This window comes from Ornithorhynchus anatinus, chromosome 17 (genome assembly GCF_004115215.2).
Source record: "Ornithorhynchus anatinus isolate Pmale09 chromosome 17, mOrnAna1.pri.v4, whole genome shotgun sequence".
NCBI lineage: Eukaryota > Metazoa > Chordata > Mammalia > Monotremata > Ornithorhynchidae > Ornithorhynchus > Ornithorhynchus anatinus.
In genome coordinates, this window is record NC_041744.1 from 41,791,761 (window position 1) to 41,863,849 (window position 72,089).

Here is a 72,089-nt window from a genome sequence, read left to right on the forward strand (position 1 = left end):
TTAAATCTGTGAGCCCCATGTGGGTTATGGACTGTGCCCAACCTGATTATCTTGCATCTACCCCAGTGCTTAGTACAGTGCCTTGCACATAGTGAACATTTAACAAATACTATTAAAAAAGGAATCCAGGCAAGTGGACACAGGTAAACTTCTCTTCCACAAAGTCACTCATCTCTATGCCCTCTCTTTTTAAAGAGTTTCAAGAATCCCAGTCCCCCAAGGAAACGTTTCCTGACTGAAGGAGCTGAGGCAATCATCTTCCCCCAAACTCATTATGATGTTCAACTCACATAATTCTAGGAAGAAAAATCCATTAACAATCATTTTTGCACCTCTCTTTTTGTTGATTTTCCCATGTTTCATGAATCAATATTCCCCCTTCCTTTGTCAGCAATCTGATCTATCACCTGCCACGACCCAACTCTATTCTCTTTCTCCTCCTGTCTAATTTTTCCTACTAAGTGATGATGTGACATTCTACTGTGTGGGTGTCTGTCTGCCCCAAGTCAAGAGAGTCACTCACTGCTTATTGTGTTGGGATTCTGATCTTCAGCCAGTTCTCTGTGGATGTTAGTTCACATTGATTTTCTGCACCTACAAATCTTATACCTATCTTTGGTCTCAGAAGTACAAGCAGAAGCTTGTTTTCTACAAAACAAAAACAAAACAGAAACAAAAGCAAAAGCTTGTTTTCTACAAGCAGAAAACTAGTTCCAGATTAATGCATGAATAGGTTAAACACTACAGCATTTCTATGCTTCTACTGTGAAGGAAACATTGTATTTCATCTTGAACATTCAATATAGCCCTCTCAAGTCCCTTAGATAATACTCCTCAGCCTAAGAATATTCCCAAACTGTCATTTCTCTGTCACAGTGTGGTCCACCAGGTTTGACTATTTTGTTTTAGGAGTTGGGCAAGTGACTTCACTTCTCTGTGCCTTAGTTTTCTCATCTTTAAAATGGGGATTCAATGCCTGTCCTTCCTCCCCTTAGACTGTGAGCCCCTTATGGGACAGAAACTTTGTCTAACTTGTTGAACATGCATTTACTTGACCATTTAGGATAGAGCTTGACCCACAGTAAGCATTTAGCAAATATAATGATAATAATGTCAATAATGGTAATACTAATCATACTAATAACCATAATAATAATTATAACTGTCTCCTCTCCATACCTTCGCCCAGGATGAGTTTTCCATGCAAACAGGAGAAAATTTCATGATCTGACCCAGACCAACAATAGTGGCCACAGTTTTACACTTAAGGGCAGAAAAATCTTTTTAGTGATGAACCAATCAATCACAGAGGGACCACATTTTGCTTAAGCAACTTTTCATTATTGAGTCAGAAGCCTGGTCTTCACAGAATTGAGGCTTCTATTCTGTGTAACACTGAACAAGAATTAAAAATACTAACCCTCCTATCTTTAGATCTTCAGTGATCTCTGGAGAAAAAGAGGTGTCAGAGAAGCCCACCAGAATTTGTATGCTAGTTCTACTTAGGATTCAGTCATCATGAATGAACTTGGATTTTGTTTTGTTTTGTTTCCTGTTTAATGGTATTGACACTTACGTCGTGTCAAGCCTCCCTCAGGATCGCACCTGGAGAGTTTCCAGTACTCTACCAGACTCGGCTATGTGTGAGAGAGTCAAGCAGAGGCCTACCCATTCCATTCCTAGCTTGGGCAGTGGTTAGCAAGTGGAAGGCAAGCCTGCAAGACACTGTGCTGGGCAGCAGTGTCACTGGAGACAGTAGAAGGTAGAGACTCAAGTATACAGCGCAGAAGGAGACAATCGTAAACCACCTCCATATTTTTACCAAGAAAACTCTATGGATACATTACCAGAACAATTGCAGATGGAGGTGAAGCGTTCCGGGAGAGATGTATCCATGGAGCGTCTATGGGTCAGAAATGACTCAAAGCATAAGACTAAACAATGTGTCAAGCATTGTCCTAAACACTGGGGAAGAATCAAGTCAATCAAATGTGACGTATGGAGCTCGTAGTTCAAGTAGGAAGGGGAACAGGTGTTCAATTACAATTTTACAGATGTGACAACTGAGACATTGAGAAGTTCAGTGACTTGCCCAAGATCACACAGCAGGAAATTGTTGGAGACAAGATTAGAACAAAGGTCCTCTGACACCCAGTCCTGTGCTCTTCCAATTAGGTCATACTGCTTCTCAACAACAATGTGGCCAAAAGATTAGGTCAATAGTGACCTATAGGTTCCCATGACAATAGTGACCAAAATCAATGTTCAATCAATCAATTATATTTATTGAGTGCTTACTATGTTCAGAGCACTATACTAGCACTTGGGAGAGTATAACAGAACAGAACAGAACAGGTTTAGAGTCTACAGTCAATCAATATTACAGTTAGAAAGAATGCTGACAGAAGGATTCAAAAGGAGAATCACAGAATTGGATTTAAAGACACTGAGATTTAAAATTACAAATGCCAAGCTTAATTGCCTGATTAGAAAAGGCACCGATCAAGTTTGGGGAGCAACATATCTATTCTAAGTCTAAGGTCTGTGCTGAAGGAAGAGAGCACAAAGGCCTTATGCTGGAATGACCCCAAATTAGATTATCACTTCCTTTACCATGGGCACTGTTTGAGCAGAAAAAAATGCCTCACCACAAAGAAAACGCCTTCTAACAGAGTCCCACCCAGACAACAACAAGCAGCAACAGGGCAGGAGAGCAGCCTGCAGCGGCTAAGAACAGCATAGAAAATTAGATTTCCCCAGAATAATCCCTTTTTTGTCATATTTGCTAAGTGCTTATTATGTGTCAAGTACTGTACTAGAGCACTAAGGAAGATACAACATAAGCAGATCTGATGCAGATCCTGTCCCAGATGGGGTTCCTGTCTATTGGGAAGGGAGAGGAAGTATTAAATTCCCATCATAGACTTGAGAAAATTGAGGCTGAGAGAAGTTAAGTGACTTGCCCTAAATCAGAGAGCTGGCAAATGTGGCGCAGGATCCCTGCAGATTATCCTATTTAGCTGTCATGGTAAATAAGGAGAGGAACTGGGGCAGGCCAACATGGTAGCAGGCCAACATGGTAGTGGTCACAGCAATGGGTATCATCATCATCATTATCCTCATCAATAGTGTTTATTGAGCACCAACTGCATTCAGAGCATGAAACTAAGAGCCTGGGAATAGAAAATAGAAGTAAAAGACAAGAGTTTGACACAGTTGCTCATTTCAAGGAGCTTCGTGAGTTTTACACTGGGATCTGGTGCAGAAGCTGAGGGTTCTGTTAGTCACTATTCCTCATGGGAAACCTTCTATACCTAGCTGTTGAAGCTGGATGAGTCATCCCCCAAGATGTTACCACTCCAGAAGTTTTCTGGTTCTGTGCCAGTTTGACCCCAGAATCTTTCCATCTTTCATTGAGGGAGATTGTTGGGGAAAGTCCTGGTGTTATTTCAGGCCTAAAGTGAATATCCGGATGGAGCCTAAACCAGAAACCAAAGAAAAACCACTCAGTGTCTGTAGTATCAGTTTCCTCCTGCTAAACAACCACTTAATTATGATGCCATGATGGGGCACAAATTACAAATTGGAGTATTGAATTTAAAATACTCAATATAGGTGATTTTCATTTTTCTAACATATGCTATTTTAAAATGGAAAATGAAAATACAGACCTCCTCATTTTTTGATGCCAACCCTGTCCTCCCCTTAACTTTCCCATTATCATAGACAGCATCACCACCCATCTTGTCACATGTACCTGCAATGTTGACATTATCCTCAATGCAACTCTCTTGTTCAACCACATATTCAGTCTGTCACCAAATCCTGTTTGGTTCTACCTTCACAACATCTCTAAGAATCCATCTTATCCTCTCCCTCCAAATTCCTCTTTTATTCCATTGTGACTATTGCATCAGCCTCCTCGCTGACCCCCCCACCCCCCCCGAACCGTCCCTCCCCCACGCCTCCTTCTCTTCCCTCTCCAATCCATACTTCACCCTGCTGCAGGATCACTTTTCTAAAAAAAAATTCATTCCTCATCTCCCCACTCCTTGAAGACCTCCAATACCTATCCATCCACCTCCAGAAACTCCTTACCTTGGGCTTTAAGGTACTGAATCAGCCCTTCCCAACTTCATTCAATCATATTTATTGAACACTTACTGTGTTCAGAGCACTGTACTAAGTGCTTGGGAAGTACAGTTCAGCAACTAATAGAGATAACCCTTGCGCACAAGGAGCTCACAGCCTAGAAGCGGGGAGACTCCGCCGTCACATGGACTTGGGATCTCCGCTCCCCTTGGAGCTGCGCCTTGGACCGCCTGTCCCTTATTCCCAGCTAGCTCTTTGGCTGCCGATCGCCGACTCATCTGCGCCAAGACCGCCTCTCCTTTGGAGCCGAGCCTTGGACCGCTGGTCCCAATTCACAGCTGAACCTTTCTCCTCCAGTCATCGCCGCCACGTCGACTCGGGACCTCTGCTTCCTTGGAGCCATGCTATCAGTCCTCAGTGACCTGCTCCCGGGCTTACAATCAGCTCTCCAACCTGGACTTCTGCACCCCCGCTCAGGGACTCCGACACTGAGGATCCCCTCCCACGCCCTCGCCCCCCACGCCACCGCAGATCCCACAGTCACCAGACCCACGAATAGCTCCCAGATTTCCCTACAACTTTCCCTGACCCTCGTAGCCCGTCCTGGTAGCAAACCCGAGCTGAGGGACTCTATTCTCCCCAGCACCCGCTCCCCCTACCAGGGTCGTGGGATACTGTGCTCCCCTGCTCCTCCCACCCCCGGGCCTTGGGACATTGAGCTCCCCTGCCGCCCCACCCCCCGGGCCGTTGGGCATTACCTCCCCAACCGCCCTCCCCCAACTCTGCGAGGAAGCGGCCATCCTTTGGGAAGCCCTCCCTCCCTCCTCCCCTCTGAGGTGATTGATTTCCCCCCGCCTTCCCCTCCCCCATCCCCAGGCAACAGTGTCTTTGTTCTCACTGTGTTACCTTACCTTAGCAGCCACCTGTGCCCGCAACCCACATCAGACATCCTCAGGGCTTCCGCCACTGCCTCAGAGACATTTGGACCATGAGCCCCAGGATTCTCCTTGCCGCTAGCCTTTTGACTTTGATTTTGATCAGGTCAACCCTTAATCAAGTCAACACCCGACCCTGGTCATCACCCGCTTACTAATAATATTTTATTGTATCATGTTACTCTATGACCGCTTTCACATGTTATTGTTAATTGTTGTCAGTGCTGCCACCTACCTCTCTTGCTTCACCATGTCCTTCCACCCCCCCTCCTCCCATCTGCCCCTCCCAATCCTCTCCTTCCTCTTCCCCTCTCTCGCTCTTTCCCGATCTCTCCTCTGCCTCCTCCCCTCCTCCCCTCCCCTGCCCTAGAACCCCACTTTACCAGTGCCACCCCTCTTCTCCCCCACCATGCTCCTCTCCACCAAACCCTCTCCTCCCACCCTCCCCCCTTCCCTCTTCCCCAACCACGCCCCATCCTAGTCCTCCTGTCCCACCGCCACCCCTCCTCCCCCGCTCCCTGTCCAGGGCCCCGCCATCCCATTCCCATCCAAACCCTCTCCTCCCCGCGCTCCAATGGCTTCTTCCCCTCTGCCTGCAAACATGCCCATGTCTCCCCCATCCTAAAAAAACCCTCTCTCGACCCCACTTCCCCTTCCAGTTATCGCTCTCCCTACTACCCTTCCTTTCCAAGATCCTAGAATGAGTCATCTACACTCGCTGCTTAGAATTCCTTAACTCCAATTCCCTCCTGGACCCCCTCCAATCTGGCTTCCGTCCCCTCCACTCTAACGAGACTGCTCTCTCAAAGGTCACCCATGACCTCCTTCTTGCCAAATCCAATGGCTCCTACTCTATCCTAATCCTCCTTGACCTCTCAGCTGCCTTTGACACTGTTGACCATCCCCTTCTCCTCCACACCTTATCTCACCTTGGCTTCACGGACTCTGTCCTCTCCTGGTTCTCCTCTTATCTTTCTGACTGCTCAGTCTCAGTCTCCTTTGCAGGCTTCTCCTCCCCTTCCCATCCTCTAACTGTAGGAGTTCCTCAAGGGTCAGTTCTTGGCCCTCTTCTTTTCTCCATCTACACTCACTCCCTTGGTGAACTCATTCACTCTCACAGCTTCAACGATCATCTCTATGCAGATGACACACAAATCTCTCGGTCTCCTTGGCAGGCACCTCCTCCCCCTCCCATCCTTTAACTGTTGGAGTTCCTCAAGGGTCAGTTCTTGGCCCTCTTCTGTTCTCCATTTACATTCACTCTCACGGCTTCAACGATCATCTCTATGCAGATGACACACAGATCTACATCTCTGGCCCTGTCCTCTCCCCCTCCCTTCAGGCTCGTTATCTCTTCCTGCCTCCAAGACGTCTCTTTCTGGATGTCTGCCCACCATCTAAAACTCAACATGAACAAAACTGACCTCCTCATCTTCCCTCCCAAGCCCGGTCCTCTCCCTGACTTCCCTATCACTGCCCCATCCTCTCCCCCTCCCTTCAGCCTCGTATCTACTCCTGCCTCCAGGACGTCTCTACCTGGATGTCTGCCCGCCACCTAAAACTCAACATGTCCAAAACTGAGCTCCTTATCTTCCCTCCCAAGCCCTGTCCTCTTTCTGACTTCCCTATCACTGTGAATGGTACGACCATCCTTCCCGTCTCTCAAGCCTGCAACCTCAGTGTCATCCTTGACTCAGCTCTCTCATTCACCCCACACATCCAATCTGTCACCAAAACCTGCCGGTCTCATCTTTATAATATCACCAAGATCAGCCCTTTCCTCTCCAACCAAATGGTTATCTTACTGTTACAGGCTCTCATAATATCCCGGCTGGATTATTGTGTAAACCTTCTCTCTGATCTCCCTTCCTCTTGTCTCTCCCCACTCCAGTTTATTCTTCATTCCACTGCCCGGATCATCTTCCTGCAGAAACGCTCTGGGCATTTCACTCCCCTTCTTAAAAACTTCCAGGGGTTGTCTATCAACCTTCACACAAAACAAAAACTTCTCACTCTAGGCTTCAGGGCTCTCCATCACCTTGCCCCCTCCTACCTCTCTGCCCTTCTCTCTTTCTACTGCCCACCCCATACGCTCCGCTCCTCTGCCGCCCACCTCCTCACTGTCCCCCGTTCTTGCCTATCTCGCTGTCGATCCCTGGCCCACGTCCTCCTGCTGTCCTGGAATGTCCTCCCTCCTCACCTCCACCAAACTAACTCTCTTCCCCTCTTCAAAACCCTACTGAGAGCTCACCTCCTCCAAGAGGCCTTCCCAGACTGAACTTTCCCTTTTCCCTCTGCTCCCTCTGCTTCTTCTCTGCCCCCGCCTTCACCTCCCCTCAGCTAAACCCCCTTTCCCCCCCTTTCCCTCTGCTCCTCCCCCTCTCCCTTCCCCTCCCCTCAGCACTGTGCTCATCTGTTCATTTGTATATATTTTCATTACCCTATTTATTTTGTTAATGAGATGTACATCCCCTTGATTCTATTTATTGCTATTGTTTTTGTCTGACTGTCTCCCCTGATTAGACTGTAAGCCCATCAATGGGCAGGGATTGTCTCTATCTGTTGCTGAATTGTACATTCCAAGCGCTTAGTACAGTGCTCTGCACATAGTAAGCACTCAATAAATACTATTGAATGAATGAATGAGACGGACATCAAAACAAGTAAACAAGGCATCAATAGCATCAATATAAACAGAATTATAGATATATACACATTATAAATAAATAGAATTATAAATATATACCTATAAATGAAAGTGCTGTGGGGCAAGGAGAGGTGTAGAGCAAAGGGAGGAAGTCGGGGTGGAGGGGCAGAGGAAAAGAGGAGCTTAGTCTGGGAAGGCCTCCTAGAGGAGGTGAGCCTTCAACACAGCTTTAAAGAGGAGAAGTGCGCTAGTTTGGCAGATTTGAGGAGGGTGGGCATTCCAGGCCAGAGATAGGATGTGGGCCAATGGTCAACTTTGGGACAGGTGAGAACAAGACACAGTGAGAAGATTAGCACCAAAGGAGCAGAGTGTGCAGGCTGAGATGAATAAGGAGAGAAGGGAGGTGAGACAGAAAGGGGCAAAGTGATGGAGACCTTTGAAGCCAATAGTGAGGAATTTTGGTTGATACAGACGTTGATAGGCAGGCACTGGAGATTTTTGAGGAGGGTGGGTGACATGCCCAGAGCATTTCTCTAGAAAGATAATCTGGGCAGCAGAGTCAAGTATAGACTGAAATGAGGAGAGAGAGGAGGTTGGAAGATCAGAAAGGAGGCTGATGTAGTAATCCAGTCGGGATATGATGAGTGATTGTACTAATGAGGCCGCGGTTTGGTTGGAGAGGAAAGGGTGGATCTTGGCAATGTTGTGAAGGTGACACTGGCAGGTTTTGGTGATGGATTGGATTTGGGGGGTGAATGAGAGATCGGAGTCAAGGACGATAACAAGGTTGTGGGCTTGTTAGACAGGAAGGATGGTAGTGCCATCCACAGTGACAGGAAAGTCAGGGAAAGGACAGAGTTTGGAAGTAAAGATAAAGAGCTAAGTCTTGGACATGTTAAGTTTTAGGTGGCAGGAGGACATCCAGGTGGAGATGTCCTGAAGGCAGGAGGTGATGTGAGCCTGGAGGGAGGGAGACAAGTTCTCCTAAGAAATGGATCCAGAGGAAGAATAGAAGGGGACCTACAGTTGAGCTATGAGGGATCCCTACTATCGGGGTAGGAAGGAGAAGAGCTAGCAAAAGAAACAGAGAATAAGCAGCCTGAGTAGCAGGGGGAAAACCAGTAGAGGACAATGTCAGGGAAGCCAAGGTTGGGTAATGCTTCTAGAGAAGGGGTTGGTCGAAGGTGTCGAAGGCAGCTGACAGATCAAAGAGGATTAGGATGGTGTAGAGGACATTGGATTTGGCAAGGAGGAGATCATTTGTGACTTTTGAGAGGGTAATTTCTGTGGAATGAAGGGGACAGAAGCAAGATTGGAGGGGATTAAGGAGAGGATTAGAGGAGAGGAATTTGAGACTGTGGGTGTAAACTACTTGCTCAAGGAGTTTGATGAGAAATGGTGGGGTAGGAGGCGGGGCGGGGGGGGGGGGTTGTCGAGGGGGGAATGGAGCAATTCCTAGATGGATCTGTGGGATCAAGGGAGTTTTTATTTTAGGATAGGGGAGACATGGGCATGTTTAAAGCATTGGGGAAGAAGCCATTGGAGAGTGAACAGTTGGAGATGGCAGTTTCAGAGGGAAGAAGGGAAGGGCAAGTATTTTGATAAAGTGCAATGGGATGGTGTCGGATGCTCAGGTAAAGGGGGTGGAATTTGAGAAAAGGCATGAGATCTCTTGAGATACTGCTGGGAAATATGGGAGAATCAAAGAAGGGGCAGGAGGAAGGAGGGACTGAGAAGAGACAAGAGAGCTCAGAGCTGATAGTTTCAATTTTTTGAGTAAAGTAGGTGGTCAGTCAGTCAGTTTTTCATATTACTGAGTGCTTACCATGTGCGCTTATGGTTGGGAGAGTACAATATAACAATATAACAGACACATTCCCTGCCCACAGCAAGTTTACAATTTCATTAGGAGCAAGAGATGAGGAAGATGGGGGCATAGGGGGCTTGAAGAGGGTGTTAAACATCTGAAACAACTGGTGAGGGCAATGGGCAGGTAAGTCAATCAAGATGGGAAAATAATGTGGGTCAGTCAGAGAAGAGGGCAGAGTTAAAAAAAAATTAAAACAGGCAAGAATGACCTTGAAGTGGATGAAGTCAGCCTGACCTCTGAATTTCTGGCAGCAGTGCTCTATGACTCATGCACAGGAGCAAAGGAAGCAGGCTGTGGAGGTGATCCAGGGATGTGGGTTAGTGGTAGATCAATGACAGGATGGGGAGCAAGTGATTTGAATTCGCAGAGAAGGCAGTGTTGAGTGCATCAATTTGGTTGTCAAGGGAAGGCAATTTGGGTATGGAGACTAATTGGTCGTGATGGCTTGAGAAAATTGGAAACAACTCTTCCAGGAGGTCTTCCCTGATTAAACCTTCATGTCCTCTTTTTCCACTCCCTTCTGCATTGCCCTTGCACTTGAATTTACACGTGTTATTCACCCCAATCTCAGCCCCACAGCATTTATGTAAACACCTGTAATTTATTTATTTCTATCAATGTTTTTCTCCCATTCTAGACTGGGAGATGGGGGCTATCTAACTATGGGGATGGAACTTAACTACAAACTCTGTTATACTGTCCTTTCCTGCACCTTGTATATAGTGCTTTGCACACAGTAAGCATTCAATAATTATAATCGATTGACTGATTCTCAGAACTCCGTGCTTTGGCAAGTTTGGTATCCTGTCATTGAAAAGTCATCATCCACCAGCTGTCAGGCAAAGGGAAACCTGTTGCGAATCAGACTGGAGAAACCGGGAAATTGGCTAAGGGCCAATAATATTGGGTTTCTTCTACCTTAGACGGTGAGCCCTTTGAGGGCCAGGGACTGTGCTGAGTCTCACTTTTGAACACTTTCCCAGTGATTAGTATAGTGCCCTGTATATAGTAAGCACTTAATAAATGATATTACTACTACTTCTCTTTAGTAGAACAGGAATGTAACAATAACAATAATTATCATGGTATTTGTTAAGTGATTACTATGTGCCAAGGATTGTTCTAAATGCTGGAATAGATACAAGGTAATCAGATTGTCCCATGGGGCTCAAAATCTTGATCCCCATTTTACAGATGAGGTAACTGAGGCATAGAGAAGCTAAATGCCTTGCCCCAGGTCACACAGAAGACAAATGGCAGAGCAGGGACTAGAACCCACATCCTCTTACTCCCAAGCCCATGCTCTTTCCACTAAACCATGCTGCTTCTCTGTAAATAATGTATTCTGTAAATACTATATTATATCATTCTATATTCTGCTATTCTATAAATGCTATATTCTATAAATACTCTATAAGCACTCTATAAGTACAATTGAATGAATAAAACTGGTCCCAGAACCTGCTTGCTTTGCCAGTGATGTTGAATGAACTGAGGAGCAGCATTGCCTTGTGAAAAGAGCACAGCCTTGGGAGTCAGAGGACCTGGGTTCCAATCCCAGCTCCACACCTTGTCTGCTATGTGACCCCATTCAAGCCACTTAACTTCTCTGTGCCTCAGTTACCACATCAGAAAAATGAGGATTACGACTATGAGCCCCATATGGTACATGGACTGTGTCCAATCTCATTAGTCAGTCTTGACCCAAGTGCTTAGTATAGTGCCTTGCGCATAGTCAGAGCTTAACAAATACCATTAAAAAAAACCCGGTTCCCTTCCAGTTGACTATGATCAGATCTAGCATCAGTTCTAGCACATAAAAATTTTAGACTTGAACCATACAAGACCAACTTGAAGTGATGCTTGTAATTATTAATAATAATGATGATTTTGTGATATTCGTTAAGTGCTGACTATGTTCCAAGCACTAAACTAAGTGCTGGGGTAGATACAAGATAATCAGGTTCTACATGGGGCTCATAATGTTAGTAGGAGGGAGAACAGGTACTAAATCCCCATTTTGCATATGAGGGAACTGAAACATAGATAAATTAAGTGACTTGCCCTAGGTCACACGGCAGTTGAGTGGTGGGAGCCAAGACTAGAACCCAAGCCCTCTGACTCCCTGGCCATGTTTGGTCATGCTGCTTCTCAACTTCATGTACAATCAACTTCAGAAACAATGTTCTTATGAGAATTCATATTCTCAAGTCCTGGTCAGGGGAAACCTATGTTCTTTGGAGAAAGGGAAAGAGCACAGGATTGGGACCCAGGCAAGAGTCCAGGAGTCAAGTTCTGACTACACCACTTGTGACTGTGTAGCCTTGGGCAAGTAGGAGTCAGGTTTAGTTTAGTAAATTTTTTGCCAGTTGGATAGGCAGTGAAGAGAGGAAGGGGTTTGCTTACCAAGTTGTTTCTTCCAAGATAGACTTATTAGCATCTATTATTTAATTCATTCATTCAATCATATTTATTGAGCACATACTGTTCATTCATTCATTCATTCAGTTGTATTTATTGAGCGCTTACTGTATATAAAGCACTGTACTAAGCACTTGGGACAGTACAATATAACAATAAATAGACACATTCCCTGCTTACAACGAACTCACAGACTAGAGGGAGAGACAGACATTAACATACATAAATAAATAAATAAATTACAGATATATACAGATTTATACAGATGTGCTGTGGGAATGGGCGGGAGGATAAATGAAGGGAGCACATAAGGGTAATGCAGAAGGGAGTGGGAGAAGAGCAGAGGAGGGCTTACTCAGGGAAGGCTTCTTGGAGGAGATGGGCCTTCATTATGGCTTTGAAGAGGGGGACAGCAATTATCTGTCTGATAAGAGAAGGAAGGAAGAGACAGGAGCCAGGGAGGTCAGCAAGGAGGCAGATACAATAACCAAGGTGGGATAGGATAGGGTTAGAGAAGCAGCATGGCTTAGTGAAAAGAGCATGGGCTTGGGAGTCAGAGGTCGTGGGTTCTAGTCCCGGCTCCGCCACTTGTCTGCAGTGGGACCTTGGGCAAGTCACTTAACTTTTTTGTGCCGCAGTTACCTCATCTGTAAATATGGGGATTTAAAAAAATGTGAGCCCCACGTGGGACAATCTGATTACCCTGTATCTACCCCAGCACTTAGAACAGTGCTCTGCACATAGTAAGTGCTTAACAAATACCATAATTATTATTATTATTATTATTGTAGGATAAATGGATGCATTACTGTGGTTGCAGTTTGGATGGAGAGGAAGGGATGGATTTTGGTGATTTTGGGAAGATAGAACCAACAAGAATTAGTGATGGCTCGAATATGTGGGGTTGAACGAGAGAGGGGAGTCAAAGATAATGCCGAGGTTACGGGCTTGTGAGGCAGGAAAGATGGTGGTGCCATCAACAGTGAAGGGAAAGTGGGACTGAGGGCAAGGTTTGGGTGGGAAGATAAGAAGTTCAGTTTTATCCATATTAAGTTTGAGATGATGGGAAGACATACAAATGGCGATGTCTTGAAGGCAGAAGGAAATGTGAGTCTGCAGAGAAGGAGAGAGATTAGGGTTGGAGATATAGATTTGGGTGTCATCAGCATAGAGGTGTTAATTGAAGTTGTGTGAGTGAATGAGTTTTCCAAAGGAGTGGGTGTAGATGGAGAAAAGAAGGGGGCCCAGAACTGATTCTTGAGTGATCCCCACAGTTAGGGGGTGGAAGGCTGAGGAGGATCCTGCAAAAGATTCTCATTCACTGAGAATGAATGGCCGGAGAAATAGTAGGAGAGCCAGGAGAGGACAGTGTCAGTGATAGTGGGTAATAGGAGAAGAGAGTGGTCGACAGTATCAAAGGCAGGAGGATTAGGATGGAGTAGAGACCATTGGATTTGGCAAGAAAGAGATCACTGGTAAACTCAGAATGCCCCATTCCATTAACAGAAAAGCCAATCACCACAATATGGCAATCATTTACTTTTGACCATTCCCGGATTAACAGGGAAGAGTCAATCAGAGAGAAGAGTCAAGGAAGAGACGAAACCAAGCAGACAGGAAGGGAAGCCACTGTGAGAGAGTTCAGAAAACAAACTATTTTTAGTGGGCAGGAAATATGTCTACCAACTTGTATTGTACTCTCTCCCTAGAATTTAGTACAGTGTTCTGCACAAAGTAGATGATCAATAAATACCATTGATAGATTGATCAATTGGTAGTATTTATTGAGTGGTGACTGAGTTCAGAGTGCTGTACTAAGCATTTAAGAGAGAACAAACATTCTCCCAAGCAGCGAAAGTACTAGTGAAGCAATGTAGCCTAGTGGAAAGAGCACAGACCTGCGAGTCAGAGGACCTGGGTTCTAATCCCTATTCCATCACTTATATGCTGTGTGACTTTGGGTAAATCACTAACTTCTCTGTGACTCAGCTCCCTCTTCTACAAAACAGGGATTCAATACTGGTTCTTCCTCCTGCTTAGTCTGTGAGTCCCATGTGGGAACTGATCACCTGGCAACTAATCCAGGCCTTAGTTTACTGCTTCGTAAGTGCTTAACAAATATTATCATTATTATTGCAATCATTATACAATCGGTAGACAGAATCCTTGCTCTCAAGAAGCTTACAATCTAACATGGGAGAAAAGAGATTGAAATAATCAATTAATCACATTTATTGAGTGCTTATTATATACTAAGCACTTGGGAGAGTACAAGACATCAGAATTAGGAGACACATTCTCTGCTCGTTATGAGTTTGCAGTGTAGAAGGGGAGGCAGACTTTAATATGAATAAGTAATTTATAATATATAATTTCAAGATATGTACATAAATTGTGGAGAGAATCTAGGAGGAAACTTTGGATAGAAGAGAAATGGTAGGAGGGAGATGGAGCAATAATTAGAAGGAATCCATGGGGTCAAGGGTTACATAAGCATGTTTGAAAGCAGTGAGGAAAAGTTGTTAGAAAATGAATAGTTAAAAATGATAGTCAAGAAGGGAAGTGAGGGAGTGAGTGTTTTAAAAAATTGTGAAAGGATTGTGTCATAATAATAATAATAATAATGATGATGTTGGTATTTGTTAAGCACTTACTATGTGCCGAGCACTGTTCTAAGCACTAAGGTAGATACAGGGTAATCAGGCTGTCCCAAATGAGGTTCACAGTCTTAATCCCCATTTTACAGATGAGGTAACTGAGGCACAGAGAAGTTAAGTAACTTGCCCAAAGTACCCAGGTGACTAGACTGTATGCCCGTCAATGTCTCTCTCTGTTACCGATTTGTACATTCCAAGTGCTTAGTACAGTGCTCTGCACATAGTAAGTGCTCAATAAATACTATTGAATGAATGAATGAAGTGGCAGAGCCAGGATTAGAATCCATGACTTCTGACTCCTAAGTCCATGTTCTTTCCACTGAGCCACGCTGCTTCAGAAGCACAAGTGGAGAGGGCAGATTAAGAGGGGAGGTGAGAGAAGTCATTTGGAGTTACTGCAGGGAACATAATTGAAGGGGGGCGATGAAGGGAAGATTTTAGGGCGATCACACCTGATGGTCTCAATTTTGTTGATGAAGTAGGTAGCCAGATTTTTAGGAGAAAGAAATGGGGTCGGGGGAACAGGAGGTGTGAGAAGGGAGTTGAATGTCTGGAACTGGTGGGGACAGTGGGTATAGGAGTGAATTAGAAAGGAGAAGTATTGTCATTTAGCAGCAGAGAGGGCCAGATTGAAGCAGATAAGAATGAATTTAAGGTCGATGAGGTCAAAGAGATCTCTATATTTCCTCCAACAGCACTCGGCAGCCTGGGTACAGAAGTAGAGGAAGCATACTGTGGAGGGGATCCAGGGCTGAGGGTCAGTGGTACAAGACTGGTGGAGGGAAGGGGAGCAAGGGAGTTCAGTTTGGTGTAGAGGGTGGTGGTAAGTGTGTGGATTTGTGTCAGGAGAAGGTAGGTAGTTTGGGTACGGAAACCAAATTGGGTGGGATGGCTGTAGAATAACTGAGTGTGTAAAAAAAAAAAATGGAGGTTTCTGAGGTGGTGGGGGGAAGGACAAATGTGTGGGAATTGGATGCATGGAAAAGGGAGCAGTTGAGGAGGTTATGTTCAGACATGGGAAGCAGCATGGCTTAGTGGAAAGAGCACAGGATGGGAGTCAGAGGTCATGTGTTCTAATGTCAGCTCTGCCACTTGTCAGCTGTGGACTTTGGGCAAGTCACTTAGCTTCTCTGTGCCTCAGTTATCTCATATTTAAAATGGGGATTAAGACTGTGAGCCCCACGTGGGACAACCTGCTTACCTTGTATCTACCCCAGCACTTAGAACAGTGCTTGGCACATAGTAAGCACTTAACAAATACCATAATTATTATTATAGAAGAATTTCAGAATTGGTGAGGGTAGAGATTGATCAGTTAATGGAGATTCACCCTCTCTGTCCCTGTCCCCTCCCAGAATTCAACTGCCACCATCCACTGGCTTTTTAACCCAGGGACCTTCTCAGGGGTCCCCTCATTTCCCCCTCAACAGGATCCCCCAACCCTGACAACCTCAACAATATGGCTCCATTTGCTCCACCAACATTTCTCCCAGTGTCCCCCAAATCCCAATCCCTTCAATCCAAATACCAGCCTCTAGTGCACCTAATCCCCTTTCCCCCAGGTTCATGAGACATCATAGTAAGTTGCATTTAAAAATAAGATTTACTTGTTTTCCACTTCACAGTCACCACCACATAGATCTATTATCTGTGCTGTCTTGTACCTCATTCTATTCACTGCCCTAAATTCTGAACATATGCCAAACATATCAGTTGAGGACAATCAGTCAATAATATTTATAGCACATCTATCAATCAGTGATATTTATTGAGTGTCTAGTGCTCTGCACACAGTAAGAGCTCAATAAATATGATTGAATGAATTGTGTTTGGGAGAGTACAGTGGAGTTAATAGACATGCTTCCTGTCATCTAGGAGTTTACAGTTTACTGTGGGCAAAGCACTGTACTAAGATCTTGGAAGCATACAATAGAGTAAGTAGACAGGTTCCCTGCCCTCAGGGAGCTTACAAATCTAGAAAAACTGTTGTGCACAGAAAAATTAACTAAGTGGGTGGGAGGGCAACATAAGCTTAGAAGAAAGAACTTCTTCCCTTAAGATTTTAGATCTAGTGGGGAAGACAAATACAAAATAATTTACAGAGAAGAGGAAGAAGAGAATGGAAAGGTAGGATGAAGGCCTCCACCCTCCCCAGCACTGAGAGATAAACCTCTCCAGAAGTTGCTGCCAACATTCCTGCAGATTCTCAGGGCTCCAACACAGTCGCATTTCTCTTACAGATCCAGTGCAGAAGATGTTGACATCCATAAGAATAAATTGCATCCTTTCCCTTGAAAGAGGCACACTGCTTTCCATCAGTGTATTTTTCCATTCTTATCCTGAAAAGGGGAGGGACAAGTGATTTAAATCTCATTTGACTGTGATTGCGTGAACGGGGTGGGTAGGGGGGAAAGGGGACAGGGTCTGTCCGGCCTTTGCTGAGTCTAGGTGAGGGAAGAGAAAGAGAGAGAGAGAGAGAGAGAGAGGCTCTGAAAGAGCCCAGAGACCTCTCAGTCAAATCTGGAAAGGGAAATGAACTTTGACTATAGGGTTGCTGACATTATTTCAGCTAAAGTAACATAATCATTTTATACTTTCCTGGCATTTCCACCTAGTGATGGAAAAAGAAGTCTCCCACTTCTCCAGAATCTCCAGTGATTGTCCATCCACTTTCGCTCCAATTAGAAACTCCTTACCATCATTGACTTTAAGGCACTCAATAACTCAATAATCTCTCCCACTCTTACGTTACCTCGCTGCTTTCCTAGGACAACCCAGCCCACTCACGTCACACCTCTAATGCCAAACCATTCACTGTAACTCTACCTTGTCACTGATCCCTTGCCCGTTGTTCTCCCGCTGGCCTGGAATTCCCTTCTCATTCATTCATTCATTCATTCATTCATTCATTCATTCATTGTCATATTTATTGAGCACTTACTACGTGCAGAGCATTGTATTAAGGACTTGGAAAGTACAATTCAGCAATAAAGAGAGAAAATCCCTGCCCACAATGGGCTTATAGTCATGTATGGTAGACCACCACTCTCCCCACCTTCAAGGCCTTACTAAAATCACACCTCCTCCAAGAGGTCTTTCCAGGCTAAGGTTTCATTTCCCCTACTCCCTGCCCCTTCTTTGTTGTCTAAGAACTTGGAACTGTACCCTTTAATGAATCAATCAATAAATCAGTCAATCAATGGTATTTATTGAGTGTTTACTATGTGCAGAGCACTGTACTAAGCGCTTGGGAGAGTACAATTGGTAGATACATTCCCTGCCCACAGCGAGCATGTAGTCTAGAGGGGGAGACCTTTAAACACTTGATATTCAACCCACCTTCAGCCCCACGGTATTTAAATACATACCAGTAACATATTAGTGTCTATCTCCCCCTCTAGACTGTAATCACCTTGTGGGCAGGGGTCATGTCTACCAACACTATTGTTTTGTACTTTCTCAAGCACTTAGTACAGCGCTCTGCACACAGCAAGAGATCAATAATTGATTTATTGATTGATTTTACCTCCACCCTTAATTCCCCAAGGCTCTAGAAGTTGTTTCCCAACTTCACTGTAGCTCCCTTACGTTCCCACTCCTCCCTGTGCCCCCAAATATGCTTCTTCCACTGCTCATTTCTTCTCCCAACTTTTTTTTTATTCATGTTTCACAGCTGTAGTTGACTCCCCCATCTGCAGACTGAGAGGAGTGCGAGGCTTGGGATGGAATCGCTCCCTTGCCTTGTCCCTCTCCCATCCACCTCAGGAAGCTCTATCCATTAGGCAACCCACTGATTGGCTACAGTGAAGTATACTCTGAAGGAGAATTGTTAGAATCGGGGATAGGCAATCAATCCTGGGCTACCAGAGTGGTTCAGGGGTAACACGTTAATTCATTAAGAAAGTAAATATTGGTATCCTTTCATAACCAGTGGTGTTCGCATGTTCTGTGCTTGGGGAACTCATAAGAATTTTGGAGAAAGCACTATACCAAGAGTCCAGGAATAGGAAGTGATAAGATCTTCACAGAAGGGAGGATGGGTATGTATACATCTATGCCCCAATGATCAAGCCCTTGGAAGAGTTAGGACTGTCTTGCTGGACCCTGGATGCTTTCCTTGCTGTTTGGAAGTGGGAAGCCTCTGCGATCAATTGAGTGGGGTCAGCAGACTAAGGGACAAGCTCAGTTTACACTAATGGGGACCCTAAAAATGCTCCTACATTTACTCTTAACAGGAGGTCTTTAGGACCCCGGATACACTCCAGACATCCAAGCCTAAAAGAGGCTGAAGTAGATGACTTCAGCCAGGTGGATCTTCTACAGTCACATACAAACTTCCATAGGTAACTCTCTTTCCAGCTTTTCCGTCACCATTCATGCCCTGCTGTTCTCTGTCACTTTTCATTCTTTTACCTCCGATCCTCTCTCCAGGCAGTCAGTCCTGACAGGAAGAAAGAGTACTTCCACTCTCTCACACATTTGTTCCCAGATCTTAGCTCCACCCTTTAGCTTCATCCCATTTGTAAGGTTAATTAAGATTAAACCCTCAGGTGATGTGGATTTAAGAACGTAAGAAATCATATTCTTGGGTCAGACCAATGCTCTATCCAGCCCAGGATTCTACCCCCCAACAATGACAACTGAATATTTGGAGAAAATGGGAGATTGTTTCCCTCCTGGATATTCATCCTCATGGTTAGGGAGACCTCCTAACATCCTAACTCCCTACTGAGAGCTCACCTCCTCCAAGAGGCCTTCCCAGACTGAGCTTCCCCTTTCCCTCTGCTCCCTCTGCAGCTGCCTCTCTGCCCCACCCTTCACCTCCCCTCAGCTAAGCTCCCTTTCCCCCCCTTTCTCTCTGCTCTTCCCCCCTCCCTTCCCCTCCCCTCAGCACTGTGCTCATCTGCTCATTTGTATATATTTTTATTACCCTATTTATTTTGTTAATGAGATGTACATCCCCTTGATTCTATTTATTGCTATTGTTTTTGTCTGTCCGTCTCCCCAGATTAGACTGTAAGCCTGTCAATGGGCAGGGATTGTCTCTATCTGTTGCCAAATTGTACATTCCAGGTGCTTAGTACAGTGCTCTGCACATAGTAAGCGCTCAATAAATACTATTGAATAAATAAATTAACATCCTTAAATTTTCCTCTTCGAGCTCAGTGGTTCAAATTTCTCTTAAATTTGTTTGTATTCTTGGCCTGCATGACTTCCTGTGAATTGAGCCACAATGACAAAAAGCACCGTTAAAAAGAGGAGGAAAAGGAGAAACTGGAGGGGGTGAGGAAGAATAAATGTGCCTAAGAGACACAGGTGGGCAGCATCTTTTTTTTTCTTTTTTTTGTTATTTGTTGAGCACTTGTGCTCTGGGCATGTCACTCCCCTCCTCAAAAACCTCCAGAGGCTGCCTATCAACCTATCAACCTTCGCATGAAGCAAAAACTTCACTCTTGGCTTCAGAGCTCTCCATCACCTTGCACCCTCCTACCTCGCCTCCCTTCTCTCCTTCTACAACCCATCCCGTACACTCTGCTCCTCTGCCGCTAACTTCCTCGCTGTGCCTCCTTCTCACCTGTCCTGCCATCGACCCCAGCCCACATCCTACCACTGACCTGGAATGCCCTCCCTCCTCACATCCACCAAACTAACTCCTCTTCAAAGCCCTACTGAGAGCTCACCTCCTCCAGGAGGCCTTCCCAGCCTGAGCCCTCCCTTTCCCTTTGCCCCTCCCCCCATTCCCTCCCTCTGCTCTATCCCCTCCCCCTCCCACCGCACTTGGGTATATTTATATATATTATTTATTACTCTATTAATGATGTGCATATATCTGTGATTCTATTTATCTATTTTGATAGTATTGATGCCTGTATACTTGTTTTGTTTTGCTGTCTGTCTCCCCCTTTCAGACTGTGAGCCCGTTGTTGGGCAGGGATTTTCTCTATCTATTGCCAAATTGTACATTTCAAGCGCTTAGTACAGAGCTCTGCACACAGGAAGCGCTCAATACATACAACTGAATGAATGAATGAATATTTGCCAGGCACTGTACTAAATGTTGGGGTAGATCCAAGATATTTGTAGTATTTGTTAAGAACCAACCATGTGCCAAGTGCTGTAACTGGTGCTGGGGTAGATAGAAGACTATGGTGGGGCTCACAGTCTAAATAGGAAGGAGAACACGTATACTGGATCCTCATTTTGCTGTGAGGGAACTGAGGCACAGAGAGAATAACTAACTTGCCCAAGGTCACGTAGCAGACAAGTTTCAGAGCCGGGATAAGAACCCAGGTTCTCTGACTCCCAGGTCCAACATGTCCAAAACTGAACTTCTCGTCTTCCTTCTTCCTTCCTAAACTCTCCCCTCCCAACAACTTTCCCATCACTGTAGTCACTATTCTTCCTGCCTCATAAACCTGCAACCTTGCCTTATTATAGACTCATCTCTCTCCTTCACCACATTTAGACAGTGAGTCTGTTGTTGGGCAGGGGTTGTCTCTATCTGTTTCTGAATTGTACATTCCAAGCACTTAGTACAATGCTCTGCACATAGTAAGTGCTCAGTAAATACGATTGACTGAATCCAGTGAATTCAGTCAATCTCTAAGTAACACCCTTCCTCCTCAAATCCACCAAACTTCCCTGCTTCAAAGCCCTACCGAAGGGTCACCTCATCCAAGAAGCCTTCCCAGACTAAGCCCTCCTTTTCCTCAGCTCCCCCTCTCCTCCGCATTGTCCCAACCTGCTCCCTTTGCGCTAGCCCCATCTCCCTGCCCCACAACACTTGTGTACATATGTACATATCTATAATTCTATTTATTTATATAGATGCTGCTTAACTTGTTTTGATGTCTGTTTCCCCCGTTCTAGACTGTAAACCTGGTGTGGGCTGGGATTGTCTCTCTTTATTGATGAATTGTACTTTCCAAGGACTTAGTTCAGTGTTCTGCACACAGTAAGTGCTCAATAAATACGATTGAATGAATGAATCAATTGTCGATTATCTAGACTGTAATTTTGTTGTGGGCAGGGAACATGTCTACCAACTCTGTTGCTTTGTGCTCTCCCAAGCTTAGTACAGCGCTCTGCACACAGGAAGCACTCAGTATATAGCCTTGATGATGATGGTGATGGATTGCCCAAGGCCACATAGCAGACATATGGTGGAGCTGGGATTAGAACCTAGATCCACTGACTCCTAGTCATGTGCTTTTCCCATTAGACCATGCTGCATCTTTCACCCAGTGTAGCAACGGGCGGGATTCTGAAGCTCTCCTTTCCCCCCTGGACCACAACCAGCCTGGCACCTGGTGGAGTGTCTGTTCCCATGCTCTTCAGTAAAGGTTGAGTTCAGGAAGCCTCTCTCTGGACCTTCCTCCTACCCTTAACAACTCCTAGAGGCAGGCTGAAGCAAGGGCAGGGTTCTGGTCTGGGGAAGTTGGAAATGGACTTGGATGTTTAAAGGGTAATGGACATTGAAGTTGTCATTATGAAAGTCTCCACCACTGTGCCTCTTATGCTACCTGGCTCAGTGCAGCATCCCAGACCTGCAGTGGGGCTCACCTGTATCCAGAAAATCCAGCATTATCCAGCCACGTCCACGTTCTCTGGGTCATGTTATACTTGTACCCGATCCAGAAGTACTCATCTCTTGGCCCCATCCTAGGGACTTCAACCTGTGGAGTAAATGGAAAGAGGCTGAGCCCTGACAGTCCCTCAACCAACCCCATCTCCTCCCTCCCCAGTTCAGGGCTCAGTGCTGACCTTTAAGGGAAAGAAACTCTCGATTAGGTGTTTTTTTAATGCCTACTGGGTGCAGAGCACTGTTTTAAGTGTTTGAGAGAAAACAGTACAATAGTGTAAGTAGTCATGATCCCTGCCCTCAAAGAGTTTATAATCTAAAAGGGAAGAAACTATCCAAATACATTTAAAATAGGAGGATGAAGAGAATTTAAGATGCATGTGTTCATGAACAAATGCAAAAATAGTAATGTATGTCTTTATGAACAAAAGTGCAATAAATACAGAAGTGTCATGAAAGTACTGAGATCATAGTTGGAAGGGTCTAAGTTTGTCAGCTCCCTGGGGGACAGGGACTGTATCTAATTCCCACTTGTATAGTCTCTCCCAGAACTTAGTACAGTGCTTTGCACATTGTTAGTGCTAAATAAACACTATTACTACTACTCTACCCTAGGAAGAGGAAAAATTAATTGGGAAAGCCTCCTCAGGTAGGTGGGATTTCAGAAATGCTAGGAAGATAGGATAAGATGCAGCCTGGTGAATCTGAAGGAGAAAGGAGTAACAGGCAGGAGAAAAAAGATGAAGAAGGGGTTGGAGGCCAGAAAGATGAGAACTTTGAATAGGCACAGGCACAATGTGTAGATTAGCTGACCGGGACCAAGAGTGCAAAATGGATTAGAAAGGATTAGAAAGGATTAGAAAGAGTAGATAGGTAGGAGTGAGAGCTCTGCTCTAGGAGGCTGTGATTCCCAACATTGTTGGGGAGAAAATAATAAATGGAGCAAAAGAAGGGAAGGGAAGTTACTGATGGGGGCAAACGAGTAAATGGAGTGTATTGGTCCAGATTATCCAATCAGAACAATTACTGGAAGCAAGAAGGGATTATCTTTACTGTTCAGTAGACTGAGAAGTGGACAAGAGCAAGATGCACTGATTACCTCAAGAAGAAGGTCAAAACCATAAACACTAAAGAATAAAATGGGGAGGCACGTATCTACTGTGTGACCTTGAGCAAGTCGCTTAACTTCTCTGTGCCTCAGTTTCCTCATCTGTAAAATGGGGATTAAGACTGTGAGCCCCAGAAATTAGAAAAGTTTCTACCCCAGAAATTAGAAAAGTGCTCAGCATGTAGTAAGCACTTTAAAATATCATTATTATTATTATCATTATTATTGAAGGGTAGAAAATAGCAATCACAAAAAGACAAGAAAATAAGGATGACCCCTTCCTTTCCCTAGATGGTTAGATAAGAATTTTCAAACACAAAGGTTATGTCAGTTGAAATGGTAATGATTTATCGTAAGGACCAGGAGAACCTCAGCCAGGAAATTCCAGATGATATTGAAAAACCTCAGAACCCTAGCCCACCAAAGAAGTGACTTCAGAGATGGGGACACTCTTATTTGGGACAGAACCAGGGAGAAGTGGGGGATGTTGGATCAGACAAAAAGGAAGTTTCGTGAATAACACCCCCACCCCAGGTCCTGGGTTTGCTCTGGACTTCTGGGCATGTGGATGCCTCCTATGCTGGGATACTGGGGCAGGGAAATTGTGGGTTTTGTGGTGGGTTTTCCTTTCAAGGACCCCAGTATGTTGTTGACTGAGACTAATGGTTGGCTAAACTCAGGAATTTCTACTAGATGCAGTAGATGGGTCCTGCCTGATGGGTTGTAAGGAGGGGCAGAGACTTATACAAAATGACTCTCTGGAAAAATGATCCAAGCAGTAGAGTAAAATGCATGGTGGAGAGGGGAGAGACTGGAAGCAGGGAACGAGGGAGGAGGCTAATTCTCTAGTTCAGTCAGGTTATGCTGAATGCCTGGACCTGAATGACACTAGGTCTGATTCTCCTTAAGCCACTTCCCTGGAGTAATGGAATTCCTCAAGGTCATTCCAGAAGAAGATAACTACAACTCAGGAGAATTGGCTGATATTGAGTTAAACATGGCAATTCACAGTAGTTTTGTTCGCCATTTGGGACCCTGACATCTCTCCAGTTCTCACAGCTTCAGCCTCATCCTCCAGAACCAGCAGCCGGGATTTTCTGTCAGCACAATCTTTGGCACTGGCCTCCCAGCTCCGCCGCTCTCCTGAGAAGAAGTAGCACCTGCTGCTGTTCAGCCACCACCCTGGGGGGCAGAGCTCACACATGGCACCTGGGGGAAGGACAAGGACAGATGGTTGGGATGGTGGCACATTATGAAGATGGACAAGTAATGTGGCCATTTGTATTCTGAGATGGATATGGCTCTGCAACCATTGTCTACCAGCTGTTCTCATCTACTGTCCTCCATTCTGCATTTTCAGATCCGTTTAATGAGTTCATTCATTTATTCAGGTGTATTTGTTGAGCTCTTATTGTGTGCAGAACACTGTACTAAACACTTGGGAGAGTATACTACAATAATAAACAGACACATTCCCAGCCCACACTGAGCTTACAGCCTAGAAGATGGGAAGTTTACTGCCTCTCCTTCCTTTCAAACTCTTACTGTACTGACCTCCAGGCCCTTCCTGTTTGTTGTCCTGATGACTTTCCACTGTTCCCTTACACATAATAACCTGCTCAAATCCAGCTTACACTGGACACTCCCCAACTGGACCTCATCATTACCAGGCCCTGCACCTCCTGTGACATCACAGATACCATGCTCTCCACCTCCAACTCTGTATTAAAGCTTTTTGTCCATAACTTCGTAACCTGCTATCTAACTTTCACCCACTTCCCCTTCAAAATTCTGCTCTGGCCCCAAAGAGAGAAGCAGCATGGCCTAATGGAAAGAGTACAGACCTGAGAGTCAGAGGAACTGGGTTCTAATCCCAGTTCTACCACACCTTTGCTGTGTGACCTTGAGCAAGTCATTTAACTTATCTGTGCCTCTCAGCAAAATGGGGATTCAATATCTGTTTTCCTTCCTACTTAGTCTGTGAGCCCCATGTTGGACCTGATTACTCTGTATCTACTCCAATGCTTTGTAAAGTGTTTGGCATATAGTAAGCACTTAAATACTACAATTATTATTGTTATTATTAAGGAGACCTCTGACATCTGGACCCTCTCCAGTCCACCCAAACTACTGACCTTGCCATGGCCGATGCCTGTCTGCAGCTGATTCGAAGGGGAAGAGCTTCTGGGTGAATGATGCTGGATCCTCTGAGGGTCCCACCATCCCTCAGCAGCAAACTTGGAGGACCAGGGAGGAGTGGGAGGGGTAAGCAGGCAGTGGCAGAAAAGGGAGGGCGACAGAAACACCTTTTCCCCGAGCCCTCTCCTTCCAGAAGCTGCTGGAGACCTCCATGGAGGAGAACAGCTGGGCTAGGAAGGTTACTTCCCAGATCTACCTCTTGATGACACCAATTCTGATTCGAATTAGAAAGGAAGTGATTTCCAGTACCTCTAACCTGGAACCCTCCTCTCCATCCCCTATCTCTTCAATAAATTGATCAATCGATCAATAAACCAATCAATGGTATTTTTTGAATGTTTACTGTGTGCCGAGCACCAAAGTAAGCACTTGGGAGAGTACAGTAAAAGTAGAGTTTGTATACATGACCCCTGCCCTCTTGGATCTGGCAAGCTTTGCGGGAGCAGGGTTATTCCAGGGGCTGAAGCAGCAGGTCTCTGCCTTCCCCTTGTCTGTGCCTTATCTCCCAACCCCCAGTGACACTTTCCTCACCCCTACAGTCTCCCTCTTTGCCACTAACCCCTGCTCTCTCCAGGGGCCCCACTAACCTGGGCCTGAAATTTCTCTGATGAAACACCTTTCTGAGGAAGAAATGGAGTGAAGATATTTCCTCCAGTTCAATAAAGAGCCCCTGAAGCATCTGCCTTCCTTATTTTCTCTTATGTGATTCAAGCTGTCCATCTGGGGTTTCTGAGCAGGCTTTCTGAACATTTCACGGTCTCTCCTCACCCTGTTGGCCAATGCATAGTTCCTTCTTCAGGGCTGCAAGTCTTGCTGAGCTCTCGTTGCCAAGATCATCTTCACAGGAAACCTTTGGGACCCAGTCATTCTCACAGTTACTTCCCTCACTGGCTGCAAATGAAATTGGAGAGAAAATTAGAATGAATTGTAGGATGGAAAGGGTGTCATCTCTGTCCCCTGGAGCTCAGGGTTTGAGATGTCACAGAGTGATGGTGGGTGTGTGGGCATGGGAGAAGATGGCCAAGGCTGGTTAGGGAAAGGAGGTTTTCCTGGATTAAGGGGAGGGTGAATCCTGTCCCAAGGAGGAGAGACTCACTGCCCCGACCAGGCAGGGTGTGAGGCCCAGGGACACTTTTTGTTTTTTATAGAATTTACTGTGTGCTTACTATGTGTCTAAATAGGAGGGAGAACAAGCATTTAATCCCCATTTTACAGATGAGGCATCTGAGGCACAGAGAAGTTAAGTGACTTGCCCAAAGTCACACATCAGGTAATTGGCAGAGTATGGATTACAACTCAGGTCTTTTGACTCCCAAGTCCATGCTCTTTCCATTAGGCTAGACTGGTTTCTGGGGCAGGTTGATAAAATAAAAATAATGTTAAAAGATTAACCTGCAGATTGAGGATGAAATCATGACTGCAAAATTTTGAAAATTATCCTTCTTCCTTCCCTCTTTCACCCCTACTCTTGCTTCAAGCCATGAATCTGTTGAAACAGAGCAAAAGCAAACTCTGAGTACCCAGGATCCCTCTCTTTATTATGGGTACAGCATGTCTTCCCCTGAACAACTTGGGTTTGGATCTGACCCAAACTGGCTCAGAACTCCTGGGCCTGTGGATCCCAGGGCTCTCAGGCATGGACATTTTCCAGTCATTAAAGATCCCATTTAAGTTTCCACAAGGACCTGAATCATTTCCACATCCAGAAATCCAGCTTGAATGGGGATCATGCCGGCTGCAATAACAAGGCAATTACCATGCAATAACATCATTGCCAGGATGGACCCTGGGCTGGATTAACAGGCTGGTGTGGGGAGGCCATCAACCGCTGTTTATCCACCCTCCCCAGTCTATGCTCTTGCTTGGTGATTGGCAGGCAGGTGGTTGAAGGAGCTTCCAGGGGTCGGGGTGAGGGGAACACTTACTAGGGGACAGAACAAAATGGTTTCCAGGTCAGTAGGGGAGATGGCTGCCCCATAAAATGGCTACAACTTCAACTACTATCCCTTCTCGTGTGTGAGGCCTCCACGGCATCTCCATCCTTTTCCAGGCCTAGAGCAAGAGCCTCAGTGGCAGTGGGGACGACCCAGCCCGGGCTCTGGCTAACGTCATGTTGAGGCCAATCCACAGTGCAGCATGTGGTAGTGGTGATGATCATGGGGCCTGGGGCAGCAGCAGCCGCGTTCATGGAGGGAGAGTCACGGGGGGCCAGAGGAGGAAGAGAACGAGGAGGAAGAGGAGGAAATGCATCTCAGTATCCTGCCCTCTATTTCCTTGTGGCTGTTCAGGCCTGCTCAAGCCATCCACAACCCTTGTCATCACTTACCATCCCTTGTCCCATAGCGATCCTTCTCCCTCTCTCCCTTTCCGGCACCCACCACCCCGAGGGAGTGCTCCTCTCTGCTCACGGATCCCAGCAGTTCAGCGCAGAGGTCAAACCCACCTATTGAGTTTGGGGGCCTCACAGAATGTGGAAGCTCTGCTCTCACAGGAGAGTCCCTCTGTCTCTGCTCAGGCCCACAAAGCCCCAGACCCTCCTGGGGTCCACTGGTCAGCCACATGGATTCCCTCCGCTATAAGAACGTTAGACTCTCTGAACTTCATGTGCTTCATGTGTTGGGGAAGAAGCAGATATTTTTATAATAATTATGGTACTTGCTAAGTGCATGGCGTTCCAAACTGTACTAAGTGCTAGGGTAGAGACAAGATAACTCACCAGGTGGCGAGAACAGCCTTTGTCTTTGGACCTATTTCCTGTTTCCAATGGGCATTGGTAACGCAGTCTCTTCCTCTCATTCTCTGTCTTCCCTTTCTCCCATCTTGCTGTTCTTTTCCTCTCCACTCCCCAGCAGCCCCTACCCCTTTTCTACTCCCCACACATCAGGTGCTGGTCTCCTGGCCTTCACAGTACTGGGAAGGATAATGGATGGTAACTACAGAACAGGGCTCTGCAGAGAGCAGGAGAGGGGTGTCACTGGGGGACCATCAGCATGGAGACTACTGGTCCCAGAACTGCTCGGGGGTGGGGGGAAGATCATCAGCCTCCAATACAGCTGTCCAGAGAGTTAATAATAATAATGTTAGCATTTGTTAAGCGCTTACTATGTGCAGAGCACTGTTCTAAGCGCTGGGGAAGCAGCGTGGCTCACTGGAAAGAGCACGGGCTTTGGAGTCAGAGGTCATGGGTTCGAACCCTGGCTCTACCACTTGTCAGCTGTGTGACTTTGGGCAAGTCACTTAACTTCTCGGTGCCTCAGTTACCTCATCTGTAAAATGGGGATTAAGACTGTGAGCCCCACGTGGGACAACCTGATTCCCCTGTGTCTACCCCAGCGCTTAGAACAGTGCTCGGCACATAGTAAGCGCTTAACAAATACCAACATTATTATTATTATAGGGTAATCAGGTTGTCCCACGTGAGGCTCACAGTTAATCCCCATTTTACAGATGAGGTAACTGAGGCACAGAGAAGTTAAGTGACTTGCCCACAGTCACACAGCTGACAGGTGGCAGAGCCAGGAGTCCAACTCATGACCTCTGACTCGGAAGCCCAGGCTCTTTTCCACTGAGCCATGCTGCTTTGGGGCTCTGGGGCCCCCCAGACTAAGCTCCCCTTTTCCTCTGCTTCTCCTCCCCTCCCCATCAGCCCAACTCTGCCCCCTGTTCTACTTCCCCCCGACAACACTTGTGTACATATGTACATATTTATTATTCTATTTATTTTATTAATGATGTATATGTGTGTATGTATAATTATTTATATTGATGCTATTGATGCCTGATTTGCTTTGTTTTGTTTTGTTGTCTGTCTCCCCTCTTTTAGACTGTGAGCCCCTTATTGGGTAGGGATTGTCTCTATTTGTTGCTGAATTGTACTTTCCAAGTAAAGCACTCTGCACACAGTAAGCGCTCAGTAAATACAATTGAATGAATGTTGAGGCACACCTTATCAACCTGCCTTGCTCTCCTTTCTCCATCCTCTGTTCCCTGTCACACTAAAGGGGCTTGGGGTTATTCAGTATGCAGGCCAATACTTATCTTAAATATTTTTATACTCTACTGTTTTCCCTCTCCTTAATCTATTTTAAGGTCTGTCTCCCCTTTGGTCAGAGATCACATCTATCAGCTCTGTTGCATTGTAATTTGTCAAGCACTTTGTACAGTGTGCTGCACACAGCAAGTGCTCAATAAATACCATCGATTAATTGACTGATTGAGTAGACCAAAAGTCCAGGATTGAAAGAGAAAACAAATTAAACTAGAGCTGCTGTGGTGCATCCCAGGCAAAAGCACTTACTTTTCAGGTACAAACACAGAGTGGAGACCAGCAGCATGACCAGAGCAATCCCCAGGGAAACTGAGGCCACACGCCATACATGATCCTGAGGCCTGAGACCTACAGTGGAGAAACATCAAAGCTGTATCAGAGTCTACCGGGCATCTCTTGCTGCACTAAGATAATCAAGAAGGTTATGAAGGTGCATTGATGCAGCTAAGAAATGATCCAGGAAGGTAGGTGATAGTGTTGGCTTTATATACTTCTTTTATCAGTTCACTGGATAATGGGTAGAAATTTAGGGGTCAGTAAGAGTGGGGACAAATAGTAGAAGCAAAACATAGAGGACAGAATAAATGATAGATACCATAAAGCACAGCTCGCACATTGCAGCATACGGGGATATTGTTAGATGAGGAGTAGCAAGGCACAGTGGAAAAAGCATAGGTCTGGGAGTTAGGAGATCTGGGTTCTAATCCCAGCTCCCCTACTTGACTCTTGTGTGACTTTGGACAAGTCATTTAACATCTCTGGGCCTTATCTGTAAAAATGGAGTTATATCTGTTCTTCTCTCTGCTGTATACAGTGAGCCCCATGTAGGAAGGGGAATGTGTCAGCTTCTTACACTGTGTTTAGTACAGTGCTTGGCACGAAGCACATTATTATTTTTCCTAGGTGGTACTAGCAGATGGCACGGTAATGCAACAGCAGTGTAAATTTGACTTGACTCTGACATCTGCGGCTCATCCCCTGGCGCATCCCCTCTCAGTTTTGTTGTCCCCTTCCCAGTGCCAACTCTCAGTTGCCTCTCCCTCCCAGCTAACTGAAAGCTCCCCCTCAAGTTTCCTTGTCTCGAGGCCACTTTCCCTCCTCTCCCCTCCTTTGTCCATTCAGGGTGTGTCCCCGAACCCTCCTCCTCCAGGACTGCTGGGTGCTGTTACTTTCTTTTTCTTTATTTTTAACTTTTTCCACAAATGCTGGCATAATTTTCTTTCCTGACAGTTCCCATGAGAGCTCCTGCCCCTGCACCCTTGAATTAAGACTGTGAGTCCCATGAGGGATAGAGACTGCATCCAACCTGATTTGCTTGCATCCACCCCAGTGCTTAGCACAATGCCTGACACTTAGTAAGTGCTGAATAAATACCATCATTATTATCATTATTATTACTCCTCCAATCCATCAATAAGCAAACCGAGAACCTAATGTGTCCATAACATTGCACTGAGAACAGGGGAGACGTCAATGGAGTGAAAGACACAATCCCTGCCCTCAAAGACCTTACTATCTAAGAGGGAAACAGACACAAAATAATTTTTGTTAGGAGGAAGAAAGATGAATACCTGAATGAGTGCTGAGGTGGAAGCTAGGAGGATAAGATTTGGGAAGGAGAAAAATTAACTGGGGAAAGCCTCCTTGGGAGATATGACTTCAGAAGTGCTTTGCATATAGGGAGAGTTGGGCCCAAGGTGAGGGAGTTTTACATAAAAGAAAGGGCATTAGTTAGAGATCAAAGTGGGGAGAGTTAAGAATGAAGCACAGTGAAGCTAGATGGGAAGGAATACTGAGTGTGAGCTAGGGTACAGTGGGAAAAGGGAGTGGACAGGTAGGCGGAAGAAACCTGGTAGAATGGCTTGAAGTCAATTTTCAGCACTTTCTGTTTGATGCAAAGAGGAATAGTTAACCATTGAAGGCTTTTGAGGAGTGGTGAGACATGCACACGATGACATTTTAGAAAATAGTTGAGGCAGCACAGTGAAGTATGAATTGGAATGGTGAGAAAACAGAATATGGGTGATCAATATTAATCAATCACTCAATTAGTGGTATTTTTGAGTGCTTACCATGGGGATTAAGACTGTGAGCCTTAAGACTGTGAGCCTTAAGCCTTAAAACTGTGAGCATTAAGATTAAAATGGGGATTAAGACTGTGAGCCCCACGTGGGACAACCTGATTCCCCTGTGTCTACCCCAGCGCTTAGAACAGTGCTCTGCACATAGTAAGCGCTTAACAAATACCAACATTATTATTATTATTATTACCATGTTCAGAGCATCGCACTAAGTACTTGGGAGAGTGTGATACAATAGAGTTGGTAGTTGATACAGAAGTCTGGCTTGGAAAGGATGCTTATCTGGACCAGGGTAGTGGCCATTTGGATGGGAGGAGGGGAAAGGGCGGGGAGGAGAGGAGGGGAGCAGATCCAGGAATTGTAGTAAAGGAAAATCCAGCAGGATTTGACAACAGATTGAATGTAAGTTAAAAGACAGTGAGGAGTCAAGGAATATGGGGGGGTGGGGTGGGGAGGGGGGATCAGCTAAGAAGCAACATAGGCTGAGACTGTGTTTTACAAATCCCTAAGTCCCAAGTCACTTCCTCTGTCCTCTTTGCTTTTGTTTCTCAATTGCACATCCCTTTACAGCAGCTGTTTGGGTAGCCTTCCACTGTCCATTTTCCTCACTTGTCACACCTGGTGCCGCTGAGCTGCCCATTTATAGCAATTTGGAGTCCCCCACAGATTCTCACAGCTGTGAGGACCCTGAGAGACAACTAAGATAATAAGGATAATAATGATAATAATAATAAAAGTGATGAGAACAATAATAGTATATTTGGTGTTTCCTGGGTGCAGGTACTGTTCTGAGAGCATGAGAAAGTAATAATAATAATAATGATTATGGTACTTGTTATGTGCTTAATATGTGCCAAGAACTGTTCTAAGAACTGGGGTAGATACAGGGTAATCAGGTTGTCCCACATGGGACTCACAATCTTAATCCCCATTTTACAGATGAGGTAACTGAGGCAAGAGAAGTTAAATGGCTTGCCAAGGTCACACACAAGATAAGTGGCAGAGCTGGGATTAGAACCCTTGTCTTCTGACTCCCATGCTCATTCTCTTTCCACTAAGCCATTCTGCTTCTCAGCAAAGTACAAGAAAGTACAGTAGAAAAGAATACAGTAGAAAAGAGTTGATAGACACATTTCCTGCCCACAGTGAGCTTTCAGTCTAGAGAGGGAGACAGACATTAATATATATAGATGAATAAATCATGGATATGTGCATAAGTGCTGGGCAAAGGCATACCTCTACTTGGGCAGTGGCTAGTGAGTGGCAGGCAATCTGCTACAAGTCAAAACTCACCTGTACTGGGCAGCAGCAGCCTGGGAGAGAGTAGAGAGTGGAGACTCAAGTTCATCACTTGAAAGAAGGCAATGGTAAACTGCTGCCATATTTTTACCAAGAAAACTCTAAGGATACACTACCAGAATGATTGAAGATGTAGGTGGGACATTCTGGGAGAGAAGCGGCCATGGAGTCATTATGGGTCAGAGACAACTTGACAGCATAAGACAAAACATAAGTACTGGAGGGCTGAGGGAGGACTGAATAGAGGATGCAAATCCAGGGGCAAGGGTGACACAGAAGGAAGTGAGAGAAAAGGAAATGAGGGCTTAGTCAGGGAAGGCCTCTTGGAGGAGATGTGCTTTTAATTAGGCTTCGAAGATGGGGAGAGTAGAAGGTTGGATACAAAGAGGGACGGCATTCCAGGAAAGAGGTAGGATTTAGGCAATAGGTCAGCAGTGAAATAGATAAGATCAAGGAACAGTCAGTCAGTCAGTCAATCACATTTACTGAGCACTTAATGAGCACAGTACACTGTACTAAGCACTTGGGAGAGTGCTATATAACAATATAACAAACACATTCCCTACACCATCTAGAGGGGCAGACAGATATTAATACACACAAGTAAATTACAGATATGTATATAAGTGCTGTGGGGCTGAAAGGAGGGAAGAATAAAGGGAGCAAGCCAGGGTGATACAGGCAGGAGTTGAAAAAAAGGAAACAATGGCTTAGGGAAGATCTCTTGGAGGAGATGTGCCTCCAGTAAGGCTTTGAAGTGGGGGAGAGTCATTGTCTGTCGAATATGAGTGGGGAGGATGTTCCAGACTGGAGGCAGGATGTGGGCAAGAGGCCGGTGGCGAGATAGATGAGATCGAAGTACAGTGAGAAGGTTAGCATTAGAGGATTGACATCTGTTGGCTGGGTCATAGTAGGAGTGCGGTGAAGTGAGGTAGGAGGGGTCAATTTGATTGATTGCCTTAAAACCAATGATAGGAGTTTCTGTTTGATGCAGAGGTTGATGAGCAACCACTGGAGGTTCTTGAGGAATGTGGAATCATGACCTGAATGTTTTTGTAGAAGGCAGTGTTTGGCCTGAGATAAGGAGGTTTGAAGGTTTGAAGATAAGGAGTTCAGTTTTTGGCATGTTGAGTTCCAAGTGTTGAGAAGACATTCAAGTAGAGATATCTTGAAGGCAGGAGGAAATATGAGAGTGCAGAGAGGGAGAGATCAGGGCTGGAGATGTAGATTTGGGTGTCATCTGCATTAGAAGAGGTAGTTGAAGCCATGTGAGTGAATGAGTTCTCCAAGGGAATGCTTAAAGATAGAAACTAGAAGGGGATCAGAACTAAATCTTGAAGGACAGCCACAATTAGGGGATGAGAGGCAGAGGAGAAGCCCTCAAAAGAGACTGAAAATGAGCGTCCAGAGAGATAAGACGAGAACCAGGATAAGACATTGTCAGTTAAGCCTAGATTGGATAATTTTCCAAAAGAAAGGGGTGATCGACAGTGTCCAAGACAGCTGAGAGGTTGAGGAGGCTTAGAATGGAGTAGAGACCGTTGGATTTAGTAAGGAGATTATCTGTGACTTTTGAGAGGGTGGTTTCTGTGGAGTGAAGTGGATGGAAGCCAGATTGGAGGGGGTCAAGGAGAGAATTGGAGGAGAGGAATTTGAAATGGTGGGTGCAAACAACTTGCTCAAGGAGTTTGGAGAGGAGCAGTAGGAGGGAATAGGCAATTATTGGAAGGAGCTATGGGGTTAAGGGAGTTTTTTTTTTAGGATTGGAGAGACATGGTCATGTTTGGAAGCAGTGGGGAAGAAGCTTTGGAAAGCAAACAGTTGAAGACAGTGGTGAGGGAGGGAAGAAAGGAGGGGTCAGGTGTTTTGATAAGGAGAAAAGAGATGGGGTTGGATGTGCAGGTGGAGGGTGTGTGAGAGCAGGCAGGAGATCTCCTTTTGAGATATTGCTGGGAAGGATGGGAGAGTTGAAGAAGGGGCAGGAGGAGGGAGGAACTGGAGAGGAGGAGCAGGGCAGATTTTAGGGAGATTATATCTGATATATTCAATTTTCTCAATAAAGCATGTGGTCAGGTCTAGTCATTTCCAATTCATAGTGACTCTGTGGACATACTTCCTCCAAAATGTCCTATCTTCTGCCATAATCTGTAACCTTGCTAATGACTCTTCCATGATCATTCTCACAGTTTCTGTCCATCTAGATGCTGGTCCGTCTCTTCCAAGTTTTCTTGGACTTTTCCTAACATTAGTGTCTTCTCTAGAGAATTAGTCTGCCTGATGATGTGTCCAAAATATGCTAATCTAAGTCATTTGGCATTCTAGAGACCACACTGGTTTAATTTACTCCAGAACGCTTTTGTTTTTCAGGCAGTCCATGATATTTGCAAAAGCCTTTCTCTAACACCACATTTCAAAATAATCGATTCTCTCTCTATCCTGTTTTTTCACTGTCCAGCTTTTTTTTCACTGTCACTGGGAATACCATAGCTTTGACAATTTGTATTTTTGTGGCAATTGTTACATCAGCACATTTCATGATTTTTTACAGGCTCTTCATAGAAAGTCTTCTTAACATTAATCCTTCACATATTTTCGACTTATCGTTCCTTTGTTAGTGATTATCTATCCCAGGAGAAAAAAACTGTCAACTATTTCAATCTTCTCTCCAACCACTATAAATGGGTTTAAAACTCCAGTTGTCATGATCTTTGCTTTCTTGACATTCAAATGCAGGCCCATCTTTTTGCTCTGCTCCTTGACTTCGAATAATTAACCCTTCAAATTTTTTCATTTTCTTCTAGTAAGGGAGTATCATGAGCATAATGAAGATTGTTTATACTCTCTCCTCCAATCTTTACATTCCATTCATCTTCATCCAATCCAGCTTCCCTCATTATGCATTCAGCATCAGGAATGAACAGATAAGTCGATAAAATACTTCTTGTCTTACACCCTTGTTAATGGGAAACCAATCAGTTTCTCCATATTCTGTTCTTACTGTGGCCTCCTGTCGGACATACAGGTAACATATTAATGTAATTAAATGGCCTGATGTCCATTTTCCTTAATGTGCTACAGAGCTTCTCAGGATCCAGACAAAGGCCTTGCTGTAATCAATGAAGCACATGTTGACTTTCTTTTGATATTTCCTAACCTTTCCATTAACCATTGGACATCAGTGATAATGCCTTGTGTCCCTCATCCTGCCTGGTATCCTGCTTGAACATGGGACAATTCATATTCCATGTAGCTCTCCATTCAATAGGATATGATTTTAAGTACTACCTTGCTGACATGTGAGATCAAGGAAATTTTACGTTGAATGTCATATTTAGTTATGTCTTCTTTCTTCAGTATTGGAACATAAAGTGACCAGTCAGATGATTATTGAGTGGTTAGCCAAACCTGTTGTCATAATTTGGTAAGGACTTTAACAGATTCTTCTCCAGCTGCCTGAAACACCTCAATAGGAAGCCTATCAAAACCAGATGCCTTGTTTTTGGCAAGACGGTGCAAAACTGATCTAACTTCACTTTTCATGATGAGTAGCTCTAATTCATAAGGAATTTCTTCAAATACTTCTTGTACTTTACTGTCCTTCTGGTATAGTTCCCACGTATAATTCTTCCATCTCTGTTTGATTCCATTGGCATCATTTATCATCAGTCCATCTTTGCTTTCAACAAAGCTAATCTGAAGATGAAGTGTTCCCTTGATCTTGTCCATCCGCTTTTGTTATTGACTTCTATTTCTTTGCATATGCTGTTATAATATTGCTGTTTGTCCTTTCTGGCAGAACACTGGAATTCTTAGCTCATTTCTTTAATGAGATTCTTTTGTCCTCTGATTTTTGCTTCCTTCCTTTTTCTGGCTACTTCCAGAGTTATGTTCGACATCCATTTTGGCTTCTTTTGTTTCCTGACCTTTTGCAATATTATGTTTCTTTCTTCCCTGATGACATTTTTAATCTCCATGCACATTTTATCTGGTTCCTTGTCTGTGATATTAATCCTTTAAAATCGGTTTTTACGTGATCCTTAAATGCAGGGGCAATATTCATCAGGTCATATTTAGGCAACTATAAGGCATGATTGATCTTTCTAAGCTTTAACCTCGATTTACACATTAACAGCTACAATCGGCTCCAGGACTTGTTTTTGCTGCCAAAATAAAACTCCTCCATCTCTTTCTACAAATAAAATAGTCTATTTGATTTGTCTACTGTGCATCCAGTGAAGTCCATATGTATAGTCATTGTTTAAGTTAGTTGAAGAAGGTGTTGGCAATAAAAAAACATTCGATTCACAGAAATCAATGAAGTCGATCTCCGGCTTGATTCTTATTTCCAAGGCCATATTTTCCAACAACCTTCATTTCCATTCCATTGCCAACTTTTGCATTCCAGTTCCCAGTGATAATCTACAAATCTTACTTGCATCTTTTATCAATCGCTCTCTGCATTTCATCATTAAACCTGTCTATTTCTTCTTGTTCTGCATCTGTGGTTGGGATGTAAACCTGAAGTATTGTCATATTGAATGGTTTCCTCTAAATCTAATGGATATCAATTGGTCATTGACAGCAATGACCGATAACTGTCTTAGCAATTTTCTTTGTCCCAGTTGCAACTATGCCATTTCTTCTTTTTTCAGCATTTGCAGAGTAATAGATGATGTGCTCATTTGATTGGAAATCCCCGATACCAGTCCATTTCAGTTTGCTTATTCCTAGGATGTCTATCTTCAATCAGTCTATTTTATTCTTAACTATTTCCAGCATTTCCTGGTTCACACTCTTCACATTTTCATGCTCCAATGATAAGGGTATCTTTACAGCATCATATACTCATTTCTCGCATGGCAGAAGCAGCGTGGCTCAGTGGCAAGAGCCCGGGCTGGGGAGGCAGAGGTCAGGGGTTCGAATCCCAGCTCTGCCACTTGGCAGCTGGGTGACTGTGGGCAAGTCACTTCACTTCTCTGGGCCTCAGTTACCTCATCTGTAAAATGGGGATGAAGACTGTAAGCCTCACGTGGGACAACTTGATGACCCTGTATCTCCCCCAGTGCTTAGAACAGTGCTCGGCACATAGGAAGCGCTTAACAAATTCCAACATTATTATCAGCAACCAGAGGGCCCAGAGGCTTTATTCCAGACATGTCACAAACACCCATGACTCTGAGACATCATCTACTCATCCCCAGTAGCTAAATGAGTGCTTTAATGACCTGAGGGGCTTATCTTCCAATACTATATATGTAGCCATTCTGGTATATGTAACCGTAAAGGTTTTTTTGTTAAAAAATATGGTTTTTTAAGTGGTTTACCATTGGCTTCTTCCATGCAGTAAAAACTTAGGTCTCTGCCATTGTCTTTGATCAACATTTTGATGACCTGATCATCCACCTTTGACTCTTTCCCATGTTACTGCTGCCCAGCACAAGTGAATTCACTTGGACACTTCATCTTGGACTTTTCCATTATGGGTAACCCTGGAAAGAGAATATCTTTCAATGGCATAGCTCTAAGCTTCATTGGTGTACACAAGCTCTCCTGCCACAATAAGGCATTGATTCATAGGAGAGGGGTGTCAATAAGGTTGGGGAAAGAATATTGTCTGGCAGAGGAGAGGGCAGAGTTAAAGCATGCAAGGACCATGTCGACCTGATATCCAGATTTTCACCAGCAGTGGTCCACAGCTCATGCACAAGAGCAAAGGAGGTGGACTGTGCAGGTGATCCAAGGCTGTGGGTTAGTAGTACATGATCAGTGAAGGGATAGAGGAGCGAGTGACTTCAGTTTAGTAAAAAGTGTGGTGTTGAAAGCATCAATTTGGTCATCAAGGGAAGGTAGTTTGGGTACAGAGGCTAAATGGGGCAAGTTGACTTGAGAAAATTGGACGGGGTCTAAAGATCAGAGGTCTCTGTGGGGGAACAGGATAGATTTATAGGGAGAAGGTAGGTAAGGAAGCTGTGGTCAGATAGAGGGATTTCAGAACTGGTAAGGGTAGAGATTGTTCATTGGCTAGAGATGATGAGGTCGAGTGTAGGTCCAAGTTAAATGGTGTGCCAGGCACTGTACTAAGCACTGAGGGGGATACAAGCAAATTGAGTTGGACAATTAGTTGCTTCCTAACTTAGTGAGTGGGCAAGGTGGAGTGGAGTAGGAGGTAAGTGGAGTTGAGTAGTGATATAAAGTGGGCAGCAGAAGGGTGGTCACCAACATATTTGTGAGTGTTGAAGTCTCCCAAGATCAATGTAGGGGTAGAGAAGGAGAGAAGAAATGTGAAAAAGGGATCTAAATGAGGATCAAAAAAGTTGGAAGTGGGACCAGAGTGGTTGTAGGTGGCTGTTAATAGAATCTGGAGTGGGTGGTAAAGGTGGATGATATGGGTTTAGAAGGAAGGGAAAGAAAGGGATGGGGAGATGAAATGGTGAAAAGGCGGCATTGGGGTGCAGAAAGGAAGCCAACACCTCCCCCTTTCCCAGTGAGTCTGAGGGAGTGGGTGAAGATGAGGCCCCCTCTGGAGAGATCAGCTGGGAAGGCTGTGTTATCTGGGAGAGCCAGGTTTCAGTGATGGTGAGGAGGAGTAGGTCCCTGGGTCAGAAACAGGTCAAGTATGAAGGGAAGCTTCCCTGTGATGGAGGGGTGTATACTGCAGGCTGCACATGGTTAAGGCTGTATGGGAGATTCTGGGAGAAAGGACAGTGCTAGGGTGGGGAGGATTTGGATGGGAGTGAGTTAACGGGGGCTGATACAGGGGGAAGGGGGACCACGGGAGGTACTGGGTAGGATGACAGGGATGGAGTGGGGGAGGGAGTGGAGATGGCTCAAGGGGTGGGGAGGTGGAGGGTGGAGGAAGGGGAGGGAGAGATGTGTTGGTAGGAGAGGACTGGGATGGATTTAGTGGAGGGCAGGGATTGAGAGGTCATAGGAGAACAGTGAGCATGTGGCATTAGAGGAGTGAAGTGTGTGGGTTGGGTTGTAATAGGAAATCCTTAAGAATCTCCCTTTCTGCCTCAATACACACATCCTCTTAAAAACTTCTCCTGCTGGCTAAATCTCACCTCTTCCCTCTGAGTGGGTCTTCCCTGGTAGTTCTGGAGAGTCCAGAGGTAAATGATTGGCCCCTATTATAAGTTCTCCTTAGTGGATTTATGTTCCTTCAACTTCCCTTTTATCTGAGGGCTGTCTCATCTATAAATGCCTGTGGCATTTGTTAAATGCTTAGTATGTGCAAGCACTGTACTGAACTCTAGGGTAGATACGAGATAATCAGCTCAGATGATTTCTGTCCCACATGGGCCTTACAGTCTAAAGGGGAGAGAAAATAGTATCTCATCCCTATTTTACAGATGAAGAACGTGAGGCACAGAAAAGTAAAAAGACTTGCCCTACGTCACACAGCAGGCAAGTGGCGGAGCTCGCTTTAGAACCCGAGTCCCCTGACTTCCAGTCCTTTGCTCTTTGTATTAGGCCATACTCCTCTGTAAATAAAATCTGCTTTTAAAAAATGGTTTCCAAAGATTTTTCTGCTGTATCAACCTAGAACTCACTATAAGCAATCCTGTTAAACTGGGCTGGGGATTTCTTTGTTCCCACAGATTTGCTTGGGCAGACTTCATTTCATTCTTAAGCAACTCAGTTATTCATTCATTCAATCAATCAATCAATCATATTTACTGAGCACTTACTGTGTGCATAGCACTGTACTAAGGACTTGAGAGACTATAATACAACAATAAATGGACAATCAATCAGGTAATCAATCAATAGTATTAACTGAGCATTAATTCTATGCAGGGCACTCTACCAAATGCTTGAGAGAATACAGTAGAGTTAGAAGACATGATCTTGGTTCTTGATCTAGTTTCTTGCTTCTCAAAAATCTCTACTTGTTAGTTGCCAAGTTTTTTGGCTGTTCACAAACCTCCCTCAGACTGTAAGATTAATTTGGCAGGGACAGCAATAGTCACCATTCTCCTCGCATATATCCCCAGCACTATGGCTCAGCACAAAGCTTCAATTGTAAGACTTCACTGCTTGTGATGTTGCTCTGCCACCTGATGTTGAGTATAACCTGTCAATGACCCTGAAGAAACGGCTCAGAGATTCAGATGTGGCATCTGATGGAAGTTCCCCATAGAGAAACCCGGGGAGTATTACAGCTCTGTAGAAACTTAACCTGAAACCACACAGGCGCCACACCCTAACAGATGCTAAAGGACGTGCTAACCTTCCTGATTCAAATTTCTGCTTCCTATTCTGTCTTTGTAATGTTGGTCAGTAGTAGAATTCTGTGCCTAAGTAATACAACTCTTTGATGGAAGCTATTTCTGCATTTCCAGTATAGGGTTTGTGGTTTTTTTGGTCAGGCTGATATATTACCTCTTTTTTTTGCCTACTATTAATCCTTAATATATAGCTGATTCAGCAAAGAGGTTTAAAATCTTTCACATATCTTCTTGGGTGTGTACCCTTAGGTTGCAGTCATCTGCACACCCTATAGAGATGTCCTGGGTACTCAAAGATGACTCTTCCAGTGTTGTACTGATCCCACATGGCTGAAGATTGTCAAAAGATTGTTACACCATCTTGCATGGTTTACAACTAAGGCTAGTTCCTTGTTGTGCTTTTTTATCTCACATCTGTCTTTTCTCTATTTTCAACCCTGCATTATGTTCCGATTTTTAGGAAGCCTCCGCTCTAGGAGAGCCAACCACCCATCAGACTTCTCTGTCTGCTATGGTATTTTCCCCACATTCTATTGAGAGCTCGCTTTGAAGCTGTGCTTCCCTAGGTCTTTATAATATTTTTATGGCATCGTAGGTAGAGAGTGCCTCCATCCAATTTCCCAGAGAGCAGCTGTTTGGGTATTCTGCTGTTGTCCACTAGCATCGCTTGTCCCACCCAGCTGAGCAGAGTTCTCTGGGCATGGCTTTGGTGCTGGTGGGCTGCCTGTTTTAGAGCCTCATTGTCAGTGACCTTGTCCTACTCTTTGATGTTGAGAATGGTCTGCAGATGAAACTGCTCCAGGCTGGAAATGTCACCTGTAGCAAATCCAGGCTTCCCAGCTTTACAGAGGACTGGACATCATTACAGACTGGAACTTGATGCCCTATTGCTACCACCTGCAGTCTTCTGAAGACCAGGCTGGAATTTCTGACTCAGTTTATCATTTCTTCTCTCAGTGTCCTGTTGAACAATGAACTTCCTAGGTAGGTGGATTCATTGACTGACCTGAGTTGCAGGGTGACAATGGAATATTTGGTTGTGTACTAGCTCTCTCAGGTGTAGGCTGGTATGTTAAATCTGTTTTCTTCAGACTTATTGTTAGGTCGTAAAGCTGTGCTACATCTTCAAAGAGATTCATAAACATTTGCAGGTCTTCTGGTCTGGTGCCTCTAACACACTTTCTTCTGTATTTGGAAGTTCCTGAATTGCTGTCTCAATGGTTGATGATGCTGAGCTGAAAAAGTTTCCTGGAAGATTGTGAGCTTATTGTGGTGACCCTCATTTCATTCTTAACCATGACAGCATAGAGCAGGTTTGACAGGAACAGACCAATCATTCAGTCCTGGTTCACACAGACAGTGATAGGGAAAGGGTGAGAGAGGGTTTCTGCAACTCCAACTCGATCACCCATCCTATCAAAAGATCTTGCTGAATCTTGCCTAGGGAGCATGCTGAATTTGTGAGGACACTCGAATTAGCCTGGGAATTTCCAGAGGTCTACTGATGCACACCAAGCTTTTGTGAGAACAGGTTCAATACAAAGATGTTGGCATTGTTCTCTGGGCTTTTTCTCTATTTTTTGCACCACAAAGATTATAACAATAATCATAATAATAATAATGGTATTTGTTAAGCACTTACTATATGCAAAACACTGTTCTAAGCTCTTGGGGGGTGGTGCTACAAGGTGATCAGGTTGTCCCACGTGGGGCTCACAGTCTTAATCCCCATTTTACAGATGAGGTAACTGAAGTCCAGAGAAGTTAAGTGACTTGCCCAAAGTCACACAGATGACAAGTGGCAGAGTTGGGATTAAAACCCCTGACCTCTGACTCCCAAGCCCGTGCTCTTTCCACTGAGCTACGCTGCTTCTCAGCTATCTGCTGAGTTGCTGCTTATATCTGCTGAGTTGCAGTTTGATCTGAAACTATATTAAGAAGCAAGAAAGTTCAATGTAGACTGCGTTCTATAGCAGTTTGCTCTGGCTAGAATCTTTCTGATAACAGAAAGAGGAGAGAATCCCCTAGGAGAAGCTGAGTCATGATGTAATTCATCATCAGTAAGTTTTTTCCTGCTGCCCAACAGGAACCATTTTCTAAATTGTCCCTGCCATGGCCCCAGATGAAATTACCAAGATCTCAAAGCCAATTAGCTAATGAGCCTTCTGAATGTAGGTATGTTCCTTTATTTTTATTTCCCTTTATTTTAAAAAAGTCACTGCTTTCCCCCTGTATTGACGAGAAGAATGTGCTGACTACTGAATTTACGATATTAAAACAAACCAAAAGTCAGTATCTGAAGCAACTTCTTTTACATTATATAAGCATTTTCTTTCCTAAACCAAACACTGAGCCACAATCTATTAGAAAACATTTGAAAACATGTCAAGAACATTTCCACTTGCTCTACATCATTAATACATCCCCTCCACCCACCCTTCCCTCTTCAAAACACACCAAATTAGGTAAAGAGGAGGTTCACACATCTCAGAAAGAGAATACAGTACCAGGAGGAGGGGCTGAAGGTAGAATGCTGGTGTCTGGTTTATGAGGGACTCTCAGAGTAGCATATAGTATTTGCTGTTCTGGAAGGAAAAATAAGATCATGTTACAAAATCAGGCAAGAAGAAGAATCTCTGTCAAAAAGCATTCACTGTAAATGAGAACAATGTTGTCATCAGGCAGAGTTTGGATTCAGAAACAGAATGAAGTCAAGTGGTGGGCTTGACAGCTCTGTAAATATTAACAACTTGGGATGATCCACTTCATAGCAGAACTCCAAGTTGACACCCTCATAGATTTCACTGTATATGGTAACTAAGATGTTATTTACCATTCCTAAAATTAAATCCAGTGCTTCCTAGAATTTTCTCCACATTGGGCACATGAAATTGCAGCAAACTTCCCATAAATCAGAAAAGCAAGAAAACAACACTGGCTTTCAGAGGAGACAAATCAAGGAGGGCGACCAGCAAAAGACTCCTCCAAGCCAGCTGTTGTCTCTGGGCAGGATGGGTCACGCCTTTGACCCTGTGATGGTGCTAATTATGATGTTATATTCTTTTCCTAGTGAAGGCACTTTCTCTATTTTACTCTTCCAAGCACATAGCACAGTTTTCTGCACACAGTAAGAGCTTTGTAAATATCAATACTACTGTAGTGTAGTGGTTATCACATTTGCCTAATACGCGAAAGGTCCCCAGTTCGAAACCGGGCGGAAATATTATTTTAGAAGCAGCGTCCTCAGGGGAAAGAGGCTGGGCTTCGGAGTCAGAGGTCATGAGTTCAACTCCTGGCTCTGCCACTTTTCAGCTGTGTGACTGTGGGCAAGTCACTTAACTTCTCTGTGCCTCAGTTCCCTCATCTGTAAAATGGGGATTAAAAGTGTGTGAGCCCCATGTGGGACAACCTGATTACCCTGTATCTCCCCCAGCGCTTAGAACAGTGCTCAGCACCTAGTAAGTGCTTAACAAATACCAACATTATTATTATTATTACATCTTTCAGGTACTCCATTATTCATTCATTCATTCAATCGTAATTATTGAGCACTTATTATGTGTAGAGCACTGTACTAAGCATTGTAACATAAAATTCAGCCACAGAGACAATTCCTGCCCACAACAAGTTCACAGACGAGAAGCAGGAAGACAGCCATCAAAACAAGTAAACAGGCATCAGTAGCATCAATATAAATAAATAGAATCATAGATTTATAGTAATAATAGTAATAATGGCATTTGTTAAGTGCTTACTGTGTGCCCAGCACTGTTCTAAATGCTGGAGGGTTAGAAGGAAATCAGGTTCTCCTCTATGGGGTTCACAGTCTTAATCCCCATTTTCCAGATGAAGTAACTGAGGCCCAGAGACGTTAAGTGACTTTCCCAAAGTCACACTGCTGACAACTGACAGAGACGGGATTAGAACCCATGACCTCTGACTCCCAAGTCCCTGCTCTTTCCCCAGAGTTTACCCTTTCATATGCACCAGACCACCACCCTCTCTACCTTCAAAGCCTTTTACTAAAGTCACATCTCCAGGAGGCCTTTCCCGATTAAGTCCTTTTCCCCAGTTCTCTCTCCCTTCTGTACCATCTATGCACTCTCATTCACTCCACGCATCCAATCCGTCACCAGCACCTGCCGGTGTCATCTTCACAGTATCACCAAGATCCGCCCTTTCCTCTTCATCCAAACTGCTACCTTGCTGGTACAAGCTCTCATAATAACCTGACTGGATTATTGCATCAGCCTCCCCTCTGATCTCCCTTCCTCCTGTCTCTCCCCACTCCAGTCTGGGCATGTCACTCCCCTCCTCAAAAACCTCCAGTGGTTTCCTATCAACCTTCGCATGAAACAAAAACTCCTTACTCTTGATTTCAAAGCTCTCAATCACCTTGCCCCCTCCTACCTCACCTCCCTTCTCTCTTTCTACTGCCCACCCCATACACTCAGCTCCTCTGCCGCCCACGTCCTCACAGCCCCCATTCGCGTCTGTCCTGCCATCGACCCCTGGCCCAGGTCCTACGGCTGTCCTGGAATGCCTTCCTTCTTCACATCCACCAAACTAACTCTCTTCCCCTCTTCAAAGCCCTACTGAGAGCTCACCTCCTCCACGAGGCCTTCCCAGACTGAGCCACCCTTTCCCTCTGCTCCTCTTTCCCTCTCCTTTCCCTCCTCTCCCGCCCTCTGCTCTTCCCCCTTCCTTTCCCCTCAGCACTGTGCATATTTGTATATATTATTTATTACCCTATTTATTTTGTTAATGTGGTGTGTATCTCCATGATTCTATTTATCTTGATGATGTTGTTTTGTTTTGTTCTGTTTTGTTGTCTGTCTCCCCATTTTAGACTATGAGCCCATTATTGGGTAGGGATTGTCTCTATCTGGTGCCGAATTGTACATTCCAAATGCTTAGTACAGTGTTCTGAACATAGTAAGCACTCAGTAAATACTATTAAATGAATGAATGATTATGCACTTGGATCTGTGACCTTCGGACACCTTATATTCACCTCCCCTTCAATCACATAATACTCATGTACATAACTATCAATTATATATTATAAGCAGTTAGTTTAAAATTAAAATCTACCTCCCCTTCTAGATTGCAAACTCATTGTGGGCAGGAAGAGTGCCTATCTACTTTATAATCCCCCAAGTGCTTAATACAGTGCTCTGTATAAAACAAAAAGCTAATTATTCCTTACAAAGCAAGTTTTCCCCTTCATTAACTGCATTCACTAAATATTTATAATGCACAAGTAACTGGACTACATATGGGGAAAAACAGCGGAAAACACCTTAACTCCCACATCCCTCCAAAAATAAGCAAGACCCAAGCAACGGAAAAAAAACAGAGAAAAACTTTCAAACTACAACCCCACCAAGGCTTAAAGCAACTACCACGAGTTCTTAAATTATCTCTTTTTAAATCAAGAATTTCAGGGGAAAGTGCTAACTCAGTAGAGTTTCCCACATTTGGAGAAATCACAGGGGTCAGCACAGCCAGAGTGCAATGGCTGAGCCTCACCCTGGGAAAACCACCTACATGAACATGGTCAGTAAAACTTAACCACTCAACAACTGCTCAATAGCATGTACTACAACCTCATGAAGAATTTGCTATGGGGCTGTCCTAATCACTAATTTACAAGTAAAATGCTGCTCTTCTCTTCAAAGTCACTTAAATGACAATATTGAAAGTATGGCAGAAGCACTTTCCAGTATGCACAAGGCTCTTCTGCATAGCTCATAAACTCGTTGCTGACGTCACTGGCCAGACTCTTCCTTCTACCTTTCGTTTCGTTCTATTTATTCTTAATTGCACATGCTCAATCCTCAAAACTCCAATCTAAAAAGACCATAAAAGACTGTAAACTTGTTGTAGACAGGGAATATGTCTGCTTATTGTCATAGTGTACTCTTCCAAGTGCTTAGTAGTCTTCTGCACACAGTAAGGATTCAATAAATACAACTGACTGAATGAATAAGAGATGGCATGCTACAAAATGGAAATATGCCACCTAGATACCGAGTCCCTTAGTCTCTATTTCTTAAATTAAAGTGGAGTATAAACAATGGCAGTTGTGCCCAGAAATTAATTACTTCATATCCCATAAGAACTTGTCAAATCAACAAAATACCCATATGTACTTTTAGAATAAGGTGTCATGGTGCAGTCTCCCAGTACCACAAATTATGTGGTTGAGCTTCCCTGAACTGGGGAAATCACAGGGGTCAGCATAGCCAGAGCACAGGGGGTCAGGTAAGTATAAGTGTTTAGCCACAGAACAGGACACCACAGCCAGACAACACACTTAAACGCTGGGTTCTCAGAGTACCCCAATGGTAATTTGGGATTATTGCCTGCCATCAATTGCTACACCCCATTCTGCCATAGATAAAGAAAGAATTTCCCATCTTGACCTTAGCATGACATCTACACTTCCTTTGTCTATCACATGCTCAGCCCTTTTCCAAACATTTTTATTCCTTTAGAGACCAAGCACTAGTTTTTATGGGTTCTTACATCATTAATAAAATAAATAGAATTAAAAATATGTACATATATATACACACAAGTGCGGTGGGGCAGGGAGGGGAAGTAGAGCAGAGGGAGCAAGTAGGGGTGTTGGGGAGGGGAAGGGGAGCAGAGGAAAAGGGGGGCTTAGTCTGGGGTGGCCTCCTGGAGGAGGTGAGCTTTCAGTGTGCTAGTTTGGGGATTTGGGGAGAGAGGGCATTCCAGGCCAGAGGTAGGATGTGGGCCAGGAGTCAACAGAGGGACAGGCAAGAATGAGACACATTGAGAAGGTTAGCACCAGAGAAGCAGAGTGTCTGGGCTGGGATGTAGGAGAGAAGGGAGGTGAGGTAGGAGAGAGCAAGGTGATGGAGAGCTTTGAAGCCAATAGGGAGGAGTTTTTGCTTGATACGGAGCTTGATAGGTAACCACTGGAGATTTTTGAGGAAGTGGGGTGAGATGCCCAGAATGCTTCTGTAAAAAGATAATCCGGGCAGCAAAGTGAAATATAGACTGAAGTGGGGAGAGACAGGAGGTTGAGAGATCAGAAAAGATGCTGATGCAGTAATCCAGTTGGAATAGGATGAGTGATCGCCCTCCTCCCCCTATTTTACCTCACTGATTTTACTACAATCCAGCCCAGGCCCTTTACTCTTCTAATTCCAATCACTCCCTGTACTATAAGGTCATTGTAAGCAGGGAATGTGCCTACTTGTTGTTACAGTGTGTTCTTGCAAGTACTTAGTTCAGTGGTCTGCACACAGTTAAGTGTTTAATAAATATGATTGAATGAATCCTCTCTCTGGCCTGAAAGTCCCTGTCTCTTCATAATCCACAGGCCACTACTCTCTCTACCTTCAAAGCCTTCTTAAGGTCACAAATCCTCCAAGAGGTCTTCCTCGATTAAGCCCTGTTTTCCCAGACTTCCTCTCCTTTCTCCATCTCCTAGGCACTTGGATCTGAACCCTGTAAGCACTAAATAGTCACCCTTCCTTCGGTCCCACAGCACTTACGGATAAATGCATTACATTGCCAGCCAGCAGTACAGTGCTTAGCACAGAGTAAGTGCTTAAAAATATCATTATTATTTCCCTTTTCCATCATTAATTTTAATGTCTTCCTCCCCCTCTAGACTGTAAGCTCAAAAAGCTGTGGGCAGGGATCATGTCTACCAAGTCTATTTTATTGCACTCTCCCAAGAATTTAGTTCAGTCCTCCGTACACCCCAAATTTTCAGTAAATGCCAGGGACTGATTCTTTGACTGAGTCCCTACTGCATCAATACACTGAACGATGTGCTTGGGAAGTAAAACACAACACAAGGCATGTTCCTTTTGGACAAAGCGTTTACACTTTAATTTTGTTTTTTTGTTCCATGACTCATTCAAAGTAGTCTCCCTTTCTGACTCCCATCTAATTCAGTCCCGGTAGTAGAGGGATAGAGTTGAAACTGCAGCAGCTGATTAAAGATCAGCATTGAGGGCTGGTTTGAATTCTGGTTCATGAATTAGTTAATCCATTTTCTTGAACTGTCATTAGTCTTACATAGCAGTAGCCTTATGCCCTCATAGTTTCAAATGATTAGAGAAGTAGCATGGCTTAGTGGATACAGCATGGGCCTGGGAGTCAGAAAGTCCTGGGTTCTAGTCCCAACTCTGCCACATCTCTGCTGTGTGACCTTGGGCAAGTCATTTAACTTCTCTGGACCTCAGTTACCTCACCTGTAAAATGGCGATTCAGAGTGTGAGCCCATGAGGGACATGGTCTGTGTCCAACCTAATTAACTTGTAACTATCCCAGCATTTAGAACAGTGCCTAACAAATACCATAATTATTATTAAAGCCTTCCTCTCCTCTTCTCCCACCCCTTTCTGCATCGCTCTGACTTGTTCTCTTCATTCATCCTCTGTCCCATTCCCACAGCTTATATATATATATGTATCCGTATATGTCTGTAATTTATTTATTCATTTATTTATTTATATGCATTAATGTCTGTCTCCCTCTCTAGATTCTGAACTCACAGAGCAGGGAATGCATCTGTTTTTTCTTATATGGTACTCTCCCAAGCTCTTAGTACAGTGTTTTGCTCAATAAGTGCTCAATAAATATGATTGAATGAGTGAATAATACAAAATAAATCATATAATACTTACATAATCCTTCTCATTCTTGCTAAAATTTTAAATTACTGAATAGTCCCAATAGGAACATAGGAATATGAATGGGAAAGCTCAAATGGGAAGTTGGGAATATGCTCATTTTCCATGCTTGGTTCTAATGGAAAGCAGCTTAACCTAATGGATAAAGCATGGGGTAGGGAGCCAGAGAAAGTTGGCTTCTAAACCTGGCTCCACCATTTCCCTGCTCTGTGACCTTGGGCAAGTCACTTCACTTCTCTATGCCTCCATCTGCTCCACTGCAAAATGGGGAGTCAATGCCTGTTCTCTCTCTTACTTGGACTGTGAGCCCTATGTGGGACAAGGACTGTATGCAGGCTGTATCCAACCTAATGAACTTGTGTCTACTCCAAGGCTTAGAGCAGTACTTGATACACAGTAAACACTTAATAAATATCATTAAAAATGATTTTATAATATGAAAATTACAATTCTGCTTACAGCGTTAGTCCCTTGAGAACAGATTTGATACAAAAGAAACCTCTCAAAGATCAGGGCAGTCTCTAAACATCGAACAAATTTGATATATTTGTTAATTATACAATGTATAATTCATGAAGAGACTTTCAGTTCCTTATCTTCTGGGGAAACCTAACATAAGAGAAATGGTGGTGATGGAAATTTTTTCAATACTAAACAGTATATAGTTTGTTGATAAACTATCTTGCTACTCTTTATTTTCCTAGATATCAGACTAATATAGAATCCTTTTAAAATTCTAGGATTCATCAGAAAAGATTACATTCATAACATGCTCATTTTATGGCTCAATATACACTTCATTTATTCATTAATTCACTTGTATTTATTGAGTGCTTACTGTGGGCAGAGCACTGTACTAAGTGCTTGGAAAAGTACAATTCAACAATTAACAGACACATTCCCTGTCCACAACAAGCTTACAGTGTAGAATGTATCTCACTTTGTTCCTTTGTACCAAATAAGATATTTTAAAATGGAATAAAGCTTCACACAAAACTACTCAGACCCAAACCTAACATGGACCACATTGAATTATCCTCCCGAAATATACAGTGACAAAATGCATTTCAAATTGCATCTCACTCACTCCTTTGTACCAAATTAGATATTTTAAGATGAAAGAAAGTTTAACACAGAACTAATTAGCACCAAATCTACACGGAGCACATTAAATAGCCTTCCAAAACATACAGCCACAAAATGCCTTCTAAATTTTATCTCATTCCTTCATAACAAGTATGATATTTTAAGATAAATAAACATTAACATAACTAACTAGAATCAAATCCAACTTGGACAAAATTAAGTACTAAATTGCTGAAAATCTCTGCAGCTACTGCCAAAGAGTCATTTTAAACCTTATCCTATTTAGCAGAAAACAAGCCATGCAAATAACAAGGTGATTTTACTTGGAGAAGGACGACGGCGTTTCCCCTTGGGTACAATCTGTACATCCATGTAAATGACTTCACCCTCGATGGCTGATGATCAATTCAGAGTCAGCCTTTCCTTACCTCCCCTCCTCCACACCACCTGCTCAATTCTGCCCCCTTCACCACTCCGAGCCTGGGACCCTCGATCAGGTTGAAATGAGATACAGGACATCCTCTGGCTTTACAGTTTCTTTTGAAGTTTGCCTTTCTGCCTCTTCTAGTGGTGCCTCTGGTGTGAGAGAAGTGCTGGGGGATTCATTTCAACTCAAGCTCTGGAGTGTTTGCTAAGAAGGTCAGGGTTTAAATGTTTTTTACCAATTCTCACTGAAAATTTACACCTAAAGTTGTGATCTGCCAGAATTTCCTATCTTCCCCACAGGAGGGTTTTGTAGCTGAGAAATAATGTGAAGCTTGCTTTGCCCCGCCAGGTGGTTTCCATCAGAAGCATCCATTTCTAACTTATTAACAGTTCACTTACGTGGACCCACACAACTAGAGAAAGAGCAGAGAGAGTCAGAGCCATGAACATTGACCTAGCACAGGGACAGTTAATCACAATTCATTAAGGACCAAGTATAACAAGTTGGCTAAACTGTCCTCACTGGGGGAAGCTGCCCTTCCAGATAGGTCTTTTCCCCACCTCTCCATTCCACTTTCATGACTGAACTCAGACCCAGATCTTTCCCTTGACTTCCTCTCTTTTTTCTGCTGGCTCAGTGTCCCTCTCTCTGGCCCTATCTTCTGCAGCTGTAGCAATAGAGAACCACGTTGATCTGGACTAATTAATCATTATTGTTCGCCACTGTTGAATAACTCCCGGAGAGGGAACTGAGCATGAGAAAAGAGCACATTCCCTACCTCCCAACTTCCTGTTGGGGCTTCGCACTGAGTGAGCAGCCCCATGCATCCTGCAACCCTTGTCGAGGGCGAAGAGGGAGCTGTCTATATCACTGGGCCAGGGGTTCTGCCCAGGCACAGCTCTGGCCCGGTGCTCCAGGGCCCATTGGTTCCTGGTTGGGGCTGTGTCTGCCGACAGCTCTCTGCAGGTTGTTCTTGTCACGTGCCACCCACACTGTCTGCTGGAGGGCTGACTCTTCTGCTTGATGGAGTTCTTACCTGAGCCCCACAGAGGAGGAGGTCGAGGAGTAGGAGGAAGAGGAGGAGGAGGAGGAAGAGAAGCTGCAGGAATAGTCATAGCAGCCATTGTAAAAGTAATTAATAGTAGCAGAAGTACTGATATTAATAGCAGTCAGCAATAGAGAAGTAGCATGGCCTAGTGGAAAGAGGAAGGGCCTGTGAGTAAGAGGACCTGGGTTTTAATCCTGACTCTGGAGCTGTGTGACCTGGGGCATGCCATTTCACTTCTCGGTGCCTCCGTTTTCTCACCTATAAAATGGGGATTAGACACCTATTCTCCCTCCTGCTTAGAGTGAGAGCCTTCAATGGCTGGAAATCAGTGAGAGGGAGGGAATGACAATATCAGCAGGTGTAAGAGGAGAGGTGGGAGGGCGGGATGGAGAAAAGGATAAAATATGACAGCTAGTCCCCAGGAGATTACATATTTCTCAATTTTATTTCTCTATCAGTGACACTGGTTCTGCTGAAAATTGAATCACTTCGCAATCAGTCCCCACTTCTTTTCTGGAGATCGTACATTACTTAGTTTTTTTCTCGTTCTTATGATGTTTTGCCAACACCATGCTCTTAGGTCTTCACACCCACACTGTAGCACTTACGTGCATGGTTTTGCACTCTATTGCTTCCTCCGACTGTATTTTATTTTAGCGCCTGTCTCCCTTCCACTAGGTTGTAATGTTTTTAAGGACAGAGAATTCTGCTAATTTTAATTCTAGTGAGTGCTCAATAAATACTCATCTGATTGATTAGCTCGGAATCTGAACTGTGCTCCTCATCTTCTCTCCCAAGCCCTGTCCTCTTCCTGACTTCCCTATCACTGTGGATGGTACGACCATCCTTCCCATCTCTCAGGCCCGCAACGTCGGTGTCATCTTTGACTCGGCTCTCTCATTCACCTTACACATCCAATCCATCAACAAAACCTGCCGGTCTCATCTTTATAATATCACCAAGATCTGCCCTTTCTTCTCCTTCCTCATGGCTATCTTATTGGTACAGGCTCTCATAATATTCCGGCTGGATTATTGTGTCAGCCTTCTCTCTGATCTCCCTTCCCGTCTCTCCCCGCTCCAATCTATTCTTCATTCCGCTGCCCAGATCATCTTCCTGCAGAAACGCTCTGGGCACATCACTCCCCTTCTTAAAAACCTCCAGTGGTTGCCTATCAACCTCTGCACCAAACAAAAACTTCTCACTCTAGGGTTCAAGGCTCTCCATCACCTTGCCCCCTCCTACCTCTCCTCCTTGCTCTCTTTCTACTGCCCACCCCACATGCTCCACTCCTCTGCCGCCCACCTCCTCACTGTGCCCCGTTCTCGCCTATCCTGCTGTCGACCCCTGGGCCACGTCCTCCCGCGGTCCTGGAATGCTGTCCCTCCTCACCTCCGCCAAACTAATTCTCTTCCCCTCTTCAAAACCCTACTTAGAGCTCACCTCCTCCAAGAGGCCTTCCCAGACTGAGCTCCCCCTTTTCCCTCTGCTCTCTCTGCTCCCCCTCTACCCCCCCTTAACTCCCCTCAGCTAAGCCTTTTCCCCTCTTTACCTCTGCTCCTCCCCCTCACCCTTCCTCTCCCCTCAGCACTGTACTCGTCTGCTCAACTGTATATATTTTCATCACCCTATTTATTTTGTTAATGAGATGTACATCACCTTGATTCTATTTATTCGCTATTGTTTTAATGAGATGTTCATCCACTTGATTCTATTTATTGCTATTGTTATTGTCTGTCTGTCTCCCCGATTAGACTGTAAGCCCGTCAAAGGGCAAGGACTGTCTCTGTTACCGATGTGTACATTCCAAGCGCTTAGTACAGTGTTCTGCACATAGTAAGCGGTCAATAAATACTATTGAATGAATGAGTGAATGAATGAATTTTGACATTAACCTTTGTTTCTCTATCTCTACATCGAACAAAACCTCCTTATCATCAGCTTTAATCCTCTCTCCCCCTCCTATCTAATCTCTGATTTCCTACTCCAACCCAACCAGCACACTCAGCTTCTGCAACACCAACTTTCTCACTGTACACCAGCCTGTCTAGTCAGCTGGTCTCTAGCCCCAGAGAGCAGGAGCCAGTCAGCTCAGCTCAGAGACCACCCAGAGCCCCTTGACCCACCTGGGCCTGGGGCACAAATTTAGCAAGGGAAGCAAAGTATGTCAGTCTGTTCCCTCCACCACCTGTCTCTCCTGCTCCCCTGTGATCCTGCCTCTGCCTTCTGTTACTCCCCAGCTCTCCTTCATTCACTGGTCACCCCAGGATTTCCTCTGTTTCCCCTGACCCACAGTGCAAAGCTAATGTGAGTCATTTGGCCAAGAGTGATTCCACCCTTCTGTCTGGGGCAGCCTGTGCCTGGACAGGGAGGGGAAAGACAGGGGAGTGAGCTGGGTGGTAGAAGAGCCAAGAGTGGAGGACGGGAAATAGAAGAGGAAGTTAGGAGCAGGAATGAGACTATGGAATGGAGACAGTGAAAACAGGCTGACAGAGCCTGGTGCAGATGGGCAATCTTGGTGTGGAAAGAGCCCTCAAGTCCAGATTCCTGTTCCTGCCTAGTACAGCTGGTAATTCGAATTGAGTTTCAGCACCTCCTGCCTCCCCAAACTTTAGCCAGCACCATCCTATAACCTTACTTTATATACCTGAATTATGAGCTCCTTGAGGGCCAGGGACAGTGTCTAATTCCCACCGGTCTACTCCTTTCCAGAAGTTAAATAAGGTCCTTCACACACAGTAAGCACTTTGTAAATACAGAGTAGTGCTACTACTTTGAAGTCATGTGGCATTTCCTCAGAGGACCATATGTTGACATAAAGCTCAAGTCAAGCAGATTTCTGAACACTAGGTTCCATCCATCCTGGTAGATTTCAACAGAAATGCAGTCCAATCTACAGGGGCTATTTTATTATTATTATTAAGTGCTTTCGAGTCATTTCTGATTCATAGCGACTCAATGGATAGTTTCTCCAGAACGTCCTGTCTTCTGCCATAATCCACAACCTTTCTAATTCATTCATTCGATAGTATTTATTGAGCGCTTACTGTGTGCAGAGCATTGTACTAAGTGCTTGGAATGTACAATTCAGCAACAGATAGAGACAATCCCTGCCCAATGACGGTCTCACAGCCTAAATGGGGGAGACATACAGCAAAGCAAAACAGAACAAAACAAAACAAGACCATTATCGTTATGATCTCTATCCATCTAACTGCCAGTCTGCTTCTTCCACGTTTTCCCTGGACTTTTCCTGTCAGTGTCTTCTCCAAAGAAGTAGGCCCTAGACTCTTACATCCATATTCCAGTTCATTTCCTGTGCTTTAATGGACTTCTTACTCATTGGTGGACAGTCACTGGGGAGGTTTACCGTACTCTTTTGATATCCCATTCATTCATTTGTATTAACTAACTACAATGTATAGCTCTCTACTAAGGACTGGAGAAGAAAAATTAGACCTGTACAATCTAAGAATGAAGTGGGCAAGGAGTGAAGGCAATGAGCTTCTCTGGAAAGATTGAAATAAAACATCTTTAAACAGCAAAAGTATAAAATAAAAGTCAGTGTAAAGTTATGGATAAGGGAGCCTGTTTAATAAGAGTAGCTTCACTGAAGCAAGTCAATCCTGAGTCCACTGGTCATCACAGAGACAACCTTCCCAGTATTCCAAATGGCTAGACTGGACTTGCCCATCTGGCTAGATTTTAAGAGCCTGTGGGCAGGGAATGTGTCTACCAATACTGTTGAATTTTACTCTCCCAAGCTCTTAGTACAGTGCTCTATTCATTCATTTAATAATATTTATTGAGCACTTACTATGTGCAGAGCACTGTACTAAGCGCTTGGGATGAACAAGTCGGCAACAGATAGAGACAGTCCCTGCCGTTTGACGGGCTTACAGTCTAATCGGGGGAGACGGACAGACAAGAACAATGGCAATAAATAGAGTCGAGGGGAAGAACATCTCGTAAAAACAATGGCAACTAAATAGAATCAAGGCGATGTACAATTCATTAACAAAATAAATAGGGTAAAGAAAATATATACAGTTGAGCGGACGAGTACAGTGCTGTGGGGATGGGAAGGGAGAGGTGGAGGAGCAGAAGGAAAAGGGGAAAAAGAGGGTTTAGCTGAGGAGAGGTAAAGGGGGGATGGCAGAGGGAGTAGAGGGAGAAGAGGAGCTCAGTCTGGGAACGCCTCTTGGAGGAGGTGAGTTTTAAGTAGGGTTTTGAAGAGGGAAAGAGAATCAGTTTGGCGGAGGTGAGGAGGGAGGGCGTTCCAGGACCGCGGGAGGACGTAACCCAGGGGTCGACGGCGGGATAGGCGAGACCGAGGGACGGTGAGGAGGTGGGCGGCAGAGGAGCGGAGCGTGCGGGGTGGGTGGTAGAAAGAGAGAAGGGAGGAGAGGTAGGAAGGGGCAAGGTGATGGAGAGCCTTGAAGCCTAGAGTGAGGAGTTTTTATTTGGAGCGGAGGTTGATAGGCAACCACTGGAGTTGTTTAAGAAGGGGAGTGACATGGCCAGATCGTTTCTGCAGGAAGATGAGCCGGGCAGTGGAGTGAAGAATAGACTGGAGCGGGGCGAGAGAGGAGGAAGGGAGGTCAGAGAGAAGGCTGACACAGTAGTCTAGCCAGGATATAACGAGAGCCCGTAACAGTAAAGTAGCCATTTGGGTGGAGAGGAAAGGGCGGATCTTGGCAATATTGTAGAGGTGAAACCAGCAGGTCTTGGTAACGGATAGGATGTGTGGGGTGAACGAGAGAGACGAGTCAAGGATGACACCGAGATTGCGGGCCTGAGAGACGGGAAGGATGGTCGTGCCATCAACGGTGATAGAGAAATCTGGGAGAGGACCGGGTTTGGGAGGGAAGATGAGGAGCTCAGTCTTGCTCATGTTGAGCTTTAGGTGGCGGGCCGACATCCAGGTGGAGACGTCCTGGAGGCAGGAGGAGATGTGAGCCTGAAGGGAGGGGGAGAGGACAGGGGCGGAGATGTAGATCTGCGTGTCATCTGCATAGAGATGGTAGTCAAAGCCGTGAGAGCGAATGAGTTCACCGAGGGAGTGAGTGTAAATGGAGAACAGAAGAGGGCCAAGAACTGACCCTTGAGGAACTCCAACAGTTAAAGGATGGGAGGGGGAGGAGGCGCCAGCGAAGGAGACCGAGAATGACCGGCCAGAGAGGTAAGAGGAGAACCAGGAGAGCACAGAGTCCGTGAAGCCAAGGTGAGATAAGGTATGGAGGAGGAGGGGATGGTCGACAGTGTCAAAGGCAGCAGAGAGGTCAGGGAGGATCAGAATGGAGTAGGAGCCATTGGATTTGGCAAGAAGGAGGTCATGGGTGACCTTAGAGAGAGCAGTCCCGGTAGAGTGGAGGGGACGGAAGCCAGATTGGAGGGGGTCTAGGAGAGAATGGGAGTTAAGGAATTCTAAGCATCGATTGTAGACGACTCGTTCTAGGATTTTGGAAAGGAAGGGTAGTAGGGAGATAGGGCGATAACTAGAGGGGGAAGTGGGGTCAAGAGCGGGTTATTTTAGGATGGGGGAGACGTGGGCATGTTTGAAGGCAGAGGGGAAGGAGCCCTTGGAGATTGAGTTGTTAAAAATAGAAGTTAAGGAAGGTAGGAGGGCAGGGGCGATGGTTTTAATAAGGTGAGAGGGAATGGGGTCCGAGGCACAGGTGAAGGGGGTGGCACTTGCGAGGAGGGAGGAGATCTCCTCTGAGGATACTGCAGGGAAGGATGGGAAAGTAGGGGAGGGGGTTGGTGGGGGGGAGGGGAGAGGCGGAGGGGTGACTTTGGGGAGCTCAGACCTGATCGTGTTGATCAGGGTAAGTGCTCAGTAAATACCATTGATTGATTAACTGGCTAGTGATGGGGAAAGGGGACTTTTCAGGCCTCTGCAGGTGAGAATCCCTCATTTGCCATCATTAGGATAGTGTCATCATTATTCCTTAATGTATGGGGTCATAGAGTTTGTAGTACTGAATATAAATCCTTAATTTCTGTGGGTCAGCAGAGTCCTGAATTTTTTCAGCTGTGACATCCCACCTGGTGGCCTGCATGCTTCTTACCTACATATATATATATATATATGTATGTGTCCCAGCATAAACTTGTGTCGGACTCTGCTTTGTTGTGATCATGAGGAGCTGCATGCTGTTATGATGTGTTTCCGTTTGGTTGCAGGTCATTTTTTAATCCAGAGTCATTTTCGTCAAATCAGTTCTTGACATTGTCCCCTTTCTGAACCAATGGTACTTGTTGATGGCTTGGTAGACATGGTCTCTTTGAAATGTCCATTCTCTGTCAGTGCCATTGCTGGTAGCTCTAGTCCCTTTTCCCAGTTAAGCTGCAGTTATATCCCAGTTATATATTTCCCAGTTAAGCTATCAATTGTCCTTCTGATTTCCTTATTTTCCAGAGGTTTCATATTTAACCTCTTGATAGTTTAGTTCTTTATTTTTTATATTAATGTGTGTCTCCCCCTCTAGACTGTAAGCTTATTGTGGGAGGGAATATGTCTGACGTTATATTGTACTCTTCCAACTGCTTAGTTCAGTGCTTTGCACATAGTAAGCGTTCAATAAATACCATTGAATGAACAAATGCACTTTTTTGAAAATAATGATGGCATTCATTAAGTACTTATGTGCTACGTTCTGGTGTATAAGTAAAGGTTATGAGACTGGACACAGTTCCTGTCTCTCAGGGGGTTTAGAACCTATCTTATCCCCATTTTACAGTTGAAAAAACTGAGGAACAGAGAGGATAAATGACTAGATAAATGAAAAGTCTTTGGTGGAGCTGGAACTCAAATCAACATCTCTGGACTTCCATCCTTGTGTTTTTTCCACTGGGTATTGGTAATGCGAGTTTGGAGTCATTTCAGCTCCTCATCCATCATTTCACTGTCACCAAGACTGTCACCAAGTGGCCATACCAAGGCAGGGAAATATTTAAAAATAGCTTGAAATCAAATAGGAAGTGCACAAACAACATCTTGGAGCTCTTCATGACCAAACAAAACCGGGCTCTCCAAAATACAAGTCTGGCAGATAAACATGCACAAACTTTGGAAGGAAGTCGAGACTGAAGAGAGCCAAGGAGAGGCTCAATGCCACTACACGCAAGAATTGCATTTAGCACTACAGATGCTCTAAGGCCTAGGCACAGTGCTACTGTCCTGCTGAGGAATTTGGATGGAACCACCTGCATCATGGCCAGGGAGAGAAGATCTCATCACAGATGAGGAAACAAGTATAGAGAGGTTAAGTGACTTGTTCCAGTTAAAAACAGCAGGCCAATGGCAGAGGTGGGATTAGAACCCATTTCCTAACTCTTTTTACTAAGCCATGTGGATCCAAGTACATAAGCGATGCAGATGGGAGGGCAAATAGGATATCAAGATGACAGCTTTGTCAGGGAAGGCTTCCTGAAGGAGATAGAATGTTAGGAGGGCTTTGAAGATGGGGTGAATGGTGGTCTGTTGGATATGAAGGGGAATGGAGTTCCAGACCAGAGGGAGGATGTGGGCAAGGGGTCGGTGGTAACTGAGATGAGAGAGAGGCACATTGAATAGGTTGCTGATAGAGTGATTTCATACAAGAGGAATGTGGTTAGAAGAGCAGAACTGAAGCAATACCGTACTGTATCCTTCTTTATACAATGCCCCAAGCCTGCGAAATCCCCTTTTGCTTAGAGCTACCGAGATCTCAAAACTGGGCCTGAGTGTGAAATGTTTCCTGTGAATTTGATTCACCTCAGGATGCCACCAGAAAAGATGACATTTACAGAAACGGCTGCAAGAAGCGGGGATGAATGGTAATGTTGGTGAAATGACAGTTCCTAACAGATGAAATGACAGTTCCTAACCCCCTAACCAGAAGATCAGCTGCTCTATTGAGCTGAGAGGAGTGGGGTGAGGGGGCGGGAGCAGAAGGCCCACAGGAATCTGGAGGTCTGGAGGTGACTTGGCTACCAGTGAAACACTTCTGAAGGCAGCCTTTCCAACTGGGAGGTAGAGGAGAGAGAGGCATGGCCAGCAACAGAAGGTCTCATGCTCCAGTGATAATTGAAACAGCTCAAATACAACCAGTGAGAAGCAGAGTGGCTTAGTGGAAAGAGCACAGGCCTGGGAGTCAGAGGACCTGGGTTCTAATTCCAGTTCTGTCAGTTGCCTGCTGTGTTAGCTAGACCAAGTCACTCAACTCTGTGCCTCAATTTGCTCATCTGCAAAATAGAGGATTAAGTGCCCATTTTCCCTCCTAATTAAATTGTGAGCTCCATTTGAGACAGGGACAGTATCTAACTGTTTATCATCTTGTATCTACCCAGCATTTAGAACTATGCTTGACACATAGTAAGTGCTTAAATACAATAATGATGATGATGATGAAGATGAAAACAATAATAATAATAATATTAGTCACAAGCCATGACTGTTCTCCTTGAGCAGAAAGCAGGTTTTCCAGAAGCTGCATGAGTGTTGTGCTTTTGTGTGCCAGAACAGATCAATCAGCAAGCGGTGCCAGAAGGTATAATTTCACTGTATGTTTTGGATAGAACCCAGTGACAAGAGTTAGGAAACATTCTTTCAATAATACATCCCCGTTTGATTAAAAAGCAATACAGTTTTGGAAGAAATAATTTTGTCCCCACATGTGATTTGGTCAAGGGGTGAATTTTCTTTAACATGGGGTCCATTGTTCATTGAGAACGCTACCCTCATGCAGTAGGAAAACTGAGGATTCTCTAATAACTATAACTACTATAGTTATCGTACAATAGTAGTATAGTACAATAACTATTGTACTGATAGCATATGTTAAGCCCTTACTATGTGTCAAGCACTGTTCTAACCGCTGGGGTAGTTACAAACTAATCAGATTGAACACCGTCCCTGTCCCAAATGGGGTTCACAGTCTTAATCCCCATTTTACAGATGAGGTAACTGAGGCATAGAGAAGTGAAGTGACTTGCTCAGGGTCACATAACAGACAAATGGCAGACCTGGGATTAGAACCCAGGTCCTTCTGACTCCCAGTCCCATGCTCTATCCACTAGATCATGCTGCTTCCATTTCCTCTAATCCAGAAGATTTTAGGTGCAGGAATTAGGGACCAGTGTTGCTGAGAAGAAAAAACATGGGCTAGGGAATTAGAGGACCTGGGTTCTGATCCCAGATCTGCCAGCTATCTGCTGTGTGACCATGGGCAAGTCTCTTAACTTCTCTGTGCCTCAGTTGCCTCATCCATAAAATGGTGATTCAATACTGTTTTCCCTCCTTTTTAGACTATGAGCCTCATGTGGGACAGGAACTGTGTCCTGGTTTACTTGCATTTGGCCAGTGCTTAGAACAGTGCTTGACACATAGTAAATGGTAATGATTACTATTATAATGATTATGATAATAATAAAAAGCTTTCAAATACTAAAATAGATATAATAGCAATGGACAAGAGCAGTAGTAATAAGACCAGAGGAAAGTTATCACTGGTGCTTAAGTGATGAGGAAAGTTTTCGCTGGGGCTTAAGTGACAAGGAAAGGAATATAAAAACTTTTCATACAGTGAAATGGTATTATTCAAATAAGCATTTTGCTAAAGACTTTTATCTAAGCTGTCATACTTTCCTCACACTTGCTCACACAGGTGTTGAAGTCAAAATCTCACCCTACTAGGAACAGATGTAACAGCTCTGCATTCAGTCGAGCGGGTTGAGATCTTCATTCTTTCCAGAGCACATCAAAAACACAAGACATTAGCTCCGACCTAGAGGAACCTACATTTGAATGGGGACGACAGGTAGACAGTGACGATTTACAAACTAGCAAAAGTACCCTGGGTCACCTGAAAAAGATTTGCTTAAAATCTGTGGAAAGTCATGTTTATGAAATAGCATGTGAAGCTTCCTGTTAACTGGACAAAGATGTTCAATACAAAGGCTTCTGCTGGTCTGGAAGGAAGCAGCATGGCTTAGTGGAAAGAGCATGGGCTTGGGAGTCAGAGTTCGTGGGTTCTTATCCCAGATCTGCTACTTATCAGCTGTATGACTTTGGGCAAGTCACTTAACTTCTCTGTGCCTCAGTTACCTCATCTGTAAAATGGGGATTAAAACTGTGAGCTCCATGTGGGACAACCTGATTATCCTGTATCTACTAGCCCTTAGAACAGTGCTTGGCACTTAGCAAGCACTTAACAAATACCATAATTATTATTACTGATTTTTTTCCTCATTACTTCTGTGGCTTTCCCATTTTCCTGCCTAACTCCTTGATCATCAAGTCTAAATCCCTTTGGATGGCAGTTTCAGTATTTCTGGCAATCACTTGTCTAATTCTTTGCACATTAAGTCTCCTAACCCTTCAGTCAGGCAGTTGGTGTGGTCAGTGTCCTGTTGTTCTCTCTTCTCCTGAGGAGGCCCAGGAAACAGACTCTGCCGGTAGCCATCTTGGAAAATGAGATGCCACTCCCAGCCACCAGCCCCCACCTTGGTCCTCATCCCCGCCCTGAGGTGGGGCCAGAGTTCCCCTCCAAAGATCTGACACACAAGAGTGATTCTGCTGGAGGACCATTCTGCTGGCTCTTAATTGGGTGTGGGATAGGGTGGGAAGAGGTCAGCCTGGACTCATGGTCCCAGAGCTGCATTTGGTGTGGGCCTCAGCCTTGAAATCTTCTTCGAAATGTCTCTTTTTCCAGTTTCCTCTGCTCCACAGTCTTCACAGCATTGTTCCCTCCCTCTCTCCCTCCTTCCCTCTCTTTCTCTCCCTTTCCTGATGTCCAAGACTGAGCTCCTTAACTTCCCTCCCAAACCTGTCCTCGCCCTGACTTTCCCATCACTGTGGACAGCATCCTTCCCGTCTCACAAGCCCGCAACCTTGGTGTGTCATTCTTGACTCCACTCTCTCACTCACCCTACATATCCAATCTGTCAAAACCTGCCAGTCTCACCTTCACAACATCGCCAAAATCCACCCTTTCCTCTCCATCCAATCCGCTACTTTGTTAATACAATCGTTCATCACATCCCGACTGGATTACTGCATCAGCATCCTTTCTTATCTTCCAACCTCCTGTCTCTCCCCACTTCAGTCTATACTTCAATCTGCTGCCCGGATTATCTTTCTACATAAATGTTCTGTAGAAATTTCTGTAGAACATTTCTACAGAAATATTACCTCCCTCCTCAAAAATCTCCAATCGTTATCTATCAATCTCCTTATCAAGAAAAAACTCCTCTCTATTGGCTTCAAACTCTCCATCACCTTGCCCTCTCCTACCTCACCTCCCTTTTCTCCTTCTACATCCCAGCCCGCACACTCTGCTCTTCTGTTACTAACCTTCTCACTGTGCCTCGTTCTCACCTGTCCTGCTGTCGACTCCTAGTCCACCTCCTACCTCTCGCCTGGAATACCCTCCCTCCTCAAATCCACCAATCACACTTCCCCCATTCAAACCCCTACTGAAGGTTCATCTCCTCCAAGAGGACTTTCCAGACTAATCACCCCTTTTCCTCAGCTCCCTCTCTCCTCCCCATTCCCCCAACTGGGTCCTTTTGCTCTACCTCCCCTTCACGTCCCATAGCACTTGAGTATATATGTACATATCTATTTCATTAAAAAGGTATCCATCCCCTTGATTCTATTTACTGCGATTAAGTTGTCTTGTTTTTGTCCGTCTGTCTCCCCCGATTAGACTGTAAGCCCGTCAATGGGCAGGGATTGTCTCTATCTGTTACCGAATTGTACATTCCAAGTGCTTAGTACAGTGCTCTGCACATAGTAAGCGCTCAATAAATACTACTGAATGAACATATTTATAATTCTGTTTATTTATATTAATGCCCATCTACTTATTTTTATGTGTATCTATCTCTAATTCTATTTATTTGTATTGATGCTATTGATGTCACTTGTCTCCCCGCTTCTTGACTGTAAGCCCATTTTGGGCAGGGATTGTCTCTATTGCTGAATTGCACTTTCCAAATGCTTAGTACAGTGCTCTGCACACAGTAAGTGCTCAATAAATATGAATGAATGAATGAATGAATGAATGAATGAATGAATGAATGAATGAATGAATGAATCCTCCATCAGTTCCCTCAGCCCAGACCTAGGATTTGGGGAAGCAAATACAATTGCCCCGCCCACTGCCTCCCTCATCCCAAAGGCTCTTCCCACAAAACCCTTTACCCTCTCACCTAGCCTATCCAGCGTAAAAAGCAATTCAGGTCAGCTATAAGTGGCATCTTTGTGGAACTAAAATTTTGTATCTGTAGGTAATCATGACATATGACTTTATTTTGCACAAGCTCATCCACAAACAAACAAACCAACAAACTCTTGAATGTAGAAAATAGATAGTGAATGCAAGAGAAGAGCAAGGAGGTAATGGGTAGCAACAAGATTATTTCAGGATGGATTAGGAGAAATATGATTAAATATTGCTATAGCCCATAAAAATACATGAGTTAGGTAAAAGTGTGCTCAAAAAAAATCCAAGCAAAATAATGTGAAGTACACTAATAAGTTCTAAGATAAAAAAGTGACCAAAACAATATATTTTTGAAGACAATAAAAATCACAATAGTAGTAGATTTAGTCTCCTCCTACGCTATATAAACCTTAAGAAAGGATTTTCAAAAACTGGATCTGTTATTCAGTCAAAATGGTATTTATTGACCACCTACTTGTGCAGAACACTGAACTAAATGCTTGGAGAGTGCAATATAGCAGAGTTGGTAAACCCATTCCCTGCCCACAAGGAGTTTACAGTGTGAAAAGTTCAAAGAATGAGGTCCCTAGGGTTTGTATTCAATCCATCAGCTGAAAAAAAATCACCCAAAACTTTTCATTAAGGGGGAAAAAAAGTAAACCACAATATATATTTGATAACATTTGATATCCTTGTACCTACCCTAGCACTTAGTGCTGAGTAAGTGTCTAATGAATGCCAGTTGTCATTATTATCATTAGGTTTAAAAATCAAAACTCTTCTGATACTGCTTTCAAATTAAATCCTAATTGAACCAAGAAAAATGTAAGTATATATCTGGCTGTCCTTGACCTGGCTGCAGCTTCCCTCTGTGCTGGGGGTGCACAGAGAGGACAGCAGGTCTAGAAAACAGATGACATTCTCCGGGGGAATTTAGACTGTGAGCCCATCATTGGGCAGGGATTGTCTCCATCTGTTGCCAAATTGTACATTCCAAGCGCTTAATACAGTGCTCTGCACATTGTAAGCTTTCAATAAATACTATTGAATGAATGAATGAATTTGGGGTGACTGGGTGGTCTCTGGGGAAGGAAGGACGAAGGATGCTGGGGTAGAGTGGGCTGCTGTCTGCTTGGAGGTGTTCCCATTCCACCTGCCCACAGTTTGCTGGTAGGGTGGGAATTGATTCAAAGTGGACTTGAAAAAAGGAATAATCACTTTGTATGCCATCTGTACATTGATCAAGTGTTGGTTAGTTAGCTAGACATGACAATCACTTTTGAGAAAGCTACCTTGTCTGACATAGTACCAGTTAAGTCTTTGTAATTTATTTATTTATTCATATTAATGTCTGTCTATCCCTCTAAACAGTAAGTGCCTTTTAGGCATGGAAAGCATTTACCAACTCTGTTGCATTATACTAACTCTCTCAAGTGCTTAGTACAGTACTCTGCACACAGTAAGTGTTCAATAAATACCACTGATTGATTGATTGATTCCTTGAAAGAATATTAATTTCCACTTCACTGCCCCCAACAGATGTTCCAGACTCCCTTCTCAAACCTCCTGTCCCACCACGACCACATCTCTTTCCCCTAATAACCCCACCACATACTTCCTCAACAAAATGGAAACCATCAGATGTGATCCCCCTAAAATCTTCCCTACTCCTCTCCAACAACCCCCTCCTCCACCCTTTACAACTCTCCTATATTCCCTGCAGTAACTCAAGAAGAGATCTCTCGCCTCCTCTTTAAATCTATCCCCTCCACCTGTGCTTCTGACCCCATCCCTTCATACCTTTATAAAACACTCATCTCCTCCCTTCTTCCCTCCTTGATTGCCATCAACAGTTCACTTTCCAATGGTTTCTTCTCCATTGCTTTCAAACACACTAACGTAACGCCTATCCTAAAAAAATTCTCCCTTGACCCCACGGCTCCCTCCAGTTACCATCCCATCTTCCTCTTACCATTTCTCACCAAAGTTCTTGAAAGAGTTGTTCACACCCACTGTCTTCACTTCCTCTCCATCAGTTCTCTTCTCAGACCTCTCCAGTCTGGCTTCCTCCCTGTTCACCCTGCAGAAATAGCCCTCTCTAATGTAACCAATGACCGTTTTCTCACCAAATTTTACAGCCTCTACCTTATCCTAATCTGCCCCCTAGTCTTCTCAGCTATTTTCAAGACATTAGACCTGTCTCCTTGAAACTTTATCCAAACTTAGATTTACTGAGAATATCCTCTCTGGGTTTTCCTCCTATTTCTCTGACTACTCCATCTCAGTTTCTTTTTCTGGCTTCTCTGCCTCCCTCCCACCCTCTGTCAATGGGGGTTCCTCAAGGCTCAGTTCTAGGTCCCCTTCTATTCTCAACCTACACCCACTCCCTTGGAGAATTCATGGCTTCAACTGCCATCTCTAGGCAGATGATTCCCAAATCTACGTCTCCAGCCCTTATCTGTGTTTGAAGACACTTCAAGCTCTGATGGAACACCAATCTCTCTACTGATTTGAACTCACTCTCTCCCCTGTCCCTTAGTTGATCTCGAACCACTAACCCATAAGCCTGGGTCACCTCCACAGTCCACTTCTTCCACTACTGGCGGACCTCAAACCCATCTATTTCAACACCTTGTCCACATCCTTCCTCTGGCCTGAACATCCTCCCTTATCAAATCCAACAAATAATTACTCTCTCCCCGTTCAGAGCCTTATTCATTAATTCATTCATTCATTCAATAGTATTTATTGAGCGCTTACTATGTGCAGAGCATTGTACTAAGTGCTTGGAATGTACAATTCGGCAACAGTTAGAGACAATCCCTGCCCATTGATGGGCTTACAGTCTAATCAGGGGAGACAGACAGACAAAAACAATAGCAATAAATAGAATCAAGGGAATGTACATCTCATTAACAAAATAAATAGGTTAGTAAAAACATATACAAATGAGCATATGAGCACAGTGCTGAGGGGATGGGGGGAAGGGAGAGGGGGAGGAGCAGAGGGAAATGGGGGGAAAGAGAGCTTAGCTGAGGGGAGGTGAAGGGGGGGCAGAGAAACAGCAGAGGGAGCAGAGAGAAATTGAAATTATTTTAATAATCAAAATTATTGAAAATATATCTCCTCCAAGAGACCTTCCCTGATTAAACACTCCTTTCCTCTTTTCCCACTCCCTTCTACTTCACCCTAACTTGCTTTCTGTATTCACCTCCACCACCCCAGCCCCAATGTATTTATGTAAATATATAATTATATTATTAATGTCTGTTATACCCTCTACACTGAAAGCTCGTTGTGGGCAGGAAATGTCTATTTTTGGTTATATCATACTCTCCCAATTTCTTAGCACAGTGGTCTGTACACAGTATGCACTCAATAAATACAAACTGAATAAATGAAAATCCAGATACCAGGCCGATTTCATCTTCCTGAAGTTCATCCTTGCATGCTTTAACTAGACAAGTTCCTCTGGATGGCAACTTTATTTCTCCAGTCTTATTGACTCTCATGTCCACTGCCCTAACTAGCCATTTCAGACATTAAACTCCTTCCTCAAACCCCTCATCCGCCAACCACCCCCATCTCTTGTCCTAAAGGTCCAGGCCACATACTTTAATAAGAAAGTTGAAACTATCATGTGTCATCTCCTGAAAACCCCCACTGTTCCTCTCCAGTCCCTCCCTCCTCTAGCTCCTCATTCAACTCTCCCATCTTTCCCAGCAGTATCTCAGAGGAGATCTCCTACCTTCTCTTAAAATTAATCTCCTCCACCTGTGCCTCTGGCCCCATTCCTTCCCACCTTATCAAAATTATTGCCCCTTCCTTCTTTCCTCCATCACCATTTTCAGCTATTCACTCTCCAATCATTTTCCCCCCTGCTTTCGAACATGCCCATGTCTCCCCTATCCTAAAAAAAAAAACCCTCTTGAACCCAGACTCCATTCAATTATCACCCTTTCTCCCTCTTATCTTTCCTCTCCAAACTTTTTGAGGGAGTATTTTACACCCACTGTTTCCACTTCCTCTCCTCCTATTCTCTCCTTGACCCCCTGCAATCTGGTTTCTGTCCCCTTCACTCAACAAAAACTGCCCTCTCAAAGGTCACCAGTGATCTCCTTCTTGCCAAATCCAATGACTTCTCCATATTAATCCTCCTTGACCTCTCGGCTGCTTTGACACTGTCAACCAACTTCTTCTACTGAAAACATTATCCTATCTTAACTTCCCTGACAATGTCCTCTCAATCAATCAATTAATCAATCATATTTATTGAGCATTTACTGTGTGCAGAATATTGCAATAAGTGCTTGGGAGAGTACAATATAACAGAGTTGGTAGACATGTTCCCTGTCCTACTATGAATCTACAGTATAGAGGGGGAGATAGACAAAAATATGAATAAATGAATTTTAGATATGTATATAAGTGCTGTGGGAAGGGTGGATAAGGGGAGCAAATCCAGTTCAAGGATAACTCAGAGGAAGAGGGAGAAAAGTTAAGATAGGTTTAGTTGGGGAAGGCCTCTTGGAACTGTGCCTTCAATAAAGATTTAAAAGTGGTGAGAGTTATTGTCTGTCGGATATGGAGAGGGAGGGTGTTCCAGGTCAGTGGCAGGATATGTGTGAGAGGTCAGCAGTGAGATAGACAAGTTCGAGGTACAGTGAGTAGGTTGACATTAGAGGAGTGGAGTGTGCGGGTGGGTCGTAGTAGGAGAGCAGTGAGGTAGAAGAGAGCAAGGTGACTGAATACTTTGAAGCTGATGGTAAGGAGCTTCTGTTTTATGCAGAGATGGATGGGCAACCACTGGAGTCTCATGGCCTGGACGATTCTGTAGAAAAATGATCTGGGCAGCAAAGTGAAGTATGTTCTGGATTGGGGAGAAACAGGAGGCAGGGAGGTCAACGAGAAGGCTGATGTAGTAATCAAGGTAGAATTTGCCCCAGTCTCATCTATCTTGCTGTTTAACCCTTTCCCCCATCCTCCCCCTAGCCTGGAACTTCCTCTCCATACATATATACCAGACCGCCACTCTACCCATCTTCAAAGAATAATTGAGTTCAGATCAACTCCAAGAGGCCTTCTCCAATTAAATCCTCTCTTCCCCAGCACACCAAGGCAGGGGGTAAACATCAATATAATTTAGAATGTATGATTTAAAGACATGTACCTAAGTACTGTGGAGTTCAGAGTGGGGTGAATATCTCCAAGATTTGCCCTTTCTTCTTCATCTAAACCACTACCTTGTTAGTACGGTCACTCATCATATCCAGACTGGATTACTGCATCAGTCTCCTTTCTGATTTCCCAACTTCCTGTCTCTCCCCATTTCAGTCTATACTTCACTCTGTTGCCCAGATTATCTTTCTACAGAAATGTTCTGGGCATGTCACTCCCCTCCTCAAAAATCTCCAGTGGTTGCCTATTGACCTCTGTTTTAAACAAAAACTCCTCACTATTGACTTCAAAGCTATCTCCTTACCCCCTCCTACCTCTCCTTCCTTCTCTCCTTCTAAATTCCAGCCTGCACACTCTACTCTTCTGGTACTAACTTTCTCACTGTTCCTCATTGTCACCTGTCCTGCCGTCGACCCCTGGTCCACCTCCTACCTCTGGCCTGGAATGTCCTCCCTCCTCAAATCCACCAAATTACCAAACTTCCCCCCTTCAAGCCCCTACTGAAGGCTCACCTTCTCCAGGAGACCTTCCCGGACTAAGCCCCTCTTTTCCTCTCCTCCCCCTCCCCTCCCCACTGGCCTGACCCACTCCCTTTATTCTACCCCCCTCCCTGCCCCACAGCACTTGTGTATATGTGTACATATTTATAATTATAATTCTATTCATTTTGATTAATGATGTGAATATATCTAAAATTCTATTTATTTATAATAATGCTACTAATGCCTGTTTACTTGTTTTGATGTCTGTCTCTCCCCTTCTAGACTATGAGCCCATTGTGCACAGGGATCGTCTCTATTTGTTGCTAAATTGTACTTCCCAAGTTCTTAGTAGAGTGCTCTGAACAGAGTAAGCACTCAATAAATACGATTGAATGAATAATTAAAAGTGTGATGTGGTCCTTCTTCAAGAGGCCTTCCTCCACTAAGCCCTAATTTCCTCTTCTCCCACTCCCTTGGTTTTGTACCCTTTATCTACCCCTCCCTCACCCCCCACAGTACTTATGTATATATCCTTAATTTATTTATATTAATGTCTCTCTCACTCTAGACTGTAACCTCATTGTGGACAGGGAATTGTCTACCAACTCTGGCATATTGTAGTCTCCCAATGTATAGTGTAGTGTGGTGTGTGTGGTACTGTACACATGGTAAACACACAATAAATATGACTGATTGTTTGATTGATTGATTGTCTGCGGGATGTGAGGGCTACTGCCCACTGTAGCCAGGATTTTCCTAACACACATACACACACACACACACACACACACACACACACATATGCATGGATGTGTCCATACACACACAATCTTTCAATGTGAAGACCAGACTACTGATGATGAGAACCTAACCAGGCAAACAAATATGGCTGAAATGACATATTTCATGGTATTTGTTAAGCACTTGCTATATGCTAGGCATTGTACTAAACATTGGGTAGATACAAAGCAATCAGATTGAACATAGTTCCTGTCCCACATGGGGCTCACAATCCTAATCCCCATTTTACAGATGAGGTAACTGAGTTGCAGAGAAGTGAAGTGACATGGCCAAGGTCACTTGGCAGACAAGTGGCAGAGTCAGGATTAGAATCCAGGTTTGTCTGACTCCCAGGCCCGTGCTCTAGGCCACCGGTCACTATTAGCCATTAAGCCATGCTGCTTCTCATAATTCATGAACAATACTCATTTCCACATTGTTTTCAGGTAAAGATAGATTCTCATTCTACTAATGGGTTTTCCCAACAAAGAACCTGTCTTTGAGCCTGCTTCTTGTCTCCCCAGTATCTGCGAGGTTTTGCTCCAAGAGAGCACCCCCTCTCCTTATTGCTGCTGCCCTTGCTGGTCTGTTAAGTGAGATAGTCTGCCAGTCCAGCGCACTGCCTGAGATGGTGAGATCCTGATTCTTTAATTATCCCTATGTAATATAGAGAGGGTCTCTTTATATAAGAGATAGGTATATATATATAATATAGGAGAAGTAGCATTGCCTAGTGGACAGAGTGTGAGACTGGGAGTCAGAAGGACCTGGGTTCTAATCCCAGCTCCACCACTTGTCTGCTGTGTGACCTTGGGTAAGTCACTTCACTTCCTCTGGGCCTTAGTTTCTTCATCTGTAAAATGGGGATTAAGACTGTAAGCCTCACGTGGGACAGGGATCTTGTCCATCCTGATTAGCTTGTATCTATCCCAGAGCTTAGTATAGTTCCTGGCACATAGTAAGCACTTAACAATAGATGCTGTTGATTGATCGGCTTCTCTTGCTGTGGAATTTGTGCAATTTTC

General features: G+C 44.4%; 1 protein-coding gene and 1 pseudogene across 3 annotated transcripts; both read right to left on the reverse strand.

Moving 5' to 3' along the window:
* Positions 1-2,145: 2,145 nt before the first annotated feature.
* LOC114817769 (killer cell lectin-like receptor subfamily F member 1) lies at positions 2,146-51,829 on the reverse strand. Of its 3 annotated transcripts, none has more exons than XM_029081864.2 (7): positions 51,366-51,829; positions 43,678-43,755; positions 29,809-29,907; positions 26,280-26,402; positions 24,370-24,521; positions 22,186-22,298; positions 2,146-3,479 (listed from the first exon to the last, which is right to left on the reverse strand). In XM_029081864.2, the coding sequence occupies exons 1-7, from the start codon at positions 51,454-51,456 to the stop codon at positions 3,281-3,283; spliced, it is 855 nt and encodes a 284-aa protein (XP_028937697.1). In that variant the 5' UTR covers positions 51,457-51,829; the 3' UTR covers positions 2,146-3,280. The 3 variants fall into 3 exon arrangements, with proteins under 3 accessions (XP_028937697.1, XP_039770505.1, XP_039770506.1); XM_039914571.1 differs by lacking the exon at positions 51,366-51,829 and adding an exon at positions 51,261-51,352; XM_039914572.1 differs by lacking the exon at positions 2,146-3,479 and adding an exon at positions 15,925-16,961.
* LOC114818040 lies at positions 46,633-46,734 on the reverse strand (annotated as a pseudogene).
* Positions 51,830-72,089: the final 20,260 nt, after the last annotated feature.

Coding starts and splice junctions, on each gene's coding strand:
- LOC114817769 (XM_029081864.2), bottom strand. CDS start 51,456: ATGTCCTGTATCTCATTTCAACCTGATCGAGGGTCCCAGGCTCGGAGT. Junction 43,756..51,365: donor GGTGGTGTGGAGGAGGGGAG/GTAAGGAAAGGC, acceptor TTTTCCTTCCAG/AACAGCAAATACTATATGCT. Junction 3,480..22,185: donor GCTGGATTTTCTGGATACAG/GTGAGCCCCACT, acceptor TTTCTGGTTTAG/GCTCCATCCGGATATTCACT.